At 47.4% G+C, this 72,089-nt stretch overlaps 1 protein-coding gene across 1 annotated transcript; it reads right to left on the bottom strand.

Moving 5' to 3' along the window:
* Positions 1-7,437: 7,437 nt before the first annotated feature.
* On the bottom strand, positions 7,438-45,160 carry MRPL40 (mitochondrial ribosomal protein L40). The gene is made up of 4 exons (XM_063964775.1): positions 44,980-45,160; positions 21,359-21,433; positions 21,054-21,209; positions 7,438-8,328 (listed from the first exon to the last, which is right to left on the bottom strand). Exons 1-4 carry the CDS (start codon positions 45,036-45,038, stop codon positions 8,016-8,018), a joined length of 603 nt encoding a protein of 200 aa, XP_063820845.1. The 5' UTR covers positions 45,039-45,160; the 3' UTR covers positions 7,438-8,015.
* Positions 45,161-72,089: the final 26,929 nt, after the last annotated feature.

Genomic DNA, 72,089 nt, shown 5'->3' on the forward strand with positions numbered 1-72,089 from the left:
TCACTGTAAAATAAAAAACCTAAGCTAAACTTTCCTAAGCAGCTCTTTAGGAGAGCCACCTAGATTGCACCCTTCTCGGCCGGGCACAAAAATCTAACAGGCTTGGAGGAGGGTCATAGGGGGAGGAGCCAGTGCACACCACCTGATCCTAAAGCTTTACTTTTTGTGCCCTGTCTCCTGCGGAGCCGCTATTCCCCATGGTCCTTTCAGGAACCCCAGCATCCACTAGGACGATAGAGAAATGTGATCAGCACCTCAGGAGCTTGGTGTCCTCTCAGCTGGGATTACGAACTATTAACCCTCAGGAGGTTGGTTCAGTCCCCCCAACCAGGAATACCTGAAAACAAACTAAAACAAAAATTAAAGGAAACTCTCTGAAGCTCCAGAGAAATGCACCCAGCTCCTTGGGCATATTTTTCTAAACTGAGTCTGGTAGGAGGGGCATAGAGGGGAGGAGCCAGCACACACATACAAACGCAGGTTTTAGAGTGCTAGGCTCCAGTGAAACTGATCTATACCCCATGGTACTAAAGTACAGATCCCCAGTATCCATTAGGACGTTAGAGAAATTCCCATGAGAAGACTGCTTTAGGTTGTTTACCACCCTGACTGAGTTTTTGAATGACACACACATACTACATTACAGATGTGTTCTCATACAGTTACTGAGCTACAGCATGCATTTTTTCATCAATTTTACATGGGCTGATTCAATTAGGTGCAGTGTTCATGGTGCAGCTGAAGCTCAGGGTTTAACAACCAAAGTTATCCAATTATCAGACAATTTCCCTGTGGGTTTACTTATAAATTTCTGGTTAAGGGGGTAATTCCAAGTTGATCGCAGCAGGAATTTTGTTAGCAGTTGGGCAAAACCATGTGCACTGCAGGGGAGGCAGATATAACATGTGCAGAAAATAAGATTTTACTTACCGATAAATCTATTTCTCGGAGTCCGTAGTGGATGCTGGGGTTCCTGAAAGGACCATGGGGAATAGCGGCTCCGCAGGAGACAGGGCACAAAAAGTAAAGCTTTTCCAGATCAGGTGGTGTGCACTGGCTCCTCCCCCTATGACCCTCCTCCAGACTCCAGTTAGGTACTGTGCCCGGACGAGCGTACACAATAAGGGAGGATTTTGAATCCCGGGTAAGACTCATACCAGCCACACCAATCACACCGTACAACTTGTGATCTAAACCCAGTTAACAGTATGATAACAGCGGAGCCTCTGAAAGATGGCTTCCTTCAACAATAACCCGAATTAGTTAACAATAACTATGTACAATTATTGCAGATAATCCGCACTTGGGATGGGCGCCCAGCATCCACTACGGACTCCGAGAAATAGATTTATCGGTAAGTAAAATCTTATTTTCTCTATCGTCCTAGTGGATGCTGGGGTTCCTGAAAGGACCATGGGGATTATACCAAAGCTCCCAAACGGGCGGGAGAGTGCGGATGACTCTGCAGCACCGAATGAGAGAACTCCAGGTCCTCCTTAGCCAGAGTATCAAATTTGTAAAATTTTACAAACGTGTTCTCCCCTGACCACGTAGCTGCTCGGCAAAGTTGTAATGCCGAGACCCCTCGGGCAGCCGCCCAAGATGAGCCCACCTTCCTTGTGGAGTGGGCCTTTACAGATTTAGGCTGTGGCAGGCCTGCCACAGAATGTGCAAGTTGGATTGTGCTACAGATCCAACGAGCAATCGTCTGCTTAGACGCAGGAGCACCCATCTTGTTGGGTGCATACAATATAAACAACGAGTCAGATTTTCTGACTCCAGCTGTCCTTGCAATATATATTTTTAATGCTCTGACAACGTCCAGTAACTTGGAGTCCTCCAAGTCACTTGTAGCCGCAGGCACTACAATAGGCTGGTTCAGATGAAATGCTGACACCACCTTAGGGAGAAAATGCGGACGAGTCCGCAGTTCTGCCCTGTCCGAATGGAAAATCAGATATGGGCTTTTGTAAGATAAAGCTGCCAGTTCTGACACTCTCCTGGCCGAAGCCAGGGCTAGAAGCATGGTCACTTTCCATGTGAGATATTTCAAATCCACCTTCTTTAGTGGTTCAAACCAATGAGATTTTAGAAAGTCCAAAACCACATTGAGATCCCACGGTGCCACTGGAGGCACCACAGGAGGCTGTATATGTAGCACTCCCTTAACAAAAGGTCTGGACTTCAGGGACTGAAGCCAATTCTTTTTGAAAGAAAATCGACAGGGCCGAAATTTGAACCTTAATAGATCCCAATTTGAGACCCATAGACAATCCTGATTGCAGGAAATGTAGGAATCGACCCAGTTGAAATTCCTCCGTCGGAGCACTCCGATCTTCGCACCACGCAACATATTTTCGCCAAATTCGGTGATAATGTTGCACGGTTACTTCCTTCCTTGCTTTAATCAAAGTAGGAATGACTTCTTCCGGCATGCCTTTTTCCTTTAGGATCCGGCGTTCAACCGCCATGCCGTCAAACGCAGCCGCGGTAAGTCTTGAAACAGACAGGGACCCTGCTGAAGCAAGTCCCTCCTTAGAGGTAGAGGCCACGGATCTTCCGTGATCATCTCTTGAAGTTCCGGGTACCAAGTCCTTCTTGGCCAATCCGGAACCACTAGTATCGTCCTTACGCCTCTTTGCCGTATAATTCTCAATACTTTTGGTATGAGAGGCAGAGGAGGAAACACATACACCGACTGGTACACCCAAGGCGTTACCAGCGCGTCCACAGCTATTGCCTGCGGATCTCTTGACCTGGCGCAATACCTGTCCAGTTTTTTGTTGAGGCGAGACGCCATCATGTCCACCATTGGTCTTTCCCAACGGGTTACCAGCAAGTGGAAGACTTCTGGATGAAGTCCCCACTCTCCCGGGTGAAGATCGTGTCTGCTGAGGAAGTCTGCTTCCCAGTTGTCCACTCCCGGGATGAACACTGCTGACAGTGCTATCACATGATTCTCTGCCCAGCGAAGAATCCTTGCAGCTTCTGCCATTGCACTCCTGCTTCTTGTGCCGCCCTGTCTGTTCACATGGGCGACTGCCGTGATGTTGTCCGACTGGATCAACACCGGTTTTCCCTGAAGCAGAGGTTCTGCCTGGCTTAGAGCATTGTATATTGCTCTTAGTTCCAGAATGTTTATGTGAAGAGACGTTTCCAGGCTCGTCCATACTCCCTGGAAGTTTCTTCCTTGTGTGACTGCTCCCCAGCCTCTCAGGCTGGCGTCCGTGGTCACCAGGATCCAATCCTGTATGCCGAATCTGCGGCCCTCCAATAGATGAGCACTCTGCAACCACCACAGAAGAGACACCCTTGTCCTTGGAGACAGGGTTATCCGCAGGTGCATCTGAAGATGCGACCCTGACCATTTGTCCAACAGATCCCTTTGGAAAATTCTTGCGTGGAATCTGCCGAATGGAATTGCTTCGTAAGAAGCCACCATTTTTCCCAGGACTCTTGTGCATTGATGTACAGACACCTTTCCTGGTTTTAGGAGGTTCCTGACAAGCTCGGATAACTCCTTGGCTTTTTCCTCCGGGAGAAAAACCTTTTTCTGAACCGTGTCCAGAATCATCCCTAGGAACAGCAGACGAGTTGTCGGCATTAACTGGGATTTTGGAATATTCAGAATCCACCCGTGCTGTTTTAGCACTTCTTGCGACAGTGCTAATCCCATCTCTAGCTGTTCTCTGGACCTTGCCCTTATTAGGAGATCGTCCAAGTATGGGATAATTAATACGCCTTTTCTTCGAAGAAGAATCATCATCTCGGCCATTACCTTTGTAAAGACCCGAGGTGCCGTGGACAATCCGAACGGCAGCGTCTGAAACTGATAGTGACAGTTTTGTACAACGAACCTGAGGTACCCCTGGTGTGAGGGGTAAATTGGAACGTGGAGATACGCATCCTTGATGTCCAAGGATACCATAAAGTCCCCCTCTTCCAGGTTCGCTATCACTGCTCTGAGTGACTCCATCTTGAACTTGAACTTCTTTATGTACAGGTTCAAGGACTTCAGATTTAGAATAGGCCTTACCGAGCCATCCGGCTTCGGTACCACAAAAAGAGTGGAATAATACCCCTTCCCTTGTTGTAGAAGAGGTACCTTGACTATCACCTGCTGAGAGTACAGCTTGTGAATGGCTTCCAAAACCGTCTCCCTTTCGGAGGGGGACGTTGATAAAGCAGACTTCAGGAAACGGCGAGGTGGATCTGTCTCTAATTCCAACCTGTACCCCTGAGATATTATCTGCAGGATCCAGGGATCTACCTGCGAGTGAGCCCACTGCGCGCTGTAATTTTTGAGACGACCACCCACCGTCCCCGAGTCCGCTTGAGAAGCCCCATCGTCATGCTGAGGCTTTTGTAGAAGCCGGGGAAGGCTTCTGTTCCTGGGAAGGAGCTGCCTGTTGCTGTCTCTTCCCTCGACCTCTGCCTCGTGGCAGATATGAATAGCCCTTTGCTCTCTTATTTTTAAAGGAACGAAAGGGCTGCGGTTGAAAAATCGGTGCCTTTTTCTGTTGGGGAGTGACTTGAGGTAGAAAGGTGGATTTCCCGGCTGTAGCCGTGGCCACCAAATCTGATAGACCGACTCCAAATAACTCCTCCCCTTTATACGGCAAAACTTCCATATGTCGTTTTGAATCCGCATCGCCTGTCCACTGTCGCGTCCATAAAGCTCTTCTGGCCGAAATGGACATAGCACTTACCCGTGATGCCAGTGTGCAGATATCCCTCTGTGCATCACGCATATAAAGAAATGCATCCTTTATTTGTTCTAACGACAGTAAAATATTGTCCCTGTCCAGGGTATCAATATTTTCAATCAGGGACTCTGACCAAACTACCCCAGCACTGCACATCCAGGCAGTCGCTATAGCTGGTCGTAGTATAACACCTGCATGTGTGTATATACTTTTTTGGATATTTTCCATCCTCCTATCTGATGGATCTTTAAGTGCGGCCGTCTCAGGAGAGGGTAACGCCACTTGTTTAGATAAGCGTGTTAGCGCCTTGTCCACCCTAGGAGGTGTTTCCCAGCGCTCCCTAACCTCTGGCGGGAAAGGGTATAATGCCAATAATTTCTTTGAAATTATCAGCTTTTTATCAGTGGCAACCCACGCTTCATTACACACGTCATTTAATTCTTCTGATTCAGGAAAAACTATAGGTAGTTTTTTTCACACCCCACATAATACCCTGTTTAGTGGTACCTGTAGTATCAGCTAAATGTAACGCCTCCTTCATTGCCAAAATCATATAACGTGTGGCCCTACTGGAAAATACGGTTGATTCGTCACCGTCACCACTGGAGTCAGTGCCTGTGTCTGGGTCTGTGTCGACCGACTGAGGCAAAGGGCGTTTCACAGCCCCTGACGGTGTTTGAGTCGCCTGGACAGGCACTAATTGATTGTCCGGCCGTCTCATGTCGTCAAACGACTGCTTTAGCGTGTTGACACTATCCCGTAGTTCCATAAATAAAGGCATCCATTCTGGTGTCGACTCCCTAGGGGGTGACATCCTCATATTTGGCAATTGCTCCGCCTCCACACCAATATCGTCCTCATACATGTCGACACACACGTACCGACACACAGCAGACACACAGGGAATGCTCCTAACGAAGACAGGACCCACTAGCCCTTTGGGGAGACAGAGGGAGAGTTTGCCAGCACACACCAAAAGCGCTATATATAACAGGGATAGCCTTATAATAAGTGCTCCCTTATAGCTGCTTTATATATATCAAAATATCGCCATAAATTTGCCCCCCCTCTCTGTTTTACCCTGTTTCTGTAGTGCAGTGCAGGGGAGAGACCTGGGAGCCGTCCTGACCAGCGGAGCTGTGAGAGGAAATGGCGCCGTGTGCTGAGGAGATAGGCCCCGCCCCTTTTCCGGCGGGCTCGTCTCCCGCTATTTAGTGAATCCAGGCAGGGGTTAAATATCTCCATATAGCCTCTGGGGGCTATATGTGAGGTATTTTTAGCCTTTATATAGGTTACATTTGCCTCCCAGGGCGCCCCCCCCCCCCCAGCGCCCTGCACCCTCAGTGACTGCGTGTGAAGTGTGCTGAGAGGAAAATGGCGCACAGCTGCAGTGCTGTGCGCTACCTTTAGAAGACTGCAGGAGTCTTCAGCCGCCGATTCTGGACCTCTTCTGACTTCAGCATCTGTAAGGGGGCCGGCGGCGCGGCTCCGGTGACCATCCAGGCTGTACCTGTGATCGTCCCTCTGGAGCTGATGTCCAGTAGCCAAGAAGCCAATCCATCCTGCACGCAGGTGAGTTCACTTCTTCTCCCCTCAGTCCCTCGTTGCAGTGATCCTGTTGCCAGCAGGACTCACTGTAAAATAAAAAACCTAAGCTAAACTTTTTCTAAGCAGCTCTTTAGGAGAGCCACCTAGATTGCACCCTTCTCGGCCGGGCACAAAAATCTAACTGGAGTCTGGAGGAGGGTCATAGGGGGAGGAGCCAGTGCACACCACCTGATCTGGAAAAGCTTTACTTTTTGTGCCCTGTCTCCTGCGGAGCCGCTATTCCCCATGGTCCTTTCAGGAACCCCAGCATCCACTAGGACGATAGAGAAAGAGTTAGATTTGGGTGGGTTTTTTTATTTCTGTGCAGGGTAAATACTGGCTGCTTTATTTTTACACTGCAAATTAGATTGCAGATTGAACACACCACACTCAAATCTAACTCTCTGCACATGTTATATCTGCCTCCCCTGCAGTGCACATGGTTTTGCCCAACTGCTAACAAAATTCCTGCTGCGATCAACTTGGAATTACCCCCTAAGTGCCCAGAGTCTGAGTTAGCCCAAGTGGAAAGCCCCAGAGGGTGCATTTAATTCAGATTTTTCCTTGCAAGAAAAGTGCAATCTTTAGGGCTTACTGCATAGGGTAGCAACACTAACTGAATAGCTCAGCGCAGCCAAATAAATCTGCCCCATAGTCTACAAAGTAGTGAGGATTTTTTTTTTTTTTTTTTGTCAGAGTACTTAGTATAAATTCACAGATAAAGCATAACGATGCTTGATACAAGACTGTTCTTTTACTTTTTTTCTCATAATTGTGTATTTTAGTTTGCGTATAGTGGACTAGGTATTTACGATGTGTTTTGGTGCAGCTAAGTCACAAAGTCAGTGTGCGCTAACCTGGGCTATTTGGTGCGATTTAAGGATAAGTCTGTGTATTTGCTCTTACGTAGCCAGCGACCACCACCCTCGGCTTGCTGTACTAATACAACACATGGTGCATGCTGTTAAGGTTAAGTGTGTCCATTTTTGGTTACCAATACATTTAATCAACTTTATGTAATGGAGTAACCATAACTAATCTATTAAGGGAATATGTAAAAGTAAGTGTAAGAAGAAGTGTGCTATAAAAGTAAAGTAAGCAGAAAATGAAGAAACAGAGTCTAGCTCTGGTACAGGCAACTGAGTGAGAGAGAAAAAAAAAGTTTTATTTTTTTTATTTTTTATACAAAACTAAACCAGCCTTTATAGATGTGGCAAACATTGTCAAATCAGAGTTATTTAATGTTCCCTACAGTTGAAGAGCTTGTTTGTCATTCTACCCATAAACACCCTGAGCAGATGAAGTGGGTCGGCGGCGGCCACGTGTACACAGAGAACTGGATGACATTGCTTTCCCAAACTATAAAAGAAAAAAAAAAAAACACACACACACCTTTGGGTCTATTTCACACAATTAGATTTGTAATAATAGATCACTTTACAGTGAAATTCCTAAAAAGAATAATCAATTTTTATTGTCCCTTTATCACCTGAAAGTTGACAATGAGAGGCTCTACTAACACTGATGGGTGGAACAGAGGCTTTGTTTATCAGCTTGAATGGAGTTCTGCATTTTAGCCTTTATTTTTCTAACTAACATTTAATTTCTACCCAGCACAAGAACCCAGTATGAAGTTTTGTAATGAAACAATGTTGCTCCACCATCAGTATATAACTTCCAGCTCAACAAAGAACGTTGGAATCAGAAGGCAGCGCGTGTACCTCACTGTTGTGTGTACACTTTGGTAATGTCATTATACTTCCCGTCAGGAGGATTGTATTTAGGTATCGGGGGGCTGTTACATGGTCCACAACTTTCCAGAGGAAACACTCCTGGGTCACAACGTACAGCTGCATCATAGAGCTCCTCTGACTCGAGGCGTAACTCATTCAGTGCTTTCCTCTGAGATTCCAGGAGGCACGCGATATTCCTCCGCTCTATTTCATGCTCCTGCTGCTTGCTGAATGCCCACTTTTTAATTATCAGCGCTCGCCTTTCTTTTTCTTCTCCGGAGAGCTGAACAGGTTCCCTAATTCTACCGCCCACAAAAAAGGAAAACAAAATGTTATTAAATCTAAGAGTACAATTGAATTCTTATACTAGCAGTGAGCTGCGTTACAAAACGAAGCAGTTGTGACAAAAGGTCTTATAACTAGTACAATGTCACAGAAAATAATGTAAAACAGTGGTTCACAAATAGTGGTGGTCCAGGGACAAATCAAATTATTTATGGTCAATAAATGAAACTAGTGCTGGTGGCTGCCAATTATAACATATGTGGACAAACAGAAGCACAACCCAGTCCACCATTAAATAACAACCTAAGGGTGACAGGTAAGATACAATTTATGTCATTTAAGATTTCTGAATTTAACATGATTCAAGAAAGATTAGGAACCACTGCTGCAAAAACTAAAAAACCTCTGCAGCGGGGTACATGGTGTTCCACAGGAAATACATCGGGTGTAGAGTGGATCTTGATCCAGAGGCACCAACAGGCTAAAGCTTTAAGCTGTCCCAAGATGCATTGGGGCCTCCTCTGTAACCCCACCTCCAGGCACCGTGAGCTCAGTTTCGAGTTGGTGCCTGTAGAGGAAGGTCACCTAACAGGAGGTCTGCACTGGGCAGCCCTGAAAAAGATTTCAAAGACGATTTCAAGGGACGCAGCACTGTTATATGCCAGAGTGCCATTCAGCGCTGCGTCTCAGTCACCTCCCAAGGGGCGTCGCATACTCCAGCGGCCTGTTCCTGGGAACCTGCAGCGGAGATGCTCCGGCTCTAGGCATATGGTCACAGACGCTCTCCTGGTTTGCGTGGCTGCTATGGGGAGGAGGGAAGAGGGTCCCCCAGGCAGGACCCGCCATTAAATCGCGTTCCGATCGCATATCTAGGGAGACTGACTGTGGCACTGGCGTGGATATAGTCACCGAGCGGGGACCCCGCTATATCCGCCAGGGCATAGGAGTACAGGTCAGGTGTACTAACCTCAGTTAATAAGGCTCCGTAGTACCAGGCGGTGAGGCCCAGCACAGGGGAGTCAGCGCTTGACCTGTAGCTCCTCCCTGGCCATCTACTGCAGATTTTCCCGCCCTGGAGTTTCTTCACACTCTCCCTCACTCCCTGACGCTGGGCGCCATCTTAGATATAGCTGCAGCTGGTCTCCGGGACTGCAGGGCAAGGTCTCCCCTGTAAAGCCGCCTGTATACAGCACTGTGACTTTACAAACACTTGAGTATTCTACATGTCTTTATACAGACAGCGTTAGTAAAGAAAAAGTGTACCGATTACAGAATATATTGTATGAGTATTCGGATATATAGCTTCGGTCTAGGACTGTGCTGTGTATATATACATTTATTATCTGCAGTGAGGTTTCACTTTCAGTGTTTCCCAGGGATCTATCTATATATTTCTGTACCCTAAGGGAGTAGGTGCGTCAGGGTCGTTTATGTAGCGCGTCACAGTATTTACCCAATACCTGTATTCTACTGTGTACTCAGTCACGTAATACCGGATTTATTCGCAGGTGTTGTGTACTGGGACTCAGTCACATACTATCGGATTTATTCGCAGGTATTCTACTCTGTCTGGCTTCATCATTCTAAACCGCTCTGTGTTGCATTTGTGTATAAAGTCTAACAGAAAGGGCAGTAAGTCTGTGGAGGCTACTGCATCATGCAGACCATGCGCCAAGGATTAACCAGAGATGGAAGCCGTGTATGATGGTCTGTGTACCATGTGTCATACATCTCCCAGCCAGTCTGCAGCTCCTGTAACCAATCAGGAGCCACCCTGGGCCGCGTTCTCAAACCTACTGGGTAATCTAGTGGAACGCCTAACGCCCCCTATGGGACCACATGTACTATTACAGCCTCAAATAATCCCTATGGTCAATACGCCTTGGGCAGAAAACCTGTCTAACCAGTTGCAGCAGTTGACTCATTCCTTGGTCAGACAAAAATCTACCCCAGGTCAATCATGTGTCTCTGGGTCATCTAAGCAGGCTGCTTCCTCCTCGCAATCCACAAATCTGTCAGATGTTTCATCTGAAGAGGAGGGAGAGCATACTGTCATGTCAGACACTGAATCAGGCGTTTCTGACGAGGATTCTACAATGGAAGTTGACGTCCCTGCTCTAGTGGTTGCTTTTAAGCAAATCCTACAATTCACTGATGAGGATTCCACTACTGTCACCAAGAAAGCCAACATGTTTAAACCGCAGAAGGTGGCTAAAAATAAGAATTTACTCACCGGTAATTCTATTTCTCGTAGTCCGTAGTGGATGCTGGGAACTCCGTAAGGACCATGGGGAATAGACGGGCTCCGCAGGAGACTGGGCACTCTAAAAGAAAGATTAGGTACTATCTGGTGTGCACTGGCTCCTCCCTCTATGCCCATCCTCCAGACCTCAGTTAAGGAAACTGTGCCCGGAAGAGCTGACACAACAAGGAAAGGATTTGGAATCCAGGGTAAGACTCATACCAGCCACACCAATCACACCGTACAACTTGTGATAACCATACCCAGTTAACAGTATGAACAACAACTGAGCCTCAGTAACAGATGGCTCATAACAATAACCCTTTAGTTAAGCAATAACTATATACATGTATTGCAGAGAGTCCGCACTTGGGACGGGCGCCCAGCATCCACTACGGACTACGAGAAATAGAATTACCGGTGAGTAAATTCTTATTTTCTCTGACGTCCTAGTGGATGCTGGGAACTCCGTAAGGACCATGGGGATTATACCAAAGCTCCCAAACGGGCGGGATAGTGCGGATGACTCTGCAGCACCGAATGAGCAAAGGCAAGGTCCTCCTCAGCCAGGGTATCAAACTTGTAGAACTTAGCAAATGTGTTTGAACCCGACCAAGTAGCAGCTCGGCAAAGCTGTAAAGCCGAGACCCCTCGGGCAGCCGCCCAAGAAGAGCCCACCTTCCTTGTGGAATGGGCTTTTACTGATTTAGGATGCGGCAATCCTGCCGCAGAATGAGCTTGCTGAATCGTGTTACAGATCCAGCGCGCAATAGTTTGCTTTGAAGCAGGAGCACCCAGCTTGTTGGGTGCATGCAGGATAAACAGCGAGTCAGTTTTCCTGACTCCAGCCGTCCTGGCTACATAGATTTTCAAAGCCCTGACTACATCTAGTAACTTGGAGTCCTCCAAGTCCCGAGTAGCCGCAGGCACCACAATAGGTTGGTTCAAATGAAACGCTGATACCACCTTAGGGAGAAATTGGGGACGAGTCCTCAATTCTGCCCTGTCCATATGGAAGATCAGATAAGGGCTTTTACATGACAAAGCCGCCAATTCTGACACACGCCTGGCCGAAGCCAAGGCCAATAGCACGACCACTTTCCACGTGAGATATTTTAGCTCCACGGTCTTAAGTGGCTCAAACCAGTGGGATTTCAGGAAATCCAACACAACGTTACGATCCCAAGGTGCCACTGGAGGCACAAAAGGGGGCTGAATATGCAGCACCCCCTCAACAAACGTCTGAACCCCAGGCAGTGAAGCCAGTTCTTTTTGAAAGAAAATAGATAGAGCCGAAATCTGGACCTTTATGGATCCTAATTTTAGGCCCATAGTCACTCCTGACTGTAGGAAGTGCAGGAATCGACCCAGCTGGAATTCCTCTGTAGGGGCCTTCCTGGCCTCACACCAAGCAACATATTTTCGCCATATACGGTGATAATGTTGTGCTGTCACGTCTTTCCTAGCCTTTATCAGCGTAGGAATCACTTCATCTGGAATGCCCTTTTCCGTTAGGATCCGGCGTTCAACCGCCATGCCGTCAAACGCAGCCGCGGTAAGTCTTGGAACAGACAGGCCCCCTGCTGTAACAGGTCCTGTCTGAGAGGCAGAGGCCATGGGTCCTCTGAGATCATTTCTTGTAGTTCTGGGTACCAAGGTCTTCTTGGCCAATCCGGAACGATGAGTATAGTTCTTACTCCTCTCTTTCTTACTATCCTCAGTACCTTGGGTATGAGAGGAAGAGGAGGGAACACATAAACCGACTGGTACACCCACGGTGTCACTAGTGCGTCCACAGCTATCGCCTGAGGGTCCCTTGACCTGGCGCAATATTTTTTTAGCTTTTTGTTGAGGCGGGACGCCATCATGTCCACCTGTGGCCGTTCCCAACGGTTTACAATCTGCGTGAAGACTTCTGGATGAAGTCCCCACTCTCCCGGGTGGAGGTCGTGCCTGCTGAGGCAGTCTGCTTCCCAGTTGTCCACTCCCGGAATGAACACTGCTGACAGTGCTAGCACGTGATTTTCCGCCCATCGGAGAATCCTTGTGGCTTCTGCCATCGCCATCCTGCTTCTTGTGCCGCCCTGGCGGTTTACATGGGCGACCGCCGTGATGTTGTCTGATTGAATCAGCACTGGTTGGTTTTGAAGCAGGGGCTCTGCTCGACTCAGGGCGCTGTAAATGGCCCTTAGTTCCAGTATATTTATGTGTAGTGAAGTCTCCTGACTTGACCACTGTCCTTGGAAGTTCCTTCCCTGAGTGACTGCCCCCCATCCTCGGAGGCTTGCGTCCGTGGTCACCAGGACCCAGTCCTGTATGCCGAATCTGCGGCCCTCGAGAAGATGAGCACTCTGCAGCCACCACAGCAGAGACACCCTGGCCCTTGGGGACAGGGTGATCAACCGATGCATCTGAAGATGCGATCCGGACCATTTGTCTAACAGATCCCACTGAAAGATCCTTGCATGGAACCCGCCGAAGGGAATTGCTTCGTAAGAAGCCACCATCTTTCCCAGGACTCGCGTGCAGTGATGCACAGACACCTGTTTTGGTTTCAGGAGGTCCCTGACCAGAGATGACAATTCCTGGGCCTTCTCCACCGGGAGAAACACCTTCTGTTGTGTCCAGAATCATGCCCAGGAAGAGCAGACGCGTCGCAGGAATCAGCTGCGACTTTGGGATATTCAGAATCCAGCCGTGCTGTTGCAACACTTCCCGAGAGAGTGCTACGCTGACTAACAACTGCTCTCTGGACCTCGCCTTTATAAGGAGATCGTCCAAGTACGGGATAATTATAACTCCCTTCTTCCGAAGGAGTATCATCATTTCGGCCATTACCTTGGTAAATACTCTCGGTGCCGTGGACAGACCAAACGGCAACGTCTGGAATTGGTAATGACAATCCTGTACCACAAACCTGAGGTACTCCTGGTGAGGTGGGTAAATGGGGACATGCAAGTAAGCATCCTTGATGTCCAGCGACACCATAAAATCCCCCTCTTCCAGGCTTGCAATAACCGCCCTGAGCGATTCCATTTTGAACTTGAACTTCCTTATATAAGTGTTCAAGGATTTAAAATTTAGAATGGGTCTCACCGAACCGTCTGGTTTCGGTACCACAAACATTGTGGATTAGTAACCTCGTCCCTGTTGAAGGAGGGGAACCTTGATTATCACCTGCTGGAGGTACAGCTTGTGAATTGCCGCCAGTACAACCTCCCTTTCCCTGGGAGCAGCTGGCAAGGCTGATTTGAGGTAACGGCGAGGGGGAGCCTCGAACTCCAGCTTGTATCTCTGAGATACAATTTGTACAGCCGACTTGTGAGCGAACCCACTGGTTGCTGAAGTTTCGGAGACGCACCCCCACCGCACCCGGCTCCGCCTGTGGAGCCCCAGCGTCATGCGGTGGACTTAGAGGAAGCGGGGGAGGATTTTTGTTCCTGGGAACTGGCTGCCTGGTGCAGCTTCTTTCCTCTACCCCTGCCTCTGGGCAGAAAGGATGCGCCTCTGATCCGCTTGCCTTTCTGAGGCCGAAAGGACTGTACATGATAATACGGTGCTTTCTTAGGCTGTGAGGGAACCTGAGGTAAAAAAAAGTTGACTTCCCGGCTGTTGCCGTGGATACGAGGTCCGAGAGACAGTCCCCAAACAATTCCTCACCCTTATAAGGCAAAACCTCCATGTGTCTTTTAGAATCAGCATCACCTGTCCACTGCCGAGTCCATAATACTCTCCTGGCAGAAATGGACATTGCATTAATTCTAGATGCCAGCAGGCAAATGTCCCTCTGTGCATCCCGCATATATAAGACGACGTCTTTTATATGTTCTATGGTTAGCAAAATAGTATCCCTGTCGAGGGAATCAATGTTGTCTGACAGGGTATCAGACCATGCGGCTGCAGCACTACACATCCATGCTGAAGCAATAGCAGGTCTCAGTATAGTACCTGAGTGTGTATGCACAGACTTCAGGATAGCTTCCTGATTTCTATCCGCAGGTTCCTTTAGGGCGGCCGTATCCTGAGACGGCAGTGCCACCTTTTTTGATAAGCGTGTGAGCGCCTTGTCCACCCTAGGGGATGTTTCCCAACGTAACCTGTCCGTTGGCGGGAAAGGGTACGCATCAGTAACCTCTTAGAAATCACTAGTTTCTTATCGGGGGAACTCCACGCTTCCTCACACAATTCATTTAATTCATCAGATGGGGGAAAAGTCACTGGCTGCTTTTTCTCCCCAAACATAATACCCTTCTTGGTAGTAACCGGGTTAATATCAGAAATGTGCAATACATTTTTCATTGCAGTAATCATGCATCGGATGGCTTTTGTAGACTGTGCATTTGTCTCATCCTCATCTACACTGGAGTCAGACTCCGTGTCGACATCTGTGTCTACCATCTGAGCTAGCGGGCGTTTATGAGCCCCTGATGGCCTCTGAGACGCCTGGGCAGGCGCGGGCTGAGATCCCGGCTGTCCCAAGGCTGCTGCGTCATTTAACCTTTTATGTAAGGAGTTGACACTGTCTGTTAAGACCTTCCACATATCCTTCCAATCCGGTGTCGGCCCCGTCTGGGGCGACACCACACTTATTTGCCATTGCTCCGCCTCCACGTAACCCTCCTCAAACATGTCGACACAGCCGTACCGACACACCGCACACACACAGGGAATGCTCTGACTGAGGCCAGGACCCCACAAAGTCCTTTGGGGAGACAGAGAGAGAGTATGCCAGCACACACCATAGCGCTATATAACACAGGGATTTACACTATGAGTGATTTTTCCCAATAGCTGCTTAACATCTTATTTGTGCCTAAATTTATGTGCCCCCCCCCCCTCTCTTTTTTACCCTTCTTGTAAAGGATACTGCAGGGGAGAGCCTGGGGAGCATCCTTCCAGCGGAGCTGTGAAGAGAAAATGGCGCTGGTGTGCTGAGGAAGAAGGCCCCGCCCCCTCAGCGGCGGGCTTCTCCCGCATTTTGTATAGCTTAATGGCGGGGGTTTTTGCACATATACAGTTTTCCAGACTGTATTATGTGCATAATGTGCCAAAAGGTATTCTTATTGCTGCCCAGGGCGCCCCCCCCAGCGCCCTGCACCCTACAGTGACCGGAGTGTGTGGTGTGCAGTGGGAGCAATGGCGCACAGCTGCAGTGCTGTGCGCTACCTTAATGAAGACCGGAGTCTTCTGCCGCCGATTTCATCTCCTTCTTCTGTCTTCTGGCTCTGAAAGGGGGACGGCGGCGCGGCTCCGGGAACGGACGATCGAGGTCAGGCCCTGTGTTCGAACCCTCTGGAGCTAATGGTGTCCAGTAGCCTAAGAAGCACAAGCTAGCTGCACGCAGGTAGGTTTGCTTCTCTCCCCTCAGTCCCACGTAGCAGTGAGTCTGTTGCCAGCAGATCTCACTGAAAATAAAAAACCTAACAAATACTTTCTTTCTAGCAAGCTCAGGAGAGCCCACTAGGAGCACCCAGCTCTGGCCGGGCACAGATTCTAACTGAGGTCTGGAGGAGGGGCATAGAGGGAGGAGCCAGTGCACACCAGATAGTACCTAATCTTTCTTTTAGAGTGCCCAGTCTCCTGCGGAGCCCGTTTATTCCCCATGGTCCTTACGGAGTTCCCAGCATCCACTAGGACGTCAGAGAAAATCTGTTTCCTTATTCTGACCATTTGGTAGACATCAGGCAGGAACCCTGGTCTAATCCAGGGAAGAAATTCCCTCTCACCAAAAGGGCCTTAGCTCGCTATCCTCTCCCGGCAGAGTTACGAAACAAGTGGGAAAATTCACCGCCGGTGAATTCTCATGTCACCCGCCTAGTGGTGTCATCCACTCTGCCTATTACCACTGTCACTTCACTGAAGTAACCGACAGATAAGCGCGTGGAGGGATGCCTAAAGTCTATTTACTCCCTTACAGGTGCTGTACATTGACCCACTATTGATGCCTCCTGGGCTGAAAAATTTATTGAAGCATGGGTTCAGGCTTTAGAGGAAGAGCTGCCCGAGGATATATCTGACAATGCCAGACAATACCTGTCTAACATCACCAACACCTTTTATTATATTCAAGAGGTGTCTTCTGAGGCAGGTGTGTTGGCGGCCAAGGCGTCGACTACGTCTGTCCTGGCTCGCCGCATTCTGTGGTTGAGTTCATGGAAGGTGGACCTGGACTCCAAAAAGACCTTGGAGGTACTCCCTTTTAAAAGGGAGACATCTTGTTTGGGGAAGACCTAACTAAAACTGCGTCTGAACTTGCAGCTGCTAAGACCACCTTTCTCCCAAATGCTAATCCTTCTGCACAGGCAAACGGTACCACTTTTCGTTCCTTTCGACCTCAAGGGAAAGCAAATGGTCAGGCATACCCGAGGCAATCTAGTGCTTCCAAAACCACTAAGCCCAAGGTAAAGCAGTCCTGGGCGGCCCATCAGCCTGCTTCTAAACAAGACAAGCCTGCCGCATGACGGGGCGGGCCTCCCCCTGGGAGACCCCAGGGTGGAAGGCCGATTTTTGCAGTTCACCCAGGTCTGGTTAAAGACCACTTCAGACACATGGGTGCGAGAAGTTGTCTCACGGGTACACAGTCTCTTTCAAGAGACGTCCCCCTCGCCAGCTTTGCACCATGGTTATCCCTTCGGATTCACTTAAGGCGCAAACTCTGCAGCAGGTTGTGAGTTCCCTTCTGGATACAGGAGTGGTACTGCTGGTACCTCTGTCCCAAAGGGGCAGTGGTTACTACTCGACCAGGTTTCTAGTCCCGAAACCAAATAGGTCATTCCGGCTTATACTCAAATTACTAAACAAGTTTGTGAGAGTGCACAAGTTCCGTATGGAGACGCTGCGCTCAATTGTGCTGGCGATGGAACCCGGAGACTATATGGTATCCCTGGATATTCAAGATGCGTACCTGCATATACTTATTGCCAAGTCACATCAGCAGTATCTGCGGTTTGCTATTGGCAACCTACACTATCAATTCCAGGCTCTGCCATTTGGACCGGCTACGGCTCCTCGGATCTTCACCAAGGTCATGGCCGTAATGACGGCACATCTCCGTCGCCAGGGAGTCAGGATCCTGCTGTATCTGGATGACTTGCTGATCCTGGCAGACTCCCAAGATGTCCTCCTCAGTCATCTACAACTGACGGTAAGCTTCCTACAAGCCCACGGGTGGCTCATCAATTGGAAGAAATCCTCGCTCATCCCAGCTTAGAGCATGGTGCACCTGGGGGCACTCCTGGACACACACAGTCAATGTCTGTTCCTGTCTCCAGAGAAAGTCCTGAGGCTTCAGGACAGGATAAGATGCTTCCTTTGTCGCCCCAGAGTGTCGATGCAAGTACTTGGCCTGATGGTGTCAGCATTCGACATGGTAGAGTCTGCAGAGGTAAATTCTTTCCAAGTGGAATAGCCTACCTCATCGGATCAAATCTCACATGATTACTTTGACTCTGGAGGTTCGTCAATCGCTGACCTGGTGGCTACAGGACCAGCAATTGAGCAAGGATCCCCGACTGGGTCCTGCTGACGACGGGTGCCTGTTTGCGGGGATGGAGTGCGGTGTTGGAGCAACACTCTTTCCTGGGTCGTTGGACCAAGGAGGAGACCCTACTCCCGATAAACATTCTGGAACTGTGGGCGGTGTTCAATGTGTTATCTCTCGCCCTGCCTCTGGCTCAGAACAGGCCTGTTCAAGTACGGTCAGACAACGCCACCATGGCGGCATACATCAACCATCAAGGCGGCACTCGAAGCCACATGGCAATGTTGGAAGTGTTAAAAAAACCTCCAATGGGCAGATTGCAATCTGCCAGCAATATCGGCAGTGTTCATTCCGGGGGTCCTAAACTGGAACGCGGATTTCCTCAGTCGCCAGGACGTAAACGCCAGAGAGTGGAGCCTTCATCCGGAAGTCTTTCAACACCTAGTGGACACATGGGGCCTACCAGATGTAGACCTGATGGCGTCTCAACACAATCACAAAGTTCCGGTCTTCGGATCAAGGACCTGGGATCCTCAAGCAGCGTTCGTGGACGCACTAGCCAATCCATGGAACTTTCGGCTGCCTTACGTGTTCTCTCCAGTGTCACTCCTGCCCAGGGTTATTCGGAAGTTTAAGCAAGAAGGTGGAATACTACTTCTGGTCGCTCCGGCGTGGCCCAGATGGCATTGGTTCTCAGACCTACAGGGTCTATCGACAGAGCGTCCTCTTCTACTTCCTCAATGCACAGACTTCCTCGTACAGGGCCCTTGTTTCTATCCAGACTTGGCCAGACTGGCTTTGATGGCGTGGCTCTTGAAGCTTCACTCCTGAAAGCAAAAGGATTCTCTGAGGCAGTCATTCAAACTATGTTGAAAGCCCGTAAGCCGACGTCTGCTCGGATATATTATAAGGTCTGGAATTCTTACTTTACCTGGTGTGCTGATAAGAAATATGATGTGTACACATTCAAAACATCCAGAATCCTGGCTTTCCTGCAACAAGGCCTGGACTTAGGTCTTCGTCTGGCCACTCTCAAGGTTCACATATCTGCCTTGTCGGTGTGGTTTCAGAGAAAAATTGCGTCTATATCAGACGTTCATACATTAACTCAGGGTGTGTTACGGATTCAGCCTCTCTATGTCCCTCCCTTGGCTCCTCTCGAATCAGTGGACCTTAAATGGCTCACAGCCAAGGTCCTGTTTCTGCTGGCTATTGCCTCTGCTAGAAGGGTGTCAGACTTAGGCGCTTTGTCCTGTCGTCCACCCTTTCTAATACTCTATCGGGACCGGGAAGTTCTGAGAACACGCCCAGGTTACTTACCTAAAGTGGTGTCATCTTTCCACCTTAACCAAGATATTGTGGTTCCGGCCTTTATCTCTTCTGACTTGTCCCCCAAAGAACAGTCTTTGGATGTGGTAAGGGCTCTCCATAAATATGTGGAGAAGACTGCCTCTATCAGGAGGTCAAATGTCCTTTTTGTACTGTTTGTTTTCCACAAACATGACTGGCCTGCGAATAAGCAAACCTTGGCCAGATGGATTAGAATGGTAATTGCACAATCTTATGCGCAGGCTGGACTCCCAGCTCCTGTTGCTATTAAAGCCCATTCTACTCGGTCTGTTGGACCTTCTTGGGCGGCTCGCCGTGGCTTGTCCACAGAACAATTGTGCAAGGCGGCTACGTGGTCCTCAGTGAACACGTTCATTAGGTTCTATGACTTTGATACTTACGCCTCCCAGGATGCTTCCTTTGGACGCCGAGTTCTCATACCCGCTAATGCGCGATCCCTCCCTTGAGGAACTGCTTTAGGACATCTCCGATGTATTTCCTGTGGAACGCAGTGTACCCCGCTGCAGAAAAGGAGGAGTTATGGTAGACTTACCATGGTTAACTCTTTCTGCGAGGTACACTGGGTTCCATATGGCGCCCACCCTGACGCACCTAGCTTCTATGGGTTTGTATGGCATTAGCAGCTGGACCCTTCACCTGTCATGAGAATGTGGTTCTATGTGACTAACATCTGCCTTCTCTCTTACCTGCTCCTATATTGGACTGCTTAACGAAACTAAGCTCACAGTGCCTGGAGGTGTGGTTACAGAGGAGGCCCCAATGCATCCTGGGACAGCCTAAAGCTTGAGCCTGTTGGTGCCTCTGGATCAAGATCCACTCTACACCCGATGTATTTCCTGTGGAACCCAGTGTACCTCGCAAAAAGAGTTAACCATGGTAAGTCTACCATAACTCTCCTTATTAGTATCAAACGAGGCAGGTGGACGCAGTTTGTACAGCAGCTACGTCTTTGGGCTCAGCTGCTGTACGAAAATATGCAAAAGCAGCAGGAGGCCATCCCCAGAAGATAGCTCCTGTCTGCTTGTGATTGCTGATGCATCCGAGGACACAGCATCAGATCACTTCCATGAATATCAACCATCTAAGTGACCCTCAGGTTATGCAGGAAGGCTGGACTGCTCATGCTGCCAGGGCCACTCCCATAAAATGACCCATCCCGGCAGCCTGTCAATCAAGGGGCACTGTTTGCAAGCATACAGAACGGATCCTGCACGCCATCTGAGATATAAGTAAACTTATCAGGTTTATGTACATCTCTGAATCAGGCCCTGTGAGCCATATGTAATAACCCACAATTTACAGGAGCAGGTGTGATTCTGGCAAGTTTTCCTTTAGACCAACTGTCACTTTAAAATGAGTGACCATCTCGCCATAATCGCACCTGCCCCAGCAAATTGAGGTTATCGCATTTGACCGTATATCCATTAAATTAGTACATGCCATTTAGGTATTTTATTTCAGCCTGGTAGTGTAAACTACATTTAATTCCCTTCCGCTCCTTTCTAGCTTGTATTACCTATAGGGATTAATTAAGTTAAATCAATATTTAGGATAAATTTAAAAAAATTGTATTTAATACTCAATGGTTTATACATAAAAACTAAAAGCTTTTTTATTATATGGATCCAACTTGTAAGACTAGTAAAGAAAATTTTAGTAGACCACCATACCTGTTTTCATCCATTAGTTTTGCAGATGGTGTAAAGTCATCAATGGGAATAAGTTCAGGTGCAATACGTTCCAACTTCTTAAGTTTCTTCTTCATGCGTTCTTTTACTATTTGTTCCCGTTTGGGATCCACCTTTTTTTTCTTTTTAGGTTCTGCCCTAAAAGGTGAAGAAAGAGGCAAATATGGAAGTATAAGATACCCAATTCCATTGCACTGTATGTATCAATCTTTGCTATATGAGGAAAGAAACTTTAGCCAAGTTTGTATCTACATGTTAACTAAACTGTTGCACCTCTACTCTCTTACCTCATGGGAAGAGCTGAGCGCAGGCCTAGCAGGGAGGTTTGCCAATGACTCTCACGTCTCCATATCCAAGGGGGGCTGCAAAAAATATATACACATATTTATATTATACATTTCAATTGCTTGGCACATCTTTGAAATAGATGCAACACAGAGGAGACAAAAGTGTTAATTCCTTAGACAAATGCATGTCTGCCAACTAACCTATGTAGAAGAGCTATAATTGAACCAGAACATTCAAAGGGGAAAACAAACCTCTCTCCAGTGCTTAAGTAATGCTAGAAGTACCAGTGAATGCACATATTCCGGATCCTGTGTCTTTAAGGGTTTATTCATTATAAGATGCAGCTTTATTAAACCCAATGATTACCAGTGTGTTTAAGCACAAAATGTATAAGGGTAATGCTTTAAAAGCAAATTTAGGAGTTGTTTTCCATTAATGTAATTTTAAATATGCACAGATCCAGAAATACACCCCCTAATGACTGGGGTGAGGGAACGGTGTCTAAATTGGAAACCCAAAGTGACTAAGCATGTGATTCCTGCAACCTATCTGGCACATTGAAGCATACGTCAATGGCTGGAAGCTCTTAGCATATCACTAGGTGAGATGAAACATCCAAGGCGAAACAACATTCCACCAGATCAAGTTTTTATCAGTGAGATATATGCCCCCGATTGCCTTCACCAAGCAATGCAAAAACAGACAGGGTGTTTCTGTTTGTCCTGTGCATGGTCTTGCTACTTCCATTTGGAGTGCGTTTTGCAGTCATACTGATAAGGTGATAGTTTTATTGGACTGAATATAGACAGCTCTGCTTCGTAAAGAAGTGGGTTCACTCCTACAGAGGTCAGAAAACTGCACCAGAATAGCAATAGGCAGAATAGTGTCCAACCTGAGATAGTGTAAAAACTCTCCAGACTTGTATCTATGGCTTGTCCTGGAACAGATAAGGAGTCTTCTGCCACCAGTGAAGTTTATCAATTGATCAACTCTCTGGTGGTTGAAAGACGTAATCAGAGTGAGGGTGTGTACACACGGTGAGATCCTCGCTATGGCCGATTTTCACTTACGATTTCCCCTGAACTCCTCAGAGCCCAGCACCACCGATTTTGACTAACTTTTTTTGAGATATGGACTATGTGTGCTTACGATTTTGGCTTATGCGAGATGTCATTGACATGTGAAATGAACTAGATAGTACACCGATCTAGCAAGGATTGACTTGCCTGCAAAGTCTATCTTTTCTTGCGATGCTGACCTAAAGGGACCGCGCATCGGGATCGAAAGGTGACTTTCACCTTGCGATCTGCACTAACTTTTCTTGCGATTTTGACTATATAGTCAAAATTGAAAGAAAATATCTAACAGTGTGTACACAACCTGAGAAAGATGGAGAAGACATATCTCAGCACTTTTCAGCTCAAAACATTTTCAATATCGACCACAGCCCCAATACCCCTCATGAAAAAAAAAAAAAAATTTACTCACCGGTAATTCTATTTCTCGTAGTCCAAAGTGGATGCTGGGAACTCCGTAAGGACCATGGGGAATAGACGGGCTCCGCAGGAGACTGGGCACTATCTGGTGTGTACTGGCTCCTCCCTCTATGCCCCTCCTCCAGACCTCAGTTAAGGAAACTGTGCCCGGAAGAGCTGACACAACAAGGAAAGGATTTGGAATCCAGGGTAAGACTCATACCAGCCACACCAATCACACTGTACAACTTGCGATAACCATACCCAGTTAACAGTATGAACAACAACTGAGCCTCATTTAACGGATGGCTCATAACAATAAGCCTTTAGTTAAGCAATAACTATATACATGTATTGCAGAGAGTCCGCACTTGGGACCGGCGCCCAGCATCCACTACGGACTACGAGAAATAGAATTACCGGTGAGTAAATGCTTATTTTCTCTGACGTCCTAGTGGATGCTGGGAACTCCGTAAGGACCAAGGGGATTATACCAAAGCTCCCAAACGGGTGGGAGAGTGCGGGTGACTCTGCAGCACCGCATGAGCAAACTCAAGGTCCTCCTCAGCCAGGGTATAAACTTGTAGAACTTAGCAAACTTGTTTGACCCCGACCAAGTAGCAGCTCGGCAAAGCTGTAAAGCCGAGACCCCTCGGGCAGCCGCCCATGAAGAGCCTACCTTCCTTGTGGAATGGGCTTTCACCATTTTGGATGCGGCAATCCAGCCGCAGAGTGAACCAGCTGAATCGTGCTATAGATCCAGCGAGCAATAGTCTGCTTCGAAGCAGGAGCGCCAACCTTGTTGGCTGCATACAGAATAAACAGCGAGTCAGACTTTCTGACTCCCGCCGTTCTGGAAACATAAATTTTCAAAGCCCGAACTACGTCCAGCAACTTGGAATCCTCCAAGTCCCTAGTAGCCGCAGGCACCACAATAGGCTGGTTCAAATTAAACGATGATACCACCCTAGGGAGAAATTGGGGACGAGTCCTCAATTCTGCCCTGTCCATATGGAAGATCAGATAAGGGCTTTTACATGACAAAACCGCCAATTCTGACACAACCCTAGCCGAAGCTAAGGCCAATAGCATGACCACTTTCCACGTGAGATATTTTAGCTCCACGGTCTTAATTGGCTCAAACCAGTGGGATTTCAGGAAATCCAACACAACGTTAAGACCCCAAGGTGCCACCGGTGGCCCAAAAGGAGGCTAAATATGCAGCACCCCCGGAACAACGTCTGAACTTCAGGCAGTGAAGCCAGTTCTTTTTGAGAGAAAAGGGATAGGGCCGAAATCTTGACCTTTATGGATCCTAATTTTAGGCCCATAGTCACTCCTGACTGTCGGTAGTGCAGGAATCGACCCCGCTGGAATTCCTCTGTAGGGCCTTCCCGGCCTCACACCAAGCAACCTATTTTCGCTATATACAGTGAAAAAGTCTTGCTGTCACGTCTTTCCTAGCCTTTATCAGCGTAGGAATAACTGCATCCGGAATGCCCTTTTCCGCTATGATCCGGCGTTCAACCGCCATGCCGTCAAATGCAGCCGCGGTAAGTCTTGGAACTGACAGGGCCCCTGTTGCAACATGTCCTGTTCTCACTCCTCCTTTTATTACAATTCTCAGCCCTTGAGTATGAGAGGAAGAGGAGGGAATACATAGACCGACTGGAACACCCACGGTGTTACTAGTGCGACCACAGCTATCACCTGAGGGTCCCTTGACCCGGCGTAAAACCTTTTTTAGCTTTTTATTGAGGTGGACGCCATCTAGTCCACCTGAGGCAGTTCCCATCAATTTGCAAACTGCGTGAAGACTTCCTGATGAAGTCCCCACTTTCCCGGGTGGAGGTCGTGCCTGCTGAGGAAGTCTGCTTCCCAGTTGTCCACTCCCGGAATGAACACTGCTGACAGTGCGCTTACTTGATTCTCCGCCCATCGAAGAATTCTGGTGGCTTCTACCCTCGCCACCCTGCTCCTTGCGCCGCCTTGGCGGTTTACATGAACCCCTGCGGTCTGACTGGATCAGAACCGGTTGGTCGTGAAGCAGGATCTCCGCTTGACTTAGGGCGTTGTATATGGCCCTTAGTTCCAGGATATTGATGTGGAGGCAGGTCTGTTGACTTGACCACAGACCTTGGAAATTTCTTCCCTGTGTAACTGCCCCCCACCCTCGGAGGCTTGCATCCGTGGTCACCAGGATCCAGTCCTGAATGCCGAATCTGCGGCCCTCGAGAATGTGAGCACTCTGCAGCCACCACAGGAGAGACACCCTGGCCCTGGGGGATAGGGTGATTAACCGATGCATCTGAAGAGGTGATCCGGACCACTTGTCCAGTAAGTCCCATTGGAAGGTCCTCGCATGGAACCTGCCTAAGGGGATGGCCTTGTATGATGCCACCATCCTTCCCAGGACTCGAGTGCAATGATGCACTGACACCTGTTTTGGTTTTAATAGATTCCTGACCAGTGTCATGAGCTCCTGAGCTCTCTCTATCGGGAGATAAACCCTTTTCTGGTCTGTGTCTAGGATCGTGCCTAGGAGAGGCAGATGAGCTGTAGGAACCAACTGCGACTTTGGAATATATAGAATCCAGCCGTGTTGCCGTTACACTTCCAGAGAAAGTGATACGCTGTTCAGCAACTGCTCTCTTGATCTCGCTTGTATGAGGAGATCGTCCAAGTACGTGATAATAGTGACACCTTGCTTCCGCAGGAGCACAATCATATCCGCCATTACCTTGGTTATGACAATCCCGTACCGCAATTCTGAGGTACGCCTAAAGAAGTGGATAAATGGGGACATGAAGGTATGCATCCCTTATGACCCGATTCACGATAAAGTCTCCCTCTTTTTAGGCTTGCCCTGACCACTCTTAGCGATTCCATCTTGAACGTGAACCTTCTCAGGTATATGTTCAGGGATTTTTAATTCAATATGGGTCTGACCGAACCGTCTGGTTTCGGGATTACAACATGGTCGAATAATAACACCCTCTTGTTGAATGAGGGGACCCTTGACCACCACCTGTTAAAGATACAATTTGTGAATTGCAGTTAACACTGGCTCCCTCTCTTGGGGGGGAAGCCCGCAGGGCCGTCGGTGAGGGGGCATCTTCTCACAGTCCAGCTTGTATCCCTGAGACACAATATCTATTGCCCAGGGACCTAACAGGGAGTGAACCCACTTGTGGCTGAACTTACGAAGGCGTGTCCCCACCGGGCCTAGCTCTGCCTGTGGAGCCCCAGCGGCATAGGTGGATTTTTGTAGGGGCCGGGGAGGACTTCTGTTCCTGGGAACTAGCTGTGTTGATCCCGGCTCTGACAAGAAAGGACGCACCTCAGACTTTCTTGTTTCTTTATTCGAAAGGCTGCATTTAATAATGTCGTGCTTTCTTAGGCTGTGCAGGAATATAAGGCAAACTAGCAGAATTACCAGCTATAGCTGTGGAGACCAGGCCCGAGAACCCTTCTCCACACAATCCTCAGCCTTCCATATGCCTCTTAAGTCGACATCATCTGTCTATCGCATATTCTACAGGACACGTCAAGCAGAGATCGACATAGCTTTGACTCTAGGACCCAGTATACTCATGTCTCTTTGGGCATGCTTTATAACTATATATCTATCACTTAAGACAGCATCTTTAATATATTTATATTGCATACTAGGGTCTCAATCTCTGCTGATAAGGTACCTGTCCACGCTGCCACAGCGCTATAAACCCATGCCGACACAATCGCCGGTCTGGGTAGTATACTAGAATGTGCACGCTATCTGCAGGATCCCTGAGAATAGCAAGTGCTACCGTCTGTGCAAACAGGACACCCTAGGGGAAGATTCTCAACACATCCTGGCCCTAGTGGGGAAAGGATACAGCCTGAGAATTCTCTTGTGGGAAGCTGCCGTCTCTTGTCTGGAGATTCCCGCTCTTTTTCCTCATGAGGGGAGGGAAATTTACCTCAGCATTCTTCCCCTTAAACATGTGTACTCTCGTGTCAGGGACAGATGAGTCATCAGTGATATGCAAATCATCTTTTATTTCAATAATCATATATTGAATACCTTCTAGCCATCTTGGCTGTAACTTTGCATTATCGTAGTCGACAGTGGAGTTAAACTCCGTGTCGATACCAGTGTTTGTTATTTTGGATAGTGAGCATTGTGAGACTCTGAAGGTCTCTGTGACATAGGGACAGACATGGGTAGATTTCCTGTCTGTTCCCTAACCATTTGTGCAATAAATTCACCTTAGCACTTACACATATCCAAACAGGTGTCGGCGTTGTCGACGGAGACACCCTCTCACACACATATCCGCTCTATCACCTCCTTAGAGGAGCCTTTTACCTCAGACATGTCGACACACGCGTACCGACACACCACACACAAAGGGGATGCTCTATTTGAGGACAGTTCCCCCACAAGGCCCTTTGGAGACACAGAGAGAGAGTATGCCAGCACACACCCCAGCGCTATATAACCCAGGGATTACACTACAACTCAGTGTTTACCCAGTAGCTGCTGTATATACAATTTTTTGCGCCTAAATTTATGTGCCCCCCCCCTCTCTTTTCACCCTTTGTGTACCAGGATACTGCAGGGGAGAGCCTGGGGAGCTTACTTCCAGCGCAGCTGTGAAGAGAAAATGGCGCTGGTGTGCTGAGGAAGAAGGCCCCGCCCCCTCAGCGGCGGGCTTCTGTCCTGTTTCTGACTAAAAATGGCGGGGGTTTTACACATATACAGTCACAGACTGTATTATGTGTATTTTTATGCCAAAGGTATTTTTATTGCTGCCCAGGGCGCCCCCCCACCAGCACCCTGCACCCTACAGTGACCGGAGTGTGTGGTGTGCTGTGGGAGCAATGGCGCACAGCTGCAGTGCTGTGCGCTACCTTAATGAAGACCGGAGTCTTCTGCCGCCGATTTCATCTCCTCCTTCTGTCTTCTGGCTCTGCAAGGGGGACGGCGGCGCGGCTCCGGGAACGGACGATCGAGGTCAGGCCCTGTGTTCGAACCCTCTGGAGCTAATGGTGTCCAGTAGCCTAAGAAGCACAAGCTAGCTGCACGCAGGTAGGTTTGCTTCTCTCCCCTCAGTCCCACGTAGCAGTGAGTCTGTTGCCAGCAGATCTCACTGAAAATAAAAAACCTAACAAATACTTTCTAGCAAGCTCAGGAGAGCCCACTAGGAGCACCCAGCTCTGGCCGGGCACAGATTCTAACTGAGGTCTGGAGGAGGGGCATAGAGGGAGGAGCCAGTGCACACCAGATAGTACCTAATCTTTCTTTTAGAGTGCCCAGTCTCCTGCGGAGCCCGTTTATTCCCCATGGTCCTTACGGAGTTCCCAGCATCCACTAGGACGTCAGAGAAATAAGATTTTACTCACCGGTAAATCTATTTCTCGTAGTCCGTAGTGGATGCTGGGGACTCCGTAAGGACCATGGGGAATAGACGGGCTCCGCAGGAGACTGGGCACTCTAAAGAAAGATTTAGTACTACCTGGTGTGCACTGGCTCCTCCCTCTATGCCCCTCCTCCAGACCTCCGTTAAGGAAACTGTGCCCGGAAGAGCTGACATTACAAGGAAAGGATTTTGGAATCCAGGGTAAGACTCATACCAGCCACACCAATCACACCGTATAACTCGTGATAAACTTACCCAGTTAACAGTATGAACAACAAACAAGCATCACTCAACTGATGCCACATAACATAACCCTTTAGTAAGCAATAACTATATACACGTATTGCAGAAAGTCCGCACTTGGGACGGGCGCCCAGTATCCACTACGGACTACGAGAAATAGATTTACCGGTGAGTAAAATCTTATTTTCTCTAACGTCCTAGTGGATGCTGGGGACCCCGTAAGGACCATGGGGATTATACCAAAGCTCCAAACGGGCGGGAGAGTGCAGATGACTCTGCAGCACCGAATGGGCAAACTCCAGGTCCTCCTCAGCCAGGGTATCAAACTTGTAGAACTTTGCAAATGTGTTTGAACCCGACCAAGTGGCAGCTCGGCAAAGCTGTAATGTCGAGACCCCTCGGGCAGCCGCCCACGAAGAGCCCACCTTTCTTGTGGAATGGGCTTTCACTGATTTTGGATGCGGCAACCCAGCCGCAGAATAAGCCTGCTGAATCGTGCCACAGATCCAGCGAGCAATAGTTTGCTTTGAAGCAGGAGCACCCAGCTTGTTGGATGCATACAGGACAAACAGCGAGTCAGTCTTCCTGACTCTAGCCGTTCTGGTCACATAAATCTTCAAAGCCCGGACTACGTCAAGCAACTTGGAATCCTCCAAGTCACAAGTAGCCGCAGGCACCACAATAGGTTGGTTCAAATGAAAGGATGACACCACCTTTGGCAGAAATTGCGGACGAGTCCGCAATTCTGCCCTATCCATATGGAAAACCAGATAGGGGCTTTTACATGAGAAAGCCACCAATTCTGACACACGCCTAGCTGAAGCTAAGGCCAACAGCATAACCACTTTCCACGTGAGATACGTTAGCTCCACGGTCTTAAGTGGCTCACACCAGTGGGATTTCAGGAAACTCAACACCACGTTAAGATCCCAAGGTGCCACTGGTGGCACAAAAGGGGGCTGAATATGCAGCACTCCCTTAACAAACGTCTGAACCTCAGGCAGTGAAGCCAGTTCTTTTTGGAAGAAAATGGATAGGGCCGAAATCTGGACCTTTGTGGACCCTAATTTTAGGCCCATAGTCACTCCTGACTGTAGGAAGTGCAGGAATCGACCCAACTGGAATTCCTCTGTAGGGGCCTTCCTGGCCTGACACCAAGCAACATATTTTCGCCATATACGGTGATAATGCTTTGCTGTCACGTCCTTCCTAGCCTTTATCAGCGTAGGAATAACTTCATCCGGAATGCCTTTTTCCGCTAGGATCCGGCGTTCAACCGCCATACCGTTAAACGGAGCCGCGGTAAGTCTTGGAACAGACAGGGCCCTTGTTGTAACAGGTCCTGTCTGAGAGGCAGAGGCCATGGGTACTCTGTGAGCATTTCTTGCAATTCCGGGTACCAAGTCCTTCTTGGCCAATCCGGAACAATGAGTATTGTTCTCACTCCTCTTTTTCTTACAATTCTCAGCACCTTTGGTATGAGAGGAAGAGGAGGAAACACATAGACCGACTGGAACACCCACGGTGTTACTAGTGCGTCCACAGCTATCGCCTGAGGGTCCCTTGACCTGGCGCAATACCTTTTTAGCTTTTTGTTGAGACGGAACGCCATCATGTCCACCTGTGGCAGTTCCCATCGATTTGCAATCTGCGTGAAGACTTCTTGATGAAGTCCCCACTCTCCCGGGTGGAGGTCGTGCCTGCTGAGGAAGTCTGCTTCCCAGTTGTCCACTCCCGGAATGAACACTGCTGACAGTGCTAGTACGTGATTCTCCGCCCAACGAAGAATCCTGGTGGCTTCTGCCATTGCCACCCTGCTTCTTGTGCCACCCTGGCGGTTTACATGGGCCATTGCAGTGATGTTGTCTGACTGAATCAGCACTGGTTGATTTCGAAGCAGAGACTCCGCTTGACTCAGGGCGTTGTATATGACCCTTAGTTCCAGGATATTGATGTGCAGACAAGTCTCCTGACTTGACCACAGCCCCTGGAAGTTTCTTCCTTGAGTGACTGCCCCCCATCCTCGAAGGCTGTGGTCACCAGGACCCAGTCCTGTATGCCGAACCTGCGGCCCTCGAGGAGGTGAGCACTTTGCAGCCACCACAGAAGAGACACCCTGGCCCTGGGGGACAGGGTGATCAGCCGATGCATCTGAAGATGCGATCCGGACAACTTGTCCAACAGATCCCACTGAAAGATCCTCGCATGGAACCTGCCGAAGGGAATGGCTTCGTATGACACCACCATCTTTCCCAGGACTCACGTGCAGTGATGCACCGATACCTGTTTTGGTTTTAGGAGGCCTCTGACCAGAGTCACAAGCTCCTGAGCCTTCTCCTCCGGGAGAAACACCTTTTTCTGGTTTGTGTCCAGAATCATGCCCAGGAATGGCAGACGCGTCGTAGGAATCAGTTGCGACTTTGGAATATTCAGAATCCAGCCGTGCTGTTGCAACACTTCCTGAGAGAGTGCTACGCTGATCAGCAACCGCTCCCTGGACCTCGCCTTTATGAGGAGATCGTCCAAGTATGGGGTAATTGTAACCCCTTGCTTCCGAAGGAGCACCATCACCTTGGTAAATATTCTCGGTGCCGTGGACAGGCCAAACGGCAACGTCTGGAATTGGTAATGACAGTCCTGTACCACAAACCTGAGGTACTCCTGATGAGGTGGATAAATGGGGACATGCAAGTACGCATCCTTGATGTCCAGAGACACCATAAAATCCCCTTCCTCCAGGCTTGCAATGACCGCCCTGAGCGATTCCATCTTGAACTTGAATGTCTTCAGATAAATATTCAGGGATTTTAAATTCAAAATGGGTCTGACCGAACCGTCCGGTTTCGGTACCACAAACATGGTGGAATAGTAACCCCCTCCCTGTTGAAGGAGGGGAACCTTCACTACCACCTGCTGGAGATATAGCTTGTGAATTGCTGCCAACACTACCTCCCTTTCCCTGGGGGAAGCTGGCAAGGCCGATTTTAGGTAACGGTGAGGGGGCGTCACCTCGAATTCCAGCTTGTATCCCTGAGACACAATTTGTATAGCCCAAGGATCCACCCGTGAGCAAACCCACTGGTGGCTGAAATTTCGGAGACGCGCCCCCACCGCTCCTGGCTCCGCCTGTGGAGCCCCAGCGTCATGCGGTGGATTTAGTGGAAGCCGGGGAGGACTTTTGTTCCTGGGAACTAGCTGCATGGTGCAGCTTTTTTCCTCTACCCCTGCCTCTGGCAAGAAAGGATGCACCTCTGACTTTCTTGCTTTTCTGTGAACGAAAGGACTGCATTTGGTAATACGGTGCTTTCTTTGGCTGTGAGGGAATATATGGCAAGAAATTTGACTTCCCAGCCGTAGCCGTGGAAACTAGGTCCGAGAGACCTTCCCCAAACAATTCCTCACCCTTATAAGGCAACACCTCCATGTGTTTTTTAGAGTCGGCATCACCTGTCCATTGCCGAGTCCATAAGACCCTTCTGGCAGAACTCGACATTGCGTTTATTCTAGAGCCCAGCAGGCAAATATCCCTCTGGGCATCCCGCATATATAGGACAGAGTCTTTGATATGTCCTAGGGCAGGCATGTCCAAACTGCGGCCCTCCAGCTGTTGTGAAACTACATATCCCAGCATACCCTGACAGTTTTGCTGTCAGAGAATGCTAAAGCTGTGTCAGGGCATGCTGGGATGTATAGTTTCTCAACAGCTGGAGGGCCACAGTTTGGACATGCCTGTCCTAGGGTCAGTAAAATAGTCTCCCTGTCCAGGGTATCTAACTCCTCAGACAGAGTATCTGTCCATGCTGCTACAGCACTACACATCCAGGCCGCAGCAATTGCTGGCCTCAGAAGAGTACCAGAATGTGTATAAACAGACTTCAGGATACCTTCCTGCTTCCTATCCGCAGGATCCTTTAGGGCGGCCGTATCCTGTGACGGCAGGGCCACCTTCTTAGATAAGCGTGTCAACGCTTTGTCTACCCTAGGGGAGGAATCCCAGCGTAACCTATCCGTTGGCGGGAAAGGATACGCCATAAGTAATCTTTTGGAAATCAGTACTTTCCTATCAGGGGAATCCAACGCTTTTTCACATAACTCATTTAATTCATGTGAAGGGGGAAAAGTCACTTCTTGCTTTTTCTCCCCAAACATATAAACCCTTTTGTCAGGGACGGGGTTTTCCTCCGATATGTGCAATACATCCTTCATTGCTATAATCATGTATCGGATGGCTTTAGTCATTTTAGGCTGCAACTTTGCATCATCGTCATCGACACTGGAGTCAGAATCCGTGTCGACATCTGTGTCAACCAACTGGGATAGTGGGCGCTTTTGAGACCCTGACGGCCTCTGAGCTGTAGAATCAGACATGGGTTGAGACCCTGACTGATTATCCAACCTTTCATGCAAGGAGCTTACGTTATCATTTAACACCTTCCACATATCCATCCAATCAGGTGTCGGCGCCGACACCACATTCACTTGCACTTTGTTCTGCCTCCACGTAACCGTCCTCGTCAAACATGTCGACACAAACGTACCGACACACCGCACACACACAGGGAATGCTCTAATTGAGGACAGGACCCCACAAGGCCTTTTGGGGAGACAGAGAGAGAGTATGCCAGCACACACCCCAGCGCTATATAACCCAGGGATTACACAGTAACTTAGTGTTTACCCAGTAGCTGCTGTTTATGATAATTTGCGCCTAAATTTATGTGCCCCCCTCTCTTTTTACCCTTTTTCTACCTTGATACTGCAGGGGAGAGCCTGGGGAGCTTCCTCTCAGCGGAGCTGTGAAGAGAAAATGGCGCTGGTTAGTGCTGAGGAAGAAGGCCCCACCCCCTCAGCGGCGGGCTTCTGTCCCGGGTCTGTGTAATAAAATGGCGGGGGCTCGTACATATATACAGTGCCCAGCTGTATATATGTGTCATTTTGCCAAGAGGTATCCTAATTGCTGCCCAGGGCGCCCCCCCCTGCGCCCTGCACCCTACAGTGACCGGAGTGTGTGGGTAGTGTGGGCGCAATGGCGCACAGCTGCAGTGCTGTGCGCTACCTCATGTGAAGACAGGAGTCTTCTGCCGCCGATTTCGATGTCTTCTTGCTTCTGCCGGCTTCTGACTTCTGGCTCTGCGAGGGGGACGGCGGCGCGGCTCCGGGAACGGACGACCAAGGTTAAGATCCTGTGTTCGAACCCTCTGGAGCTAATGGTGTCCAGTAGCCTCAGAAGCGCAACCTAGCCGCAGTTAGTAGGTTTGCTTCTCTCCCCTCAGTCCCACGTAGCAGAGAGTCTGTTGCCAGCAGAAGCTCTCTGAAAATAAAAAAACCTAACTAAAATACTTTCTTATTAGCAAGCTCAGGAGAGCTCACTAAAAGCACCCAGCTCTGGCCGGGCACAGATTCTAACTGAGGTCTGGAGGAGGGGCATAGAGGGAGGAGCCAGTGCACACCAGGTAGTACTAAATCTTTCTTTAGAGTGCCCAGTCTCCTGCGGAGCCCGTCTATTCCCCATGGTCCTTACGGAGTCCCCAGCATCCACTAGGACGTTAGAGAAAGAAAAGAAAAGAAATAAAGTGGTTGAACAAAGCTCTGGAATATGTTTATCAGGAAAAAGAAATTCAACTTTCAAATGCTTGCCTGCAAAGAGACCCAAACAGGTGGCGTGAGAAGGGTGTACTTACCTTGGCTTTCAGAAGGTATCGGGGCACTGGGACACAATCTGGGTTGAATGATTTCTCTAAGGGAGCGATTCAATTGTTTTTTTGTACCGCTCAGTAATGGGCACGTGACAGAGCAATTCCATTGTTGCTCCAACCGGCATGATTGCTGCCTGTGCCCATCATTTCTACTTGCACCCTCCTCAGGTGTTAAGCAGATAGGGAAGAATTTTCTTGTCACTATACATTAATGGGTGCCTAAATACAAACCAATAGTTTCAACAAGCACCCAAACATGAACAGCGCACACAAAAAAAATAAAAATTAACTCAACCCCTCTCTAGCACCGTCCTTGACTGGTTTACCTCATACCTCACTAACCGCTCCTTCTCTGTGTCTGCCTCCGGAACCACCTCACACCCTTCCATCCTTCCTGTTGGTGTCCCTCAGGGTTCTGTCCTAGGCCCCCTTCTGTTCTCCCTCTACACCTCTTCCCTGGGTGCGCTCATTAACTCCTTTGGCCTTCAATACCACCTCTATGCTGATGACACACAACTCTACCTCTCCTCTCCTCTCCTGATCTGTCCCCCTCTGTCCTCTCTCAGGTCTCCAGCTGCCTCTCTGCCATCTCCTCCTGGATGTCTGAGCGCTCTCTGAAGCCCAACATGGATAAAACTGAACTTATTATCTTTCCCCCAGCCAGAGCAACACCCCCTACAAACATCTCTATCACTGTTGACAACACTATCATCTCCCCCGTTCCCCAACTCCGCTGCCTGGGCGTCACTCTTGACTCCTCCCTCTCCTTTGCACCCTACATCCAAGCTCTGGCGCAATCTTGTCGGTTCCAGCTACGCAACATTGCTCGCATCAGGCCATTTCTCTCCCAGAGTGCAACTAAACTTATCATCCACTCACTGGTCATCTCACGACTTGACTACTGCAATGTGCTCCTCACTGGCCTCACTTGCTCCCACATCGCTCCCCTCCAATCTGTCCTCAACTCTGCAGCTAGGCTCATCTTCCTCTCCCGCCGCTCCACTTCTGCCACTCCCCTTCAACAAAATCTACACTGGCTCCCATTCCCCTACAGAATCCTCTTCAAACTCCTCACCCTCACATACAAGGCCATCTCCAATTCCACTGCTCCCTACATCTCCAACCTCCTGTCCCTTCATACTCCCTCCCGCCCACTACGGTCGGCTGATGACCGTCGCCTCTCCTCTGCCTTGGTCACTGCTTCCCATGCACGAGTTCAGGATTTTGCCCGTGCTGCACCCCTTCAGTGGAATGCGCTCCCCGCTCCATTAGACTCTCCCCGACCTTGCAAAGCTTCAAACGGGCATTGAAAACCCACCTATTCATCAAAGCGTACCCCTCCAATGCATAACCTAGTCCTTAGGCTGCTCCTCCATCCCCCTGCCCCATGCCTTGGACATCTCTGCTTTGCTCGCATACCACCATCAGGCTTCTACCTGCTTGCACCTCATGTCATCTGTCTGTTGCCCCTCCCCACTAGATTGTTAGCTCTTCAGAGCAGGGCCCTCTTTCCTCTTGTCTAAACCCTCTTCTTGACACATTTCACTCAGCGACCATCTTTACCTGCTTTCTCTCCTGCTGGTAAAGGCTCATCTCTATTTATGGCTCATCTCTATTTATGGCCGCCAGCCCCAAGTAGTACAATGATTACTCCTTCGCTACTTACATCTAAGCTGTATTATGTTTTGAGAATTGTGTTGCTCTTTGTTACCTGCACTCCATTTTTGTTATTTATTTACTGTTATGCTAAGTTTGGTCTCCCTGTACTGTCCTTTGTACGGCGCTGCGAAACACTTGTGGCGCCCTATAAATAAAATGTAATAATAATAATAATAATAATAATAATAATAATAATAACAACAACAACAACAACCCCTAAAAGGACAGACTGCATACAATATGATGTACCCAGTGGTGAAAAGACCAGGTACACTTTCTTGGAACAGAAGCAGAATGCCACTGACCTCTCTAAATAACTCAAGCAGATGGTATTGATCAAATTTTTTTTTCTGGCTCCTTTTCAGATAAAAGCAAATGAGACTGACCAAAATTGGTCTTCTTGTGTCCAAGAAGCTTTTGAAAATAGTGTTTTGAGGTTATGTAAACAACTTCCTCATGAAAGGCAAGATAGACAAAAACATTTTGGAATTAACATTTGCCAGTCACACACAAAAGGGCCAATTCAAATGTTTTGTGGGCGACCAAACGTATTGGGCGCAAATGCCTGTATGCACACCCATTAGTACCAGGTTTAGCTGCACAAAGCACCTAAACCCGTCTAAAGTACAGTTGTGGGCACTCAAACTACCATTTGAGCTCCTAAACCACAGCGTTTACGCACATTTCAGCTTACAACTCAGGAGGATGCGAGTTGAAATGTCTCTCACGGCTGCATGCATGGCCAAATAGAGCAACATTTGAATTGCTCCGCTGGGCGCCATCTAGTGGCGTTCAGGAAGACAAACAATTGAATTGGCCCCAAAAAAACAAAATTAGATCCAAGAACAGCATCAGTTAGCCAGGCTGCAGCCAAATGTAACATCATATATAACAATATAATTGTAATATTTTGTCTACTTGAGGCCTGATTAAAAAATAGTGTGTGCATCAGTTGGCAAACATAGGGCAGAAGGCCACTAGGAAAAGAAGTGGTCTAAAATGGATTCTGCCCCTTACTAACAATTAAATCAAAGTCCTTTTATTTATACTGTAGTGATTTGTTGATCTCTTTTCCATCCAACATAGTTCAATAGGGTTTAAAATAAGATAAAAAATTCTTTAATATAAAGTTTATTGAATGTTACTGTAAATGGTATACGTAAGCAAAATCTGAATAATGACATAAGCAATGTAAAGCTAACAGAAATCAAAATCAGAGACAATACGTAGTGACTAATTTTACATATAGGGAATAGGAGAGAGGGAAAAGGGGGGGGGGGGGGGGGCAGACAGCGTTATGAAGTAGGAGGATCAGACACTGGGGTCGATTCAAATGTTTTTTTCCGCAGCCACCAGTAGAGGGGGCCCTGCGGCAGCAATTCAGTTGTTCTGTCATTTGGGCTCCAAGCAGCTGCGGAGGACATTATTTCTCGCAGCCTCCCGAGGTGCAAGAAAAGGGTGTCGAAACTGGACACTTTGGGCATCCAAACGGGGGTTTGGACGCACAAATCAGGGACTTTAGATTGGTTTAGCCGTTTTAGATGGCTAAACTCGGTCTGTTTGGGTGCAACATGCACTATGTACATGGGCGTCTAAAAAGTACCATTTAAATGGGATTTTTAGACACCCAAAACGACTGAATCGGCCCCCATAGAGAGAGGTAAAAGAGAGAAGAAAGAAGAGAGGTATGTAGGTGGACTTAGATCCAGCTAACAGGATCATTCAATCTAATTTAAATTGGAAAGGAGCATTTTGTGATGCGAGCCAGGGGCTGCAGACCTTATTAAAAGACTTAGAGGAGTTGTCAATTACACTAGCCAAGAATTCCATTCGGTGTATGTACCAAATTTGGGATGTAATTGAGTGATGGGGTGGGGGAGAGAGTTGTTACCAGTTAGCTGCAATCTGACAGGTGGTGGCAGAGGCTATATGACATATTAACTTATTTTGGTGTCGGGTAGCAACCGGGAGATCCAGTGGAAAAAGGAAGAATTAGGTTTATATGGAATGGGGATTTGGAGGATGTGAGAGGTTAAATCAATGACTTCCCCGCCAGATACCTGAAATTCTGGTACAAGCGCACCAAATGTGGAAAAAAGTACCTTCAGATGCGCAGCTTCTATAACATCTAGTCGAAATGTCTGGTAACATTTTGCTTAGCCGCGATGGACACACAATACCATCTATACTGTAACTTATAAACAAACATTCTCTTATTTTAAACAAATGGAACTGGAGTTTTCCCAGATCTCTAACCAGTAGTCCTTGTTCAATGTTTCTCCCAAGCCACCTCAAGGGGGTCACGTGGAGAGGTCGAAGCCTCAGTCAACTCAGGGTATAAGAGGGAGATTAGACATTTTGTCTAGAATAGTCTAAGGCAAAGAGACTAACTTTAGAGTGAGAGAGTGATAAGGGGGTATTCAATGCTTGTCGGAAACTGCTGTCTTGTCGGAAAGACGGCAGTTTTCGACTTTTTTTTAGGTTGGAAGGTGTTCCGACCTATTCAATCCTCCCTCCGTTTTTCCGACAAGTCGGGTATTCCGACTTGTCGGAAAACACGTGGCTCGGTGGATTAGCCGCGGATCCACGTGTTTTGTCGGATTTGCAACTAAAATCCTACAGATTTTAGCCCTGTTGCCAACAATGTCAATCCGACTTTTAAAAAAAGTCGGATTGGCATTGTCGGGAACTGGCAAATCCTCTTGGATTTGGCCGCTCATTGAATACTGCATTGTCGGATCCTTTCTGTCGGAAAGGATCCGTCAAGCATTGAATACCCCCCATAGTGTCTAAGCTGGAGGAACTGATAACAATTCCTAGAGGGAATGGCAAACTTAGATTGAATATCTGAAAATAAGGAAAATGTATTGCCTTGAACAAGGTCATTTATACCCCCTTCAAACTTACAGAGTCGGGTGCGACCCGGCTTGAGATCCCTTTCAGACTTGCGGCCCGATCTGCCATATTGCCGGGTTGGAGACGTCACTGCCAACGACACAGGAGGTGGTGCTTGGAGATGATCAGTGCACATCAAGTGCGCTCCTTTTTAAATGGATTCTTATTAGACTTGAGACAGACCTGTCACCCCCTTCAAACCCCCACCCCTAGGGGTGCTAGAGTTGTCTTACCATATACACACACACTTTATTTTTCACCCCCAATGCTGATGGGGGCTGAACTTGGACTTAAACAGCATTTGGAGTGTCACTATTCATCTCTGCGACCCCAAAAACGATGGATTTCTGCATGTCACCCCCTTCCCGCCCCTAGGAGTGCTAGGGTTGTCTTACCCACACAGTATTTTTTTCCAGATTGTAAGTCATATGTGTACCAAGTTTGGTGTAAATTGCTCCAGGCATTCTAGAGTTATGCTGGAACACATACACATATATATATATATATATATATTTGTAAATGAGTAAATCAGTGCGCTTGTCTAATTTATGCGTAGTACCTCACTGTAAAAGTGCAATCTACAGTCAGAAATAAATTGGTCAAATGACCAGTCCAGTAAATGAGTTCTTTCAAACTAGTTTAAGGTTTGATTAACAAACAGTCCACACTCTCCCCGTTTTATCGGGTGGCTGCTCAGTTCTTCAAAATGTGCCACTAGGTATGCGTAGCCCAAAGGAGAATCTGCAAATAGAGGAAGAAACAGCAGAGCGCCTATAGTGTAGTATCCTTTAGTACAGTTTTTGTCACACGCAAGAATACTATTGCGTACCGGATTACGGCTTAACACAATGCCTGTCGATCCCCTGGTCTTTTAAGTCCAAGTCTCTGTCGGAATCTAGATAGAGTCAGGAAACAGGGAATCGCTATATAGCGAAGTAATTACTCAATAAGTAGGGTTAAATTTTTTATATCACATAAGGTTACATGCGTACCAGATAAAGTAATAACTTTTGCATATCAGTATTGGTGCTTGTATCCTGGTCCTCATCAGAGGGAGGTGGTCATAGGATAGCCTTTGAACGATATATCAATGCTCCAATCAACAATTTATATCAAAAAGGTCTAATTTATTAAGTGTACAAAATATATATAAAAGAAATAAATAGCTTAGCTTAAATGACAAAAATGTCGGCAGAAGTAGGCCAGCAAGTCATGTCAGCAAGTCAGTTTCTCAACGCGTTTCGCCCGAACTTGGGCTTCATCAGGAGATTACATCATGCTCTAGTGAGAGCTTATTTATACCTACATCAATTAGCTGTACATTATGCAACCGGAAGTAATTGACGCGAACCGGAAGTAATTTGCATAATGTACAGCTAATTGATGTAGGTATAAATAAGCTCTTACTAGAGCATGATGTAATCTCCTGATGAAGCCCAAATTCGGGCGAAACGCGTTGAGAAACTGACTTGCTGACCTACTTCTGCCGACATTTTTGTCATTTAAGCTAAGCTGTTTATTTCTTTTATATATATTTTGTACACTTAATAAATTAGACCTTTTTGATATAAATTGTTGATTGGAGCATTGATATATCGTTCAAAGGCTATCCTATGACCACCTCCCTCTGATGAGGACCAGGATACAAGCACCAATACTGATATGCAAAAGTTATTACTTTATCTGGTACGCATGTAACCTTATGTGATATACAAAATTTAACCCTACTTATTGAGTATTTACTTCGCTATATAGCGATTCCCTGTTTCCTGACTCTATCTAGATTCCGACAGAGACTTGGACTTAAAAGACCAGGGGATCGACAGGCATTGTGTCAAGCCGTAATCCGGTACGCAATAGTATTCTTGCGTGTGACAAAAACTGTACTAAAGGATACTACACTATAGGCGCTCTGCTGTTTCTTCCTCTATTTGTGTGTGTGTGTGTATATAATATATATATATATATATATATATATATATATATATATATATATATATATACACATACACACACATACATACATACATACATACACACACACACCCATCCATTTCTATATAAATAGATTTATAACAGAGAAAGGGGCAGCTATAGCAGACAGCTGGATCAACAGCCTAAAGGTTCTTTCCAGCATACATATCCCCACTGATACACAGGCTATATCATAAGATCAAGTAGAAGAGAGCTTAGGCAATGCTAGTATCGTCACTAGGGCTAAGAAGGTGAGAATGAAAATTTCCTCTGCCTCTCATTACCAACAAGTACTGCTCCAACTTTTACTAAAGCCTCCACTGAGACTCATTTTAACCAACTGGTTTGCGCTAAGAAGTCAATCATTCCTTGAAAATTATGAACTGTCAATTTTATTATAGAAAACATGACAGAATGCCAACATCCAGGACTGCAGGGCGAAATCCTTGACCCTCCTCTGCAACTAACCCCCACCTCCGTTTACAATGTGCACAGCAAGATGACTATAAAAAGCAACAGATTAAGAGAGAACTGTTGCTGGGTGGATCAGTTTGTGTTTCCAATAGATGGAATGTAGAAGGAATAGTTAAGAATGAACAGCAGTCTGGAGGACCTTCTTAATAAAGACAGACTCCACAGGGGCTGCAACGTCTAATTAGTAACATTTTGTTAAAGCAAGTAATGATGGCCAGTTGGCTGTTCTGCCAACCTGGTACAATAATGACCAATCTGAGAAGGACTAATAAACCTATCAGATGTGCCATCTGTTAGGGGCAAAGGATGCCAAAATGGCGCCCGGAGCCAGCTAAGTGGGCGGGCCGCGAGGGGGCACGTGGCTGGCAGCGGGAAAGACAGGGAAGCGGCCAAGTGAGCCTGTCCCCATTTTGGCACCTAGGGTGGCCAGCAGGCCTGTAGGCAGCGCGGTCGCAGGCAGGAGGGCAGTGCGGGCGCAGCGTTCTTAAGGAGCAGCAGGAGGGATGGGAGTCACTTCTTACCGGAAAAGTTCCCCACCCACCCAGCCCAATGGTAGGCTATACCAAGCCTTTCTTGTGTGTAAAACTTTATTGCGGTGTAGGCAGGTGAAGGGTAATGCCAGTTCAAGGTGGTATGCACATGGGGTCGGGGTCCCCAGGTGGGACGGATGTTGCGTGCCTATTAGGGTGGACCGAACGCACCCACATACACTGGTAGGCGGGGGGCGGGATGCGGTGTGCCCACAAGGTTGGGCCGAGCACACCTCCACCCATAGGTATCGGAGGGGGGGGGGGATGTGGCGCATCCACATACACTGGTAGGCGGGGGGCGGGATGCGACGTGCCCACAAGGTTGGCCCGGGCCCGCCTCCACCCATTTTTTACAAACATGGTTATAGGAGCCTTGCTCACCCATTCTTTCCTTGCCCTGCGATTTATTCTGTATTGGTGTGTTTTCAATAAAGCTGTGACCAAGTTTGCCCAAGATTGTTGTGGTCTCAAGTTATTGGGGAACCTCGCTGGGGGCCAGGGGTCACCGGATAGTTGGCCTCTCACCCTTAACAGAGGGAACCAATATACCTGACACACAACAGGCATGCTGAATTGCTGTCCTGACCCAGCAGGAGGCCAACTTGTAAAGGACAAACAGGGAGTGCTCTGTTATCAAATAGGGATATTAGATATAATTTCCAGAGCTCTCTCTGAATGGTTTCCTGATCTCAGAAATCCACTGGTGCGAATCTCTGTTACAGAATATCCCATTACCAAACTAATTCTAACACCCATATTCAAATCAGTGGAGAGGAGATAATGCCGTCCCAAGCTTTAGTTTTTCCAGAAGGACTTCTTTTTTTTTTTTTAGGCTGCACTACTGAGAAGGCAGCTTAGGACTCACGGATTGGACCCATACGTATTCGGCACCCAGTGAGCGAAGGAACTCTTGTGGTGGATGGTAACTACTTTAAAAAGTAAATCCTTCAGTCTGTACAATTCTTGTTTATTCTCTCCAGTTCTAGCCTGAAGAGGGATCTGGTTAGTGAAGGCAACAGCGAGGGAGCTTATGGAACTATTGTGTGCCATACAAGCTTTAAACCAAAAACATTTTAACAGCATATATGTCTGCCCGGTTTATTATAACATGTTGATATGTCCTTTTGTGTCCTACAGTCATATCAGAAAGAAAGAAAAAACATGTATCTTCTGTTTCCTGAACTGAAGTCATGGCATTAAGCATTAAAAATACCCAAGCATTCTTGGTAGCAACTGTACAGATCTTAATTTGAGAAGTCAGGAAATGAGAGAGTTCTAACAAGGAACATTGCAAGTCCTGTCCTTCTGACAATGAGAGGGATTAACCCTTTGCTGTAGTGTCAATAATGAAAGACATTACTGACAAAACTTCTCTCATATTTCATTTAAGTAAGCCTCTGGTTTACATCAACATACAATAGTTTCTATACTCACTACTTATTATGAGTAGAATCTACATATCGGGAGCTTTGACAGCATTTCTTTCTTTGTGGTTGACAATATCCTTAGGACCCATCATATAAAACTGTTTACTACTATTCATTCATAGACCATATAAACATATATATAACATGGGCATCTTCATGTACATACCAAAGCTGCTTATACAATCTGAAAGGAGCCATAGCAAAACCAGGTCAATGGGTTTTAACTATTGTACTGTAAATCAAAATCATTGACTTCAATTGGCCACACATCATACTACAGCAGTCGCCTAATGTTTCAACGCAGCGGAAAGCAATCATTTGTCTCATCTGGCCTGTAGGAAAGGCCGCTGCATGTGGTCATCTGCCAACTGCACTAACAAGACCAGGGGAACAGAGACTAGGGGTCTATTTACTAAGCCTTGAGGGAGATAAAGTGGCCAGAAATAAAGTACCAGCCAATCAACTCAGGGTATAAGAGGGAGATTAGACATTTTGTCTAGAATAGTCTAAGTCAGAGGTTCTCAAACTCGGTCCTCGGGGGCACACACAGTGCATGTTTTGCAGGTAACCCAGCAGGTGCACAGGTGTTTTAATTACTCACTGACACATTTTAAAAGGTCCACAGATGGAGCTAATTATTTCACTTGCGATTCTGTGAGGAGACCTGCAAAACATGCAGTGTGTGCCTCCCAAGGACCGAGTTTGAGAACCTCTGGTTTAAGGCAAAGAGACTAACTTTAGAGTGATAGAGTGATAAGGGGGTATTCAATGCTTGTCGGAAACTGCTGTCTTGTCGGAAAGACGGCAGTTTTCGACTTTTTTTTAGGTTGGAAGGTGTTCCGACCTATTCAATCCTCCCTCCGTTTTTCCGACAAGTCGGGTATTCTGACTTGTCGGAAAACACGTGGCTCGGTGGATTAGCCGCGGATCCACGTGTTTTGTCGGATTTGCAACTAAAATCCTACAGATTTTAGCCCTGTTGCCAACAATGTCAATCCGACTTTTAAAAAAAGTCGGATTGGCATTGTCGGGAACTGGCAAACCCTCTTGGATTTGGCCGCTCATTGAATACTGCATTGTCGGATCCTTTCTGTCGGAAAGGATCCGTCAAGCATTGAATACCCCCCATAGTGTCTAAGCTGGAGGAACTGATAACAATTCCTAGAGGGAATGGCAAACTTAGATTGAATATCTGAAAATAAGGAAAATTTATTGCCTTGAACAAGGTCATTTATACCCCCTTCAGACTTACAGAGTCGGGTGCGACCCGGCTTGAGATCCCTTTCAGACTTGCGGCCCGATCTGCCATATTGCCGGGTTGGAGACATCACTGCCAACGACACAGGAGGCGGCGCTTGGAGATGATCAGTGCACATCAAGTGCGCTCCTTTTTAAATGGATTTCTTATTAGACTTGAGACAGACATGTCACCATGTCATAGGCTGTTTTTGACAAATGACAGTTAGGAGCTGATTTGTCTGGTACTTTATCTCCATCCAAGATTTAGTAAATAGACCACATGATCCTGAAGCCAGTGCACAACACTGAACTTGTCGCATTTGGCCACCTACAAGGTCATCCAGATATCTCTGATGCGGCAGTACCGGCACATGTATGGCCACCATGACTTATGTATGGCTCATCAGTGTAAGTCCCCATATATATGGGAGGATACAGAAAATGCCTGATACTTATAGTTAAACCCTCTCATACTCCCCTATGTACAGCTCTCTCAGCACAGCACTGGGGCAGTCTACTCATACTGGACACAGCCTAGTGTCCTACGCAGCACGGCTCACACTGGCAACACAGAGAGCAGCATATACTGTGCGGACAACTCACCAGCTCCTGCTGCCCTGCCTGCAAACATGGAGCAGGGTGTTACACGCCGCCGCGTTCATGCTCTGCGACTCCAGAGCTCACGCTCTCCTCTAACCCCAGCAGCAGCAGAAAACAAACAGACCAGGCAGGGTGCACCCGTCACAGTCACCGGGCGGAAATGAGGAAACGTCATCTAGTTCCGCGTCGTCTTCATCTTCGTGTGGGCGTGGTAATCTATATACTGCTAAGAGATTTCACTACATGTACATCTAAGCCTAAAAAGTTTGGACGAATTGCGATTTACCATTGAGAATGGTGTTATTACAGTCGTGTTCTGTTTTATTCACTCATTTGCAGGAACATCGACTGAACTCACTTTACAGAAGTTGAAGGCTCTTTACATCAATTGATTTAGTCCCATACCCTCCAACACGGATTATTACATTACCTTTTACCGACCTGTCATGGGTGGTCATTCCGAGTTGTTCGCTCGCTAGCAGTTTTTAGCAGCCGTGCAAACGCTATGCCGCCTCCCACTGGGAGGTATTTTAGCTTAGCAGAAGTGCGAACGAAAGGATCGCAGAGCGGCTACAAAGTTTTTTTGTGCAGTTTTAGAGTAGCTCAAAACCTACTCAGCGCTTGCGATCACTTCAGACTGTTCAGTTCCTGTTTTGACGTCACAACACGCCCTGTGTTCGCCCAGCCACGCCTGCATTTTTCCTGGCACGCCTGCGTTTTTTTGAACACTCCCTGAAAACGGTCAGTTGACACCTAGAAACGCCCACTTCATGTCAATCACTCTGCGGCAAGCAGTGCGACTGAAAAGCATCGCTAGACCCTGTGTGAAACTACATCGTTTGTTGTAATAGTACATCGCGCGTGCGCATTGCGCCACACGCATGCGCAGAAGTGACATTTTTTGCCTCATCGCTGCACAGCGAACGAATGCAGCTAGCAATCAACTCGGAATGACCCCCATGGTCCCGACAGCCAGATCCTGGCCACCAGTGAGTATGCCTGCAGCGGGGCAAGCGGTAGAAAGCCCCTTGCAGGCTTGCTGCGCTCGACACAGGTTATATTCTCCCTCTACCGTGGATACCCATAGAGGGAGAAAAGCCTGTGGCGCCGGTATTCCATATCGGTAGTAAACTTAGTGCATATTGGGGGGCATTCCGAGTTGATCGCTCGTTAGCTAGTTTTAGCAGCCGTGCAAACGCTATGCCGCCGCCCACTGGGGAGTGTATTTTAGCTTAGCAGAAGTGCGAACATTTGTGCAGCCGATCTCTGCAAAAACAGTTTGTGCAGTTTCAGAGTAGCTCTGAACCTACTCAGCGCTTGCGATCACTTCAGCCTATTCATGTCCGGATTTGAAGTCATACACCCGCCCAGCGAACGCCCAGCCACGCCTGCGTTTTTTCAGACACGCCTGCGTTTTTGCAAACACTCCCTGAAAACGACCAGTTGACACCCAGAAATGCCCCCTCTTCTTGCAGCCGTCAGTGCGAATGAAAACTTTGCTACGACCTGTGCACACCCACAACGGGCTTTGTACCCGTACGACGCGCGTGCGCATTGCAGCCAATACGCATTCGTATAAATTACGATTTTTAGCCTGATTGCTGCGCTGCGAACAATGGCAGCTGGCGATGAACTCGGAATGACCCCCTTTGCACCATGTGTATGCCCCTTGCAATGCCGATGTGCGCTCCTCGCAAGTAAAAATAGACTGTACAGCAGCTCAATTTTGACTATAAAGTGTACAGTCTAGTACATTGTACAGTCAAAATTAATCTTAGCAAAAATTGCACAGAGGCAAAATCGCTCCATGTGTATAGTCAATACCAGTGGATTTTGGCTCTGGGATGATCAAGGGAAATTGAATAGTGCAAATCTGCCACATAGGGAGAATTGCACCCTGTGTATGCCCCTTAAGAAAGTAAAACAAATAATAGGGATAATAGGTTGGAATGTAGTTAATATACCAGCTATCGGAATCCCGACAGCCAGTAAAATGCCCGCAGCTGGAATACTGACTGCTCTCCGGTATTCCCACTCGGGTGGTGGGTCCACACCATCACCACCTGAGGGAGAATAGAACCCACCGCTCGCCACCAGGCCTGAAGCGTGGCAAGCTTGTGAGTGGACTTGCTGCCAGTAATACGGCTGGTAGGATCCTGACAGCTGGCATCCTGTCAGCCAGGATATCATACTGAACCCAATAGGTTAGCTTAGCTCAGATATATTGAGAACATGTACTTGCATTGCTGTTAGGAGCAGCATGGTCATCCATGGGAAACCCACCAGAACATCCTGCATGCAGGACCCTCTTAACAGTACTGCAGACCCTGGGCAACGCAATGCACTGGGGCCCCTAACTGCCCATTCACGGTCCGGGTCTGTCTCTTCACATGCTTCCATGTGAAGAATGGCTGTCAGCACTCTGTTTTGTGGATAACTCCATACCTCCAAACATTCTGTCCCTGGAAGGAGGGACTCTTCTGCTTGCCAGAAGTGCACGCTCCCAAAAAAGGAGTGTGACCTTGGGAGAAGGGGGCATGGCTTCACAGGAATGCCTTTGATCATGAGCCACGCCCCTGTTATTGTCACTATGGGGGCACGGCCATAGGCGTGCGCACCAGCACCCCCCTCACCATTACGGGATTTACCTATGCTGTCAAAGATCCCGAGTCAGAGGGGACCCCGCGACATGCCTGACTTGAGTAGGAGCTGGCACTACAGTGATCAAGCTGAAAATAAAACTACAGCTCCCAGCAGCCCTTGCTCCCGAAGCTGGAGCTGTACTTTATTTTCAGTTTAACAAAGTTAGTGCGGCGGTGCGCAGGGGTGGATTGAGCCGGTCCAAATGTCCTCGACCGTTAGTGGCCTTCTGGCAAGGGTTGTCGTACCCGCACCCGCCACCACCCTGGTGTTGCACCCGCGCTGCCCGCCCACCATTGCGCCAATGAAGGCCCATGATGTTCGGCAGCATGACTTCTCTACAGCAGTGCAGCTCCTACCTTGTTGGGGCTGCTGCTGTGAGTGCGACAGCGACACTAATTCTGCTGCCTGGCCTCTCCGTCCTCCGGCTCATCTTGGCTCCCAGAAGGTGAGGCGGCTGGCAGGACACAGACACATAGAAGGGGGAGGGGACACACACACAGAGAGACACATAGAAAAGGACAGACGAACAGAGAGACATACTGTGTAGAATGAAGAGGGGTGAAGTGACTGAGAAACAGAATAAAGGGGGGGGGGACAGAGAGACATAGAATGAAGGGGGGAGAGACAGAATGAAGTGGGGGAGGCTGTTCGACACAGAGTGAATGGAGGGGGGCAGTGAGAGACGCAGGTACATGGAACATGATGGTTTGGCAAAGAGACACTGTTGTGAGATGATTATGTTGCTGAGAGATGACACAGTAGTGACAGAGATAATGGTGTGCTGAGAAATGACGCGGGGGGGAGTAGATGATGATGTGACTGAGAGACAACACGGGGGGGGGTGATAGTGTGGCTGAGAAATGCAGCGGGGAGATGGTATGGCTGAGAGGCAATGCAGGGAGAATATTATAGTGTGGTTGAGAGATGCAAGGGGGAGGCTCCTACTGTGTGGGGTAATGTGAATTCGGCTCATACTGTGTGTCGTAATGTGAATTTCAGGTCCTACCGAGGGGTATGGGTCGTTGGGTAGACACAACTTAGGTCGACCATGGAAGGTCCACAGGCATTATGTCAACAGGGACAATAGGTCGACATGGTCATTAGGTCGGCATGTACTAGGTCGACAGGTGAAAAGGTCGACATGTGTTTTTAAAACTTTTTTGGTGTCGTCTTCGTAAAGTGACGGGGAACCTCAATTTGTGCACCGTGTCCCCTCGCATGGCTCGCTTTGCTCACCATGCTTCGGGCATGGTGCCTCGCTCTGCTACCGCTTCACTCGGCACAGGTTACTGTTCCAATCGTAGTCCACATGGATCATTAAGTATTAAAAAAAATCCAAAAAGTGGAAAAAAATTTGAGAAAATCATGTTGACCTTTTAACCTAGTACATGTCAACCTAATGACCATGTCGACCTATTGACCATGTCGACCTAATGCATGTCGGCCTTCAGTGGTCGACCTAATGACTGTCGACATAATCTGTGTCGACCTAACGACCGTATCCCATACCGAGTTGCGTAATGTGAATTCAGCTCATACTATGTGGCTTAATGTGAATTTCGGCTCATACTGTGTGGCGCAAAGTGAATTTTCGGCTCATACAGTGTGGCGTAATGTGAATTTCGGCTCATACTATGTGGCGTAATGTGAATTTCGGCTCATACTGTGTGGCGTAATGTCAATTTCTGCTCATACTGTGTGGCATAAAGTGAATTTTGGCTCATACTGCGTGGCGTAAAGTGAATTTCGGCTAATACTGCGTGGCGTAAAGTGAATTTCGGCCCATACTGTGTGAAGAAGGGGCACTGCTGTCAGTAGCTGGTGAGCATAGGGACATGTTTGACAAATGCTGGTGTCCTGCATATATAGAGAGCTTGATGGCGCAGAAAGAGCCAAAGGTGGCTCGGATGGCATACCGTATGAGTAATGATAAAGCCAAATATTTATCTTACTGAAAACCCTCTAAAAGGTTAAAGAACACAGTACGCTATTGGCGTATGGAATACCTTAAGGGTACGCACGTTGCGTATCTAACGCTTAGCCGTGGTCGAGACGCACGAGCGGCACGTTCGCTCACGGCTTAGAGCGTACAGGCAAGCACGCTATAGGCTGCCGACTAACGTAATGATACGCTATCAGCGTAGCGGATGCTTGGGACCACGAGGAGATCACAAGCGGCGCTGACGCTCACAGTGTTAAACCTTTTTAACTATACCATAAACAATGTACATATACTGTAAACCCTTGTGCAGTGATAAGATGTAAATGCAACACAGTGTAACCTTGTTAGTTTAAAAGCTGTATGAGCGTATGTGACGCTCAGAGAACCCCTTAGCAATATAATAAACAGTCAAATACCGGTCTAAGGGTCTAACGCCTTTTAAGGAAATGAATGAACGTTCAAAAAGAATAATACAATACAAGTTATACACTACCAAAATAACATAGAATATCTAACCAAGTAACTACACATAAAATACAATAAAGATACAATTACTTTTAAAGGGGGAAAGGGGAGAGAGAGAGAGAGAGAAAGTGAGAGAGAACGAGAGAGAATGGCTTATAACAATAAAGACAATATGATTGCAGAGAAACTTACGCACAAAGGGAAACAATCGCATGCGCCTTCTGGATATCCAGCTCCCGATTATCAGCAATGAGAACCGTTGAAGAGAATAGAGAGCTGGCCCAGATCGGCTTGTCCTTTTATACACTACACACAATACAGTACAATGGTCCCTATATTCTTATTGTTCATTGGACACAGGAATTCGTCTTCGCATTATAACAAAAGGTCATAGGTTGATTCATACAGGTGGGCTGTGACTATTTCCAACTGCTCAGGTGGGTGGGAAACTAGGTTTCCCGCCGCATGGATAATAAAGTGCAAATAAAAGTAAATGTCCATAAACTTCTTATGTCCATAACTGTCCATAACTATTCGCACGAGCGATTAATCTGCTTCAAACCAACACCGGAATATTGCTAATTAAATACTCTTCCGATGGATACTAAACACCACTGTATAACCCCTGTTTGACCCTTCGTATCAAACAAAGAGGGATCTATTTGTCTATGAACATGCTACATTAACTAAACTTTCAGATTCTATCAAAGGGACCATAATTTACCAAATACATTATATGGTTAAAATATGTAACGATTGAGTCGCCCGCTAGACGCACATAAACTTTACCGTAAATGCGCATACCGTTCGCCTGCGGGTGCACGCAACAGCGAGTATGCGCACGCACGGGAGAGCTCATGCACTCGCAGCAGGCACTCGCATGAGGTGCATATATGGCAGTGTGTAGCGTGATATTTTTCTGACTTTGACAGTCCACCCTTTGGCAGTCACCAATAACTGCCACTTTCTAAAACATTTCAAAAAGAGAAAAATATATGTCATGTGTAAATACATTTCTATGATTGGGTAGGGGAGGAGAGGAGAAGGTAGGAAAAGGGTATGACCTAGTGAGATAGCAGAAGCATGTGTGTATGAATCCATGTTTGGGGGGTCATGTATCATCGTGCCGTACGTGTTTTAAATCAAGCTTCGAGGTATTGCGAAGTATACATTTGAATTCCTTCTTATCCCGTGGTACGGGTCTGTGGATGAGCTGTCAAACTTTACCGAGCTCTCTTCGGCTTTTGGTTGCAACAAAATGGGGGAGCACATTTTAGTTGATGATACATGAATGGGGGAATATGTGAGTGCTGATATCTGTGCCTATATTCCCTATCGACTATGTGTGTTATTACCTGAAGGTTGTAGTGATGAAGATAAAGAACAATTATGGTAAATGCAGTGATAAACTATGTGAGTTTAATATACATTTGCCGATTGAGGTCTTGTCTTGTGTCTTGTCTTGTCTTGTCTCGATGTACATGTTGACTGTAGTCTCTTTGTGCTTTTGCCAATAAACGCAAGCAAAGCTTTATCAATGTCCATAGATTTACAAAAAGTGTTGGGCTAGCGTAAAATTAAAAGTACTAGGGATATGGGGGTCTATGGCATAGTCCATCAGTTGTCTGTGTAAAAGGTTGTCAAATTCTTCTTTAGTCCATCTGTTGTCTGCATACAAGGTCGTCAAAATCCTCTTCCAAGCGGGTCTTTTTACCTTGGAGAAAAACAAAGGAGAAACGGGTGAAAGAAACGGACCGTGGAATCACATTTTCATCACAGCATTGTCTCTATCGTTGGGTCATAAATCACATCAGTCGTTGTTATTACAGTATCTTCACTCCTTAAACTCATCACTCGGGCGCTACGCTTACACTTTGTTAAAACCCGAACGCATCTAAATATCAGACCGACCAATATGATGACACCCAGAATACACAAAAGGAATTTCCCTACATCCATGATAATACCTTGGGTCCATTCTCCTAAACCAGAGAACCAATTTTGCGGGTTTAACCATGACACCCAACTAGTCAGCTCATTACCCACAGTGGCAAGGGTGAGATTGTGTTTCCTTCGGAACTCCCATTTTAATTGGAGTATGTCGTCCATCTTTTGGTCTATGACCTCGACCGGGTCCTCGGTGCTGTTTGTGATATACGTGCAGCACTTTATTCCATACTGAGTTGCTAGGGTGACACAATACCCACCCGTCACAGCTGTGAGATAATTGAGAATCATCCTATGCTGAACCAGTTCTGTTTTATAAGCTTGGAGCTCCCTTCCAGTATACCTGAATGTGTCATCATACATTTCAGTGATGTTGTCTAATAAATTTGCAAGCGCAGATATGTATTTATAATTTATCACTCCTCTGGCGGTGCGAGTGATATCTAACGCAATTAGGAATTGAATCCCGGTGGATTCATTAATCAGGTCAGAGGCCGGATGCTCTGTTCTTTCTATTAGGTGCCGTTTAACGATGTGCTCGTAATGAGTGTGAGTATAAGGAGCTTGGGCACTGCGGTGAATATCTTTCATTTTAGTATGTGATACAGTCATTACTTCAGGCAGTACCTTTCCAATATAACATAACCCTTCTGAGTTTGGGGCAAGTCACTTATACGCCTTCCACCCGCATATGAAATATGCATCATTGGGGAGAACATATGGGACGGAGTAGGACATTACCATATTACACATTTTCCATATGAAATCTCCTAACCCTAATTCTCCCATCTGTTTAGTACACGTATCAGTTTGTATGATATGTGCACAGTATCCTGGTGATACCTCTCCAACTCTCATGGTCCTACTTCCTAGGGTATACCTATATCGGAAATATTTTCCACTACCGGCTATGTGGCGTATAAGTTCTGTGTCTGTTGGCATTCTATCGGCTCTGTATGAAAAGGTCATGGTTTGGTTATTCCATGACACTTCCCAATTTCCCGGCTTTCGGGGATTGGAAATGTTAAAACATACTAGGGATCTATCCACATGATATTGGTGGAGCTTCAAACTAGGAGGACTGGAGATATTAAACCTCCTGTCCACCGGTCTCCCACCACTTAGCTCAAGTACCTCCCCTATAGTTAACGGGAAGGGCACTAATCCTGATTTGCTATGGCCTTGAGGTACTTGAGAGCATACCCAACAATCTGTCTGGTTTAACACTTTACCCACTAAGGTGTGATAGTCACTCAATGGATGCCGGTCCATGTGGATATTAAACATGGATTGGCATTTCTTGATACACCCATCCTCAACTACACTGTCACAGAGTCTACAGATACAGTTCTCTTCAGCTAACAGGTTTTCACAACGGTTACAAATAACATGGCTGCTAGATCGTTTCCGGTACTCGCCTTTTCTCTAACGTCCTAGTGGATGCTGGGGACTCCGTCAGGACCATGGGGAATAGCGGCTCCGCAGGAGACAGGGCACATAAGCAAGCTTTTAGGATCACATGGTGTGTACTGGCTCCTCCCCCTATGACCCTCCTCCAAGCCTCAGTTAGGTTTTTGTGCCCGGCCGAGAAGGGTGCAATCTAGGTGGCTCTCTTAAAGAGTTACTTAGAAAAAGTTTTTAGGTTCTTTATTTTCAGTGAGTCCTGCTGGCAACAGGCTCACTGCATCGAGGGACTTAGGGGAGAGATTTTCAACTCACCTGCGTGCAGGATGGATTGGATTCTTAGGCTACTGGACATAGCTCCAGAGGGAGTCGGAACACAGGGCTCGCCCTGGGGTTCGTCCCGGAGCCGCGCCGCCGACCCCCCTTGCAGACGCTGAAGATGAAGAGGTCCGGAACCAGGCGGCAGAAGACTCTCAGTCTTCATCAGGTAGCGCACAGCACTGCAGCTGTGCGCCATTGTTGTCAGCACACTTCACACAGCGGTCACGGAGGGTGCAGGGCGCTGGAGGGGGGCGCCCTGGGCAGCAATGTATAATACCTGTATGGCGAAAAATACATCACATATAGCCCTTGAGGCTATATGGATGTATTTAACCCCTGCCAGATATCTAAAACTCCGGAGAAGAAGCCCGCCGAAAAGGGGGCGGGGCCTATTCTCCTCAGCACACAGCGCCATTTTCCCTCACAGAAAGGCTGGTGGGAAGGCTCCCATGCTCTCCCCTGCACTGCACTACAGAAACAGGGTTAAAACAGAGAGGGGGGGCACTGATTTGGCGATATGTATATATATTAAAATGCTATAAGGGAGGAACACTTATATAAAGGTTGTCCCTGGATAATTATAGCGTTTTGGTGTGGCTGGCAAACTCTCCCTCTGTCTCCCCAAAGGGCTAGTGGGTCCTGTCCTCTATCAGAGCATTCCCTATGTGTGTGCTGTATGTCGGTACGTGTGTGTCGACATGTATGAGGAAAATATTGGTGAGGAGGCGGAGCAAATTGCCTGTATGGTGATGTCACTCTCTAGGGAGTCGACACCGGAATGGATGGCTTATTTATGGAAATTACGTGACAATGTCAACACGCTGCAAGCCGGTTGACGACATGAGAGGGCCGGCGAACAAATTAGTATCTGTCCAGGCGTCTCAAACACCGTCAGGGGCTGTAAAATGCCCATTTACCTCAGTCGGTCGACACAGACCCAGACACGGACACTGATTTCAGTGTCGACGGTGAAGAAACAAACGTATTTTCTTTTAGGGCCACACGTTAAGGGCAATGAAGGAGGTGTTACATATTTCTGATACTCCAAGTACCACAAAAAAGGGTATTATGTGTGAGGTGAAAAAACTACCTGTAGTTTTTCCTGAATCAGATAAATTAAATGAAGTGTGTGATGATGCGTGGGTTTCCCCCGATAGAAAATTATTGGCGGTATACCCTTTCCCGCCTGAAGTTAAGGCGCGGTGGGAAACACCCCTCAGGGTGGATAAGGCGCTCACACGCTTAGCAGAACAAGTAGCGGTACCATCTACGGATAGGGCCGTACTTAAGGAGCCAGCTGATAGGAGGCTGAAAAATATCCTAAAAAGTATACACACACATGCTGGTGTTATACTGCGACCAGCGATCGCCTCAGCCTGGATGTGCAGAGCTGAGGTGGCTTGGTCGAATTCCCTGACTAAAAATATTGATACCTTTGACAGGGACAGTATTTTATTGACTATAGAGCATTTAAAGGATGCATTTCTATATATGCGAGATGCGCAGAGGGATATTTGCACTCTGGCATCAAGAGTAAATGCGATGTCCATATCTGCAAGAAGATGTTTATGGACACGGCAGGGGTCAGGTGATGCAGATTCCAAACGGCACAAAGATGTATTGCCGTATAAAGGGGAGGAGTTATTTGGGGTCGGTCCATGGGACCTGGTGGCCAGGGCAACTGCTGGAAAATCCACCGTTTTTTACCCTAAGTCACATCTCTGCAGAAAAAGACACCGTCTTTTCAGCCTCAGTCCTTTCGTCCCTATAAGAGTCATATCTGCCCAGGGATAGAGGAAAGGGAAGAAGACTGCAGCAGGCAGCCCATTCCCAGGAACAGAAGCCTTCCACCGCTTCTACCAAGTTCTCAGCATGACGCTGAGACCGTACAGGACCCCTGGATCCTACAAGTAGTATCCAAGGGGTACAGATTGGAATGTCGAGAGGTTTCCCCCCTCGCAGTTTCCTGTAGTCTGCTGTACCAATGTCTCCCTCCGACAGGGAGGCAGTATTGAAAACAATTCACAAGCTGTATTCCCAGCAGGTGATAATAAAATTACCCCTCCGACAACAAGGAAAGGGGTATTACTCCACACTATATGGTGGTACTGAAGGCTAGGTGAGACCTATTCTAAATCTGAAAAATTTGAACACTTACAAGGGTTCAAATCCAGATGGAGTCACTCAGAGCAGTGATAGCAAAGAACAAGGGGACTATATGGTGTCCCGGGACATCAGGGATGCTTACCTCCATGTCCTAAAATTTGCCTTTTCTCACCAAGGGTACCTCAGGTTCGTGGTACAGAACTGTCACTATCAGTTTCAAGACGATGCCGTTGGATTGTCCAAGGCACCCCGGGTCCTTACCAAGGTAATGACCGAAAGGAGGATTCGTCTTCAAAGAAAATGGACGACCTCCTGATAAGAACAAGGTCCAGAGAACAGTTGGAGGTCGGAGTAGCACTATCTCAAGTAGTTCTACGACAGCACGGGTGGATTCTAAATATTCCAAAACCGCAGTTGTTCCGACGACACGTCTGCTGGTCCTAGGGATGATTCTGGACACAGTCCAGGAAAAGGTGTTTCTCCCAGAGGAGAAAGCCAGGGAGTTATCCGAGCTAATCGGGATCCTCCTAAAACCAGGAAAAGTGTCAGTGCATCATTGCACAAGAGTCCTGGTAAAAATGGTGGCTTATTACGAAGCGCTTCCATTCGGCAGATTTCACGCAAGAACTCTTCAGTGGGATCTGCTGGACAAATGGTCCGGATCGCATCTTCAGATGCATCAGCGGATAACCCTATATCCAAGGACAAGGGTGTCTCTCCTGTGGTGATTACAGAGTGCTCATCTTCTAGAGGGCCGCAGATTCGGCATTCAGGATTGGATGCTCGTGACCACGGAGGCCAGCCTGAGAGGCTGGGGAGCAGTCACACAAGGAGTGTGATCAAGTCTGGAGAATTCTATCCACATAAATATACTGGAGCTAAGAGCAAATTTATAATGCTCTAAGCTTAGCAAGACCTCTGCTTCAAGGTCAGCCGGTATTGATCCAGTGGGATAACATCACGGCAGTCGCCCACGTAAACAGAAAGGGCGGCACAAGAAGCAGGAGGGCAGTGGCAAAACTGCAAGGATTTTTCGCTAGGCGGAAAATCATGTGATAGCACTGTCAGCAGTGTTCATTCCGGGAGTGGACGACTGGGAAGCAGACTTCCTCAGCAGGCACGACCTCCACCCGGGAGAGTGGGAACTTCATCGGGAAGTTTTCCGCATGATTGTGAACCGTTGGGAAAGACCAAAGGTGGACATGATGGCGTCCCGCCCGAACAAAAAATGGGACAGGTATTGCGCCAGGTCACGAGACCTTCAGGCGATAGCTGTGGACGTCCTGGTAACACCGTGGGTGTAACAGTCGGTGTATGTGTTCCCTCCTCTGCTTCTCATAACCAAGGTATTGAGAATTATAAGACATAGAGGAGTAAGAACTATACTCGTGGCTCCGGATTGGCCAAGAGGGACTTGGTAACCGGGACTTCAAGAGATGCTCACAGAGGACTAATGGCCTCGGGAGCTAAGAAGGGATTTGCTTTCAGCAAGTACCATGTCTGTTCCAAGAGGAACCGTGGCATCGGCCTTTAAGAAAGGACCTGCTCCAGCAGGGACCTTGTCTGTTCCAAGACTTACCGCGACTGCGTTTGACGGCATGGCGGTTTGAACGCCGGATCCTAAGGGAAAAGGCATTCCGGAAGAGGTCATACCTACCCTGGTCAAAGCCAGGAAGGAGGTGACCGCACAACGTTATCACCACATGTGGTAAAAATATGTTGCGTGGGTGAGGCCAGGAAGGCCCCACGAAAAAATTTCAACTAGGTCGATTTCTGCACTTCCTGCAAACAGGAGTGTCTATGAGCCTAAAATTGGTGTCCATTAAGGTTCAAGTTTCGGCCCTATAGATTTTCTTCCAGAAAGAATTGGCTTCAGTTCCTGAAGTCCAGACGTTTGTCAAGGGAGTATTGCATATACAGCCCTTGTGTGCCTCCAGTGGCACCGTGGGATCTCAACGTAGTGTTGGGATTCCTCAAATCATATTGGTTTGAACCACTCAAATCTGTGGATTTGAAATATCTCACATGGAAAGTGACTATGCTGTTGGCCCTGGCCTAGGCCAGGCGATTGTCAAAATGGGCGGCTTTGTCTTACAAAAGCCCATATTTGATTTTCCATTCGGACAGGGCAGAACTGCGGACTCGTCCCCAGTTTCTTCCTAAGGTGGTGTCAGCGTTTCACCTGAAACAACCTATTGTGGTGCCTGCGGCTACTAGGGACTTGGAGGACTCCAAGTTGCTAGACGTTGTCAGGGCCCTGAAAATATATATATATATATATAATTCCAGGACGGCTGGAGTCAGAAAGTCTGACTTGCTGTTTATATTGTAGGCACCCAAAGAGCTGGGTGCTCCTGCTTCTAAGCAGACTATTGCTCGTTGGATTTGTAGTACAATTCAGCTTGCACATTCTGTGGCTGGCCTGCCACAGCCAAAATCTGTAAATGCCCATTCCACAAGGAAGGTGGGCTCATCTTGGGCGGCTGCCCGAGGGGTCTCGGCTTTACAACTTTGCCGAGCAGCTACTTAGTCAGGGGCAAGCACGTTTGCTAAATTCTACAAATTTGATACCCTGGCTGAGGAGGACCTGGAGTTCTCTCATTCGGTGCTGCAGAGTCATCCGCACTCTCCCGCCCGTTTGGGAGCTTTGGTATAATCCCCATGGTCCTGACGGAGTCCCCAGCATCCACTAGGACGTTAGAGAAAATAAGATTTTACTTACCGATAAATCTATTTCTCATAGTCCGTAGTGGATGCTGGGCGCCCATCCCAAGTGCGGAGTGTCTGCATTACTTGTACATAGTTATTGTTACAAAAAAATCGGGTTATTATTGTTGTGAGCCATCTTTTTTAGAGGCTACTTCATTGTTATCATACTGTTAACTGGGTTAAAATCACAAGTTGTACGGTGTGATTGGTGTGGCTGGTATGAGTCTTACCCGGGATTCAAGATCCTTCCTTATTGTGTATGCTCGTCCGGGCACAGTACCTAACTGAGGCTTGGAGGAGGGTCATAGGGGGAGGAGCCAGTACACACCATGTGATCCTAAAAGCTTGCTTTTGTGCCCTGTCTCCTGCGGAGCCGCTATTCCCCATGGTCCTGACGGAGTCCCCAGCATCCACTACGGACTATGAGAAATAGATTTATCGGTAAGTAAAATCTTATTTTCTCGGTGGTTGTGTTGCTATTGGAAATTTACACCTCCGTCTCAGTCATCAGAAATCCATTCTGGATCCTTTCTCGACCTCACTGGTACTCTCACCGAAACAGACTGCTCTGGTCAACATCAGAGTCAACATGAAAACACGGCTCACAGTCTCTCGAGGCGAGTCCATCTTACAGGAGGAGAAAGGAGAAATTTGTAATGGGGGTACAGGAAAACAGTTTGAGGGGGGGAGAGAAACTTGTTACGATAATTAGTTCTCTAGTCTTGTTGTTCTTCTTGTTCTGCTGTCATCTCAAAGGTGCTGTCTCTCAGTCTTCCAACCGAACACTCCGGTGATACAATATTTCTTCCGAACCAGCGATCTTTCTGTAAGGAGCAAAAATCTTGCATCACCATTTGTCTAACTGATGTGTGACATACCATCTTTAAAACATGAAAACATGAGTGAGAAGAGAGAAAACAAAAAAAAAACAAAAGAGAAAGAGAACAATTCATATACATATATATTACATAAACCAACAATAAACAACAACAGGGAAAAACATTTTTCAAACATTTTAAAACATTGTTCATCAGGCTGTCATATCTACATGTCCAATGGTATCCTTGCGCAGTCCCTCCCACCAGCACCTCCATACTCCACCCTTTGTATCTGGCCAGGATACATTGATGCGGGTAGGTCATGCTGGGGTTTGGTAGACTTCTGCAAGGACCAAGTAGCTATGCAATGTTTGAGTCCTGCCGATGACCGTCAGAGATGGGGAAAAAGAAATCATTTCACAGATACATTACAAATTTTACCCGGTCATTCCTGTGTCCTCAAGGAATGACCTCCCAACTTGTTAACAATAACCTGAGGCTTACCGTCTGTCCTAGTGATCACCTTTCCTGACTACATATCATGGGTGTGGGCCAAAATTCTTCCTATCTGATCCCTGGTTACAATTTGGTGTGTCATAACTTTGCTCATTTCTTTGTCTAGGGGGTCTGACTTTATGTGGGCTGTTACAGTTGCTGGCATAATGCCCTTCTCTTTTACAACGATAACAAATCTTTGAGTTCCTCCATGTGCCAATGGCCTGGGGTTTTGGTTGATTTGATGTCTCCTCTAATGCTTGGATGCCCATCGCCATCAACCGCTCTTCCTGTGTTTCTCTGGTTCTTTGACTATTATGGTCATGTCGTTGTCTAGGGGGTGTATATACCTTGTGTGTGTTCTTAGACCTACAATCTTGTGCAACATGACCTTCTCTTAAGCAGTTGTAACAGCTTTTCACCTTTGACTTACCCTCCAGAATCTGGGGCTTCTTTGTTTCCCTGTGCTTGCTGATGCTTTGCTCATGCCCAACAGCAGAGTCCCTTAATGCAGCTACTGATTTATCTCTCCAGTATGGATTGGTGATCTGTATCCTTGCTCTCAACACTTCCTTTAAACCATCCATTAGCACAGATACTACCACTTCTCTGTGCGGTGCACTTGTTTCGATGTTTTCTATACCTGTATACCTAGTCATGTCGTGCAATGCCCGGTGGAAATAATTAGAAGTACTTTCACCTTTGCTTTGTCTTATGGAGAAGATTTTGTTCCACTCGACAATGGCTGGGAAATATATTTCTAACTGTCGGTTGATCTGCTTAATACATTCCTGATTTTGTTCCTCCGTACAAGGTACCTCTGTGTCTAATTTACAATCAGCAATAAATTTCGCAGATTCAACACTGGAGGGCAAACATGCCCTCAGCACTGTCCGCCAATCTTTGTTGGTGGGTTCTGTTGAGTTTCCTAGTTCTTTAATAAATCTCTGACATGCAACTAAATCTTCCCTGGGATCAGGGAATTCAGACATGATTGATCTTAATTCTGTCCGGGACCAGGGACGGCGCATTGCACTGTCCTTGACGGGAATGATTCCCTGATCGTCAGTCTTCCCATTGGGGACTGTGATCACCCTGACAGGACTAAATTCAATTACATCACCTTGTGTTGGTCTTACAATATGGGGTACATTTGTTTGTGCGTGATATATAACATTGTACGTACCTGTGGACACGACCTCACCTGACCCTCCGTTAGGGGGTTTGATTACTGCCTTTACCGATTTGGTCGCGTCCACCTGGATGTCTTGTGTGATGGCTACTGGAAAAGGTGCTGACATCGTGCTGGGCTCACGTTCTTGCTTGTAGTCCTGAGGGAAGTTTAACATGGGGTGCGACTTGCACAGGTTAACATTTGTAATTTGTACACTTTCATTTTCATAAACATTATTACATTTGTTACTTTCATTCTTAATACAGTTACTAAGTGCATTTTTATCGTACCCTATTGCGCCATTCTCTGCAACCATAATCCTCTCCATTGCCATGTCTCTCTTCCCAAGATGAGAGTCAGATATGTAAGTTAAGTTTCGTTGTATTTCACTTTCCTTTTGCCATAACTTTAAACAATCATAATGTTCGATCCGTCTCTTTGCTGATTTAATGAGACATATCCTTGTCCTTAGATTTTGTAACACATCTGGTACCTACCCGGGGAAACTTCTCCTCGTCATGCACAGTCATTCTTTCCCATTCATCACATAAAACCTCTGTGTGTGAACCATATTTTTCACACATTACATACCTTGCCGACCCGATTGGCCGGTTTACTGAATCAACCCGAACCGAGGTTGATCGCCCCCTACCTGAACAACTGGCCCCCATACTTGCAGGTGTTGCTTTCACTACCTCTGACCTTCAAATCGGGGTCTTCAGCGAACCCTTACAAAAACCAAGATGTCCGGGGTAGGCCGACGGTGGCAGTTTACCGAGTACTCCACTCACTCGCCCACGCCGACCAATACGCCCACACACTACTTTAGCGCTGGCATACTCGACCTAGGGCCCCTGCGACCTGAACCGCTATTTACTGGAACATGCGAGTGTGATCCGCAGAGCACTTAACCCTTTCCAGTAACTATTGGTTGCTGGATAGTTCCTGAGTGACCAGCGAACCTCCCTTAAAATTAAAAAAATTACACAAATCACGTTAGAGTGTACAAATAGCGTTTATGACCCCTTTCGTACGCAAATGGTACTGGTCAGGTTACTAACTAATGCACACAATTACGTGCGGTACAATCATTCAGCACATAAGCAACTAATCTTATGTGCGGAGCGACCAGTGGAATCGAAAATTATGGCTGCGAATTCCTTCAGCCTGAGCTTCAATGGCCTATATGGGTTTTGCACCAACCCCCTGGGTTGTGCTCTTTTCTATCTATAGCAGACTTCTTAGTCTGCTGTACCTAGACCTCCTGGTCTGTATGACCTCCTGGTCTGTTCTACAGTAGACCTTCTGGTCTGCTATACTCTAATGCTCTTTTTTTTTAATGTTTAACAAGGGATGCCTCCCTAGCCACCATGCACGTCACTTACATGTATGTACCTCACGAGAACTTGACTTCTTGTGGTTCAACCCAAAAATTGTAAAAACTTATATATACAAACACTCACCACATGTACACTTTAATTTTTATTTCTGCGCAGAAATTCCTTTCATTCAGTAAATAGTCTAGACCAGATGAGTCGCAAATTGGAGAAGGATCTATTAGCTTAAAATTTCGGACACTAAAATTGACTTGCGCTATTTATCGCGTTGCCTCCTTTTCGCCTGTTAAAAATAATACTATCGTGTGATTTGAATTATGTGGGCGTACCCGGACGCTCCGTTGCGTAATATACGCTGCGTGCGTCGGCCTTTGATTTGCGTACGCTTGTCTCACCCTTTTGTTAGAGACACGTGTATGCCAGCCAGATATATCCACAGAAATACAGTTAACACGTTTATCAATGTAGATGATCTTTAATTGTAATCATCTACCGAGCACCACACAGGTCTCTCCTTGTATCTTAGGCAAAGCTGTGTGCGTGCTTTACAAATTACCCCTTAATGTATTACTTTTACTCTTTAACTACTAATAGCAACAAATCTTTCTTAGCACGTTATCAATTGTGAAATGGCAACCAAGAGAGTGATATGTGAAAATACACGAATGAAAAGAAATGCAGATGTATGCGTGCGTGCGTACGCAAGACAGAACAGGAAAAAAAAAACAGTTTTAAAAGATACTAGCGTATTGTTCTTACCTCCGGTTCCGGATTCCTTCAGCACCCTTTACTAAGCGAAGCAGACGCTTATCAGGTCAGCACTACGAGGAATATTACCTCCCGCCCTTTGCTGATCGATAATGTCTGCTGAAATTACCTAGTGCAGATATGTGAAGGACGGACGAGCCGCCAATTGATAAAGCCAAATATTTATCTTACTGAAAACCCTCTAAAAGGTTAAAGAACACAGTACGCTATTGGCGTATGGAATACCTTAAGGGTACGCACGTTGCGTATCTAACGCTTAGCCGTGGTCGAGACGCACGAGCGGCACGTTCGCTCACGGCTTAGAGCGTACAGGCAAGCACGCTATAGGCTGCCGACTAACGTAATGATACGCTATCAGCGTAGCGGATGCTTGGGACCACGAGGAGATCACAAGCGGCGCTGACGCTCACAGTGTTAAACCTTTTTAACTATACCATAAACAATGTACATATACTGTAAACCCTTGTGCAGTGATAAGATGTAAATGCAACACAGTGTAACCTTGTTAGTTTAAAAGCTGTATGAGCGTATGTGACGCTCAGAGAACCCCTTAGCAATATAATAAACAGTCAAATACCGGTCTAAGGGTCTAACGCCTTTTAAGGAAATTAATGAACGTTCAAAAAGAATAATACAATACAAGTTATACACTACCAAAATAACATAGAATATCTAACCAAGTAACTACACATAAAATACAATAAAGATACAATTACTTTTAAAGGGGGAAAGGGGAGAGAGAGAGAGAGAGAGAGAAAGTGAGAGAGAACGAGAGAGAATGGCTTATAACAATAAAGACAATATGATTGCAGAGAAACTTACGCACAAAGGGAAACAATCGCATGCGCCTTCTGGATATCCAGCTCCCGATTATCAGCAATGAGAACCGTTGAAGAGAATAGAGAGCTGGCCCAGATCGGCTTGTCCTTTTATACACTACACACAATACAGTACAATGGTCCCTATATTCTTATTGTTCATTGGACACAGGAATTCGTCTTCGCATTATAACAAAAGGTCATAGGTTGATTCATACAGGTGGGCTGTGACTATTTCCAACTGCTCAGGTGGGTGGGAAACTAGGTTTCCCGCAGCATGGATAATAAAGTGCAAATAATAGTAAATGTCCATAAACTTCTTATGTCCATAACTATTCGCACGAGCGATTAATCTGCTTCAAACCAACACCGGAATATTGCTAATTAAATACTCTTCCGATGGATACTAAACACCACTGTATAACCCCTGTCTGACCCTTCGTATCAAACAAAGAGGGATCTCTTTGTCTATGAACATGCTACATTAACTAAACTTTCAGATTCTATCAAAGGGACCATAATCTACCAAATACATTATATGGTTAAAATATGTAACGATTGAGTCGCCCGCTAGACGCACATAAACTTTACCGTAAATGCGCATACCGTGCGCCTGCGGGTGCACGCAACAGCGAGTATGCGCACGCACGGGAGAGCTCATGCACTCGCAGCAGGCACTCGCATGAGGTGCATATATGGCAGTGTGTAGCGTGATATTTTTCTGACTTTGACAGTAAAATTTAAACTTGTGTTATATTAAAACTGAAATGTTCAGCCCCCTAAATTTCCTGTACTTTTCAGAGTGGCCCACTATAAATAAGGGTGTAGGTGCTGGGAGTGCAAGCAGTGGGGGGCGGCGGGGGGGAGGAGGGCGATGTATATGCACCTAGACCCACAACTCTCTAGTTCTGTCACTAAGTCAAGGATAGGTTGGGGAAGTGTAAGCAGCGATAGGGTGCAGCAGCTAGGACTCAGGATTACAGCATGTTGTGGCGGACAGTCAGTACCAGCCGGTGGTCGCACCATTATGTTTTATTTCATTTCTCTGGGGTGTATTATATTTACTTGTATTATTAGGAACTAGGGAGAAATTAGATTAAGCCATGTGATTTTAATGAGAGAATGTAAAATAGTGCTAGACACGCCCAAAAGATGGTGCACCCCCTAATAAATTTAGCTGCGCACACCTATGGGCACGGCCAGTACTCTGTAAGCTGCTGGCCATGCCCCCAGTCCCTTTCTGTCAGTGAATAGATGTGTGCACGTGAGAGAGGGTCTCCCAACTGCCCCCCCCACCACCACCACCACCATGGGACACTGCGACCCACGGGTGGGACCGTCCCAGAAAAACAGGACTGTCCCGTGAAAATCGTGACAGTTGGGAGGTATGTAACTCCATCTATACACCAATATGCATGCTGACAGCCATTCACTGTTTGGCTGCAGGCTGAGAAGCAGGAAGAGTATGCTGCCTGGCCACTCTGATTATGTGTAGCTCACAATCAGAGCGGCCAGGCAGCATTCTCTACCTGCCTTCCAAGAAGATACGGGGAAGGGGGGGGGGGGGGGGTTAGCCCAAGGGGCAGGTGCCCCTGGCCTAGCCCACTCCTGCTTAAAGGCCCATAGAATTGTGGGGCCCTGCCCAGCATGCCCATACGTTAAAATAGCCCTGCCGGTATGCACAATCTTGTTATGTTTTGCTATAACCCACAATTTCTCCTGCCAGTCGTGAACAGCAGAGCCCACTCTCACACAAGTTTGCTGACATTGCATTTACTTTTGAATTGTGTATACGTTTTCTGTATATACTTGTGTCCATGGTTAGGGCAGCTGTAGCAAACTTGCCTACTTTCTCGGAATGTTTGGGAGACTGAGATTCCTACAATTGTGGGAGCTCTCCCAGACTCCCAAGAGAGTAGTCCAGCCTGACAGATCCACCCACTTATCAAAAAAGTGCTGTGATGACCAGTGGCGGATATAAGGGTTAGGCTGCACCTAGACCAGTGCTGGACTACCCATCTGGCACTTCTGGCAAATGCCAGAAGGGCCGAGGGGTTTGTGGGCCAGAGAGCTGGGAAGGTCGTGCACAACGCAGCCTCCGGCTCTCTGCTCTGGTCGCTCCCCCGCATCCCCTCCCGTCTCCATGGAAACGGGGGCTTGCCGCAAGTCCATGCCCCCATGACTTGCGGCACGCCCCTAACTTTAGTGTGCGTGCATGCATATGCTAGGGCCGAATTCGGATCCCAGTCTGTCCCTGACCTAGACACAACATTGTTGTAGGAAAACCACCACTAGTGATGACACAATTCATCGCATTATGCTACCACTTCTCCCTCCAGGGCCTCCTACGCCATTCTCGCCCTGGGACGCACACTAAAAAGTCATGACCCCATCTGAATGTAATTGGATTCCCCTGAATTTTTGTTGAAAATACCAGGATCAAAAGATACCCTCTTAATTCTAGAGACTATACATGGATTTAACAGTATATCCCCTGCATTCATGTTAAAATACCTGGGTCTAACTGGATCCCTGCTAAATTATTTTTAAAAATACTTGGTTCCAACTGGGTCTCCTCTAATATCTTGTTGAAAATACCTGGATCCCTACTGAATACATGTTGAAAATATCTGGGTCCCCCCAAATTACTGTTGAAATACCTACTGAATTCTTGTTGAACATACTTGGCTCCAACTGCACCCCCAATTAATTCTCCTTGAAAATACCTATATCCTTATTGAATTATTGTTGAACGTTCTGTTGAATTCTTGTTAAAAATAATTGGATCCAACTGGGTCCACTCAAAAATTCTTGTTGAAAATACCTATATCCCTACTGAATTCTTGTTGAAAATATCTAGATCCGCCAAAATTCTTGTTGAAATAGCTATATCCCAGCTAAACTCTTGTTGAACATACTTGGATTCAACTACATCCCCCATTAATTCTCATTAAAAAAAAACTAGATCCCTACTGAATTTTTTATTAAAAATACATGGATCCAACTGGATACCTACTGAATTCTTGTTTAAAATATTTGGATCCAACTGTCTCACTACCTGCATCCAACCTAGTTCCTACTAAATCAATGTTGGAAATACCTGCATACATTTGGATCTCCCTTTAATTACTTTCAAAGATACCTGGATATAAGTGGATCACCACTTATTTCTATAGAATACAATGAATTTAACAGTATTTCTCTTACGTCCTAGAGGATGCTGGTGTCCACATTAGTACCATGGGGTATAGATGGGTCCCTTGGGAGCCATGGGCACTTTAAGAGTTTAATAGTGTGGGCTGGCTCCACCCTCTATGCCCCGCCTACCAGGCTCAGTTTAGGAAATGTGTCCGGTGGAGCCGGTCACAGCTACGGGAGCTCCATAGGAGTTCTTCTAGTTTTATTATTTTTAATAGAGTTAGGCACAGAGAGGCTGCTGGCAACAGCCTCCCTGCTTCGTGGGACTTAAGGGGGGAGTAGTATCCAACTCTCTGAGGTTAATGGCCACTATCTCCGCTGACAGGACACTGAGCTCCTGAGGGTGATGATCGCAAGCTCCCGAGGCGACCGCTCACTCCCGCAGCATGCCGCCACCCCCTAACAGAGCCAGAAGACGTCGGTGGTGAGTAGATTACCGGCAACCCAACCAGCGGGGAACTGGCGTGTATGGCGGCTTTGGGGTGGGAGCGCAGCGCTGACGCTGCGCTCCAGAGAGCTCAGAGGCAGACTGTGCGGCGCTGTGAGGGGCGCCCTGGGCCAGCGCAAAACCCTACACACTGGTCACTTGGGCTATCAGGGACTCTGTCTACTGCCAGCGATGAAATTCCTCAGGTTAGTATAATCTTTCAAAGTGCTGGAAGACGCGCCATTACAGGGGTCAGATCCAGCATCTCACCAGTGCCATTTTCTCCCTGCAGATTCACACACAGAGACGCTGACAGGGAGCGCTGACCCTCCACATAACTCCAGCTACCCTGTGCGGTACCAGGGGGTTATAGAAGGGGGAAAGAGAGTGTTGGTCACTATTTGGCACTGTGTAGCTTATCAAGGTTGCACAGTCAGTGCCAGGCTTTTATGATATAACCGCCTACTGGGGCGCTGTGTGGGTGCTGGTTCCATTATCTCTGTGTCTCTCTGAAGGTACTTGGGGGAAACTGTGTCTGACATTTTCCTGTGTGTGTGTGTGTGTGTGTGTGTGTGTGTGTGTGTGTGTGTGTGTGTGTACATATTTCTCACATTACCATGTCCAGGGACTCTGTGTCTTGTGCTGTAGAGTATGTATCTTCCCCAGAGGAATCCATTCCATGTACTCAGGAGTGTAATGTCATGTCTCAACCTTCTGAATCCGAACCGTTGTGGGGGCTTCACTTAAGGGAATGATATCCCAGATTTCATCTAGGATAGCTCATAATGAGACCGAAACGCAGGTTTTGAGAAAATCTGTAGAGGTTTTGTCTGGTTCTGTTCCCACAGCCTCCTCAAATTCCCCTGGTATATGCCCAAAGAAGCGTGCTCTTTCCCAGATTATGCGGGTTGACACGGATACCAACTTGGATACGGGAGACGGTTATGGGGATATGCGGGGGGGTGAGACATTCCTTGCTAAGGGGGTGCAGCTCATGATTGAGGCCATTAGGGATGTGTTGCACATTACTGACAAAACACCTGAGCAGGTCGAGGAGGCTTACTTTACAGACAATAAGAAAGCCACCCTGACTTTCCCGGCATGTAAGGAGTTAAACGCATTATTCGAAAAATCTTGGGAAAACCCGGAGAAGAAATTCCAGATCCCAAAGAGGATTCTTGTGGCTTTACCCTTTCCTGAGGAGGATAGGAAAAAGTGGGAAACCCCACCTATAGTAGACGCTTCTGTATCTATACTGTCTAATAAGGTGGTTTTACCAGTTCCTGGGTCTACCGCGTTGAAAGAACCAGCAGACTGCAAGATTGAGACTACCCTCAAATCCATACACACTGCTTCAGGCATGGCATTAAGGCCCAGTATTGCCTGTGCATGGATTTCTAAAGCCATAGTAAGGTGGTCAGGCACATTACTAGAGGAATTAGATTCTATGGATAGAAGTGACATTGAAATGTTTTTACGTCACATACAGAATTTGGCTGGTTTCATGGTGGAGGCCATGAAGGACCTGGATCATTTGAATGCAAGGAGGTCTTCCATGGCAGTCTCCAAATGCAGAGGACTCTGGCTACGCCAATGGTCTGCAGACGCGGAATCCAAGAGAAGTGTGGAGAACCTACCCTTCACAGGTCAGGCTCTATTTGGGGAAGCTTTGGATGCATGGATCTCCACGGCAACCGCGGGTAAGTCAACCTTTCTTCCCTCTGCCACTCAAACTCTGAAGAAATCTTTTTCTTCATCTACGATGCAGTCCTTTCGGACCGCTAAGGTTAAGAAATCCAAAACCCCTACCACTTTCTTCAGAGGTGGTCGGGGAATATCCAGAAAGCCTGCACGCGGATCTTCTGGAGTTACTGCTGGAAGACCCGAGGCCTCTTCCTCTTCGAGAGAACCTTCTGCAATAGGGGCCGTTCGCTTATCAAGACTTACCGCGGCTACGTTTGACGGCATGGAGGTTGATCGCCAGATCTTAGCTCGGAAGGGCATTCTGAACAAAGTTATTCCTACTCTGATACAGGCTAGGAAGGGAGTAACTTCTAAACATTACCATCGGATTTGGAAAAAGTATGTGTCTTGTTGTGAATCCAAGAAGTTTCCTACAGTGGAGTTTCAACTTGGACGGTTTCTACTCTTTCTGCAAGCTGGTGTGGATGTGGGCCTGCGTTTGGGATCCATAAAGGTCCAAATTTCGGCCTTATCCATTTTCTTCCAGAAACAACTGGCTGCCCTCCCTGAGCTTCAGACTTACTTGAAAGGGGTTCTGCACATCCAGCCTCCCTTTGTGCCACCTTGGGATCATAACGTGGTGTTGCAGTTCCTGCAATCTGTCACGATCCGGGTATCTGGACGCCATTTCTTACCCATCAGATGCCTCCTAAGGCTGGCTCAGCGCTCCAGGACCGGATCCCATCTGTTATCCTGATGTGTACATTCCTGTATCCTCTCCTGTCACTCTGGGACGCTGTCACAGTAAACGCCATATTACACCTGGCATGGCGTCTCCCGCGGCCTCCGCCGCCGTCCCTGAACTTCTGCATGCAGAGTGTCTGAGTGGCGATTAAGTCAGCCGCGGCCTCCGCTGTGTCCGCGTGGTTGGATGTGCATCTGTCAGCCTGGCGCCTCCTGTCTCCGGTGGCCGGCGCCGCCATTACTGTTTTCATTACCACATGGATTACAAACCAAACTTCCCTCCAAGTGTCTGCATGGGCGCAGCCATCTTGGATTCTGTCAGCTGATCATTTCCACCAATCTGTTCTCAGTATTGATAATCTGCATAATTGCCTAGCCAATCCCTTCCTTGCTGCAGGTATAAATACACTGTGCCTGAGCAAGGAAGGCGTCAGTGCTTTGGTTGTCAAACCTAGTTCCTGTTTGTCTCTCTCCTGTGATTGTCTTCCAGGTTCCAGCTCCTGTCTCAAGACTTCCACCATAGAGACCCGCACCAGCATTCCACCTGCGGTGTAGCCTGACTCTCCAATCCATTGTGGATTCATCTGTTTCCAGCTACAACATTACCTGCGTCCAGCTCAGCTTCCAGCAGAGTACAGCTTCCCTTAAAGGGCCGGTGTCCTTTCTACACTTTACCACTCTCCACCGGTATTATTATTTCTCCGCTCTCAAGTTCTACATTTCAGTTCATATTTCATCGCTCCCAAGTTCATTTATTATTTAACTGGTTCCAGCCAGTATCCACTCCGTGCTAACAACAGTCTGGTTCCAGCCAGTATCCACAGCAGCTGTTTTATCTTCAGCAACCCAGCTTTTCCTGGAACACCAGCTGGCACAATCCTGGGTTATCTCCATTGCTACAGTCGGGCCTGGTAAGGACTTTCCATCTAGAAGATCATAAGAACTATCTCACACTACCAGTGCCCTGTGGCTCCTGCCATCCTGTAGTACCCAGGAACTGTATTTATTCTTTGCTGACTTTTACGTTTTCTTTTACTGCTGCTGTGTTGCGGAGTTGTCATAATAAACATCATTGACTTTTATCCAAGTTGTCGTGGTCACGCCTTCGGGCAGTTATTATTCATGTTACTTACATGTCCAGGGGTCTGATACAACCTCCCAGGTTCCGGTACATCTCAGCCCCTACAACTGAGGCTGCCTCCCGTCAGCTCAGGCCCTCAGTTGTGACAGTAAGCACTGACCTAATGAATCCAGCCGGAGACCAGGATCAAGCGGCCAGGCCGATGCAAGAACTGGCAGCCCGACTAGAACATCAGGAGGCTGCACAGGGCCACATCATCCGCTGTCTCCAGGATCTCTCTACTCGGCTGGATGGGATTCAGACAACTCTCCGTGGATCAGGCACGTCTGGTGCGTCAACCACAGTGACTCCAGCTATAACCCCACCCACCTTACCCATTTCTGCTCCACGTCTTCATCTTCCAACGCCAGCAAAATTTGACGGATCTCCAAGATTCTGCAGGGGATTTCTCAACCAGTGTGAGATTCAGTTTGAGCTACAACCTGGCAATTTTCCCAGTGACCGTACAAAAATTGCCTACATTATTTCTCTTCTCAGTGGCTCAGCCCTTGATTGGGCATCACCGTTATGGGAGAGGTCCGACACCCTGCTATCTTCCTTCACTGCCTTCGTGTCAACATTCAGGCGCATCTTCGACGAGCCAGGCCAGGTAACCTCAGCTTCATCCGAGATTCTCCGTTTACGCCAGGGGTCACGTACTGTAGGACAATATCTGATACAGTTCCAGATCCTGGCATCCGAACTGGCATGGAACGACGAGGCCCTTTATGCTGCATTCTGGCATGGCTTATCTGAGCGTATTAAAGATGAGTTAGCTACCAGAGACTTACCTTCTAAGTTAGATGAGCTAATCTCACTCTGCACGAAAGTTGATTTACGTTTCAGAGAGAGAGCAACTGAACGTGGAAGATCATCTGCTCCAAAATCTTCTGCTCCTCCTCCTCGTCAACTGTCACCATCTAAAGATGAGCCCATGCAACTTGGCCGTTCCCGTTTAACTCCTGCTGAGCGCCGAAGACGTCTCTCTGAGTCT

This window comes from Pseudophryne corroboree, chromosome 1 (assembly GCF_028390025.1).
Source record: "Pseudophryne corroboree isolate aPseCor3 chromosome 1, aPseCor3.hap2, whole genome shotgun sequence".
In the NCBI taxonomy this organism is placed as follows: Eukaryota; Metazoa; Chordata; class Amphibia; order Anura; family Myobatrachidae; genus Pseudophryne; species Pseudophryne corroboree.

What these genes read in the sequence shown, in the direction of transcription:
- MRPL40 (XM_063964775.1), bottom strand. Translation starts at nt 45,038, where the DNA reads ATGAACGCGGCGGCGTGTAACACCCTGCTCCATGTTTGCAGGCAGGGC. An exon ending in CGCTCAGCTCTTCCCATGAG is followed by an intron (nt 21,210 to 21,358) that starts GTAAGAGAGTAG and finishes TTCACCTTTTAG; the next exon opens with GGCAGAACCTAAAAAGAAAA. An exon ending in AAACTAATGGATGAAAACAG is followed by an intron (nt 8,329 to 21,053) that starts GTATGGTGGTCT and finishes TGTGGGCGGTAG; the next exon opens with AATTAGGGAACCTGTTCAGC.